General features: G+C 41.5%; 11 protein-coding genes across 16 annotated transcripts in view; 3 read left to right on the top strand and 8 right to left on the bottom strand.

The window, feature by feature from the left end:
- LOC143450118 (protein BCCIP homolog) overlaps positions 1-1183 on the bottom strand; it is a 2379-nt gene extending 1196 nt beyond the window's left edge. Inside the window, exons 1-4 of the mRNA XM_076950538.1 lie at positions 1155-1183; positions 934-1043; positions 758-867; positions 550-695 (exon numbers count right to left, since the gene is read on the bottom strand). Of these exons, the coding sequence (XP_076806653.1) occupies positions 550-695; positions 758-860 (249 nt within the window). The 5' untranslated portion in view covers positions 861-867; positions 934-1043; positions 1155-1183. The remainder of the gene's footprint in view (positions 1-549; positions 696-757; positions 868-933; positions 1044-1154) is intronic.
- Positions 1184-4333: 3150 nt separating this feature from the next.
- On the bottom strand, positions 4334-8348 carry LOC143449929 (cyclic nucleotide-gated channel alpha-3-like). The gene is made up of 16 exons (XM_076950272.1): positions 8072-8348; positions 7813-7997; positions 7618-7747; positions 7306-7559; positions 7105-7241; positions 6886-7027; positions 6763-6821; positions 6482-6543; positions 6216-6407; positions 5833-5987; positions 5602-5777; positions 5457-5541; positions 5246-5370; positions 5038-5141; positions 4784-4921; positions 4334-4535 (listed from the first exon to the last, which is right to left on the bottom strand). The coding sequence occupies exons 1-16, from the start codon at positions 8264-8266 to the stop codon at positions 4494-4496; spliced, it is 2181 nt and encodes a 726-aa protein (XP_076806387.1). The 5' UTR covers positions 8267-8348; the 3' UTR covers positions 4334-4493.
- A 5828-nt stretch (positions 8349-14176) lies between these two features.
- LOC143448609 (phosphatidylinositol 3,4,5-trisphosphate-dependent Rac exchanger 2 protein-like) lies at positions 14177-25277 on the top strand. 2 transcript variants are annotated; one of them, XM_076948418.1, is made up of 42 exons: positions 14177-14534; positions 14866-14970; positions 15076-15165; positions 15325-15429; positions 15731-15829; positions 16061-16222; positions 16650-16792; positions 16856-16998; positions 17160-17309; positions 17394-17535; positions 17606-17706; positions 17765-17918; positions 18065-18213; positions 18288-18448; positions 18507-18608; positions 18687-18838; positions 18914-19049; positions 19133-19282; positions 19603-19727; positions 19796-19847; positions 19947-20072; positions 20134-20295; positions 20376-20492; positions 20564-20645; positions 20713-20914; positions 21040-21202; positions 21280-21394; positions 21463-21684; positions 21759-21876; positions 21950-22035; positions 22098-22240; positions 22340-22455; positions 22526-22674; positions 22759-22874; positions 22970-23071; positions 23135-23237; positions 23558-23614; positions 23716-23859; positions 23934-24115; positions 24174-24352; positions 24427-24597; positions 24695-25277. In XM_076948418.1, exons 1-42 carry the CDS (start codon positions 14430-14432, stop codon positions 24729-24731), a joined length of 5418 nt encoding a protein of 1805 aa, XP_076804533.1. In that variant the 5' UTR covers positions 14177-14429; the 3' UTR covers positions 24732-25277. The 2 variants fall into 2 exon arrangements, with proteins under 2 accessions (XP_076804533.1, XP_076804534.1); XM_076948419.1 differs by lacking the exon at positions 23558-23614 and having other exon boundaries at positions 14178-14534.
- A 664-nt stretch (positions 25278-25941) lies between these two features.
- Positions 25942-29781, bottom strand: LOC143448610 (protein unc-93 homolog A-like). 4 transcript variants are annotated; one of them, XM_076948423.1, is made up of 8 exons: positions 28501-29781; positions 27901-28133; positions 27754-27833; positions 27364-27697; positions 26921-27082; positions 26593-26824; positions 26450-26534; positions 25942-26119 (listed from the first exon to the last, which is right to left on the bottom strand). In XM_076948423.1, exons 1-8 carry the CDS (start codon positions 28991-28993, stop codon positions 26101-26103), a joined length of 1638 nt encoding a protein of 545 aa, XP_076804538.1. In that variant the 5' UTR covers positions 28994-29781; the 3' UTR covers positions 25942-26100. The 4 variants fall into 4 exon arrangements, with proteins under 4 accessions (XP_076804538.1, XP_076804537.1, XP_076804535.1 ...); XM_076948422.1 differs by lacking the exon at positions 25942-26119 and adding an exon at positions 26180-26380; XM_076948420.1 differs by lacking the exon at positions 25942-26119 and having other exon boundaries at positions 26180-26534.
- A 1275-nt stretch (positions 29782-31056) lies between these two features.
- LOC143448349 (polyglutamylase complex subunit TTLL1-like) lies at positions 31057-34631 on the top strand. Its single transcript, XM_076948048.1, has 8 exons — positions 31057-31247; positions 31387-31469; positions 32505-32634; positions 32694-32825; positions 32885-33054; positions 33132-33323; positions 33579-33768; positions 33944-34631. Exons 1-8 carry the CDS (start codon positions 31167-31169, stop codon positions 34265-34267), a joined length of 1302 nt encoding a protein of 433 aa, XP_076804163.1. The 5' UTR covers positions 31057-31166; the 3' UTR covers positions 34268-34631.
- Positions 34269-35418, bottom strand: LOC143448350 (uncharacterized). The gene is made up of 4 exons (XM_076948050.1): positions 35279-35418; positions 35162-35209; positions 34808-34920; positions 34269-34555 (listed from the first exon to the last, which is right to left on the bottom strand). The coding sequence occupies exons 1-4, from the start codon at positions 35313-35315 to the stop codon at positions 34427-34429; spliced, it is 327 nt and encodes a 108-aa protein (XP_076804165.1). The 5' UTR covers positions 35316-35418; the 3' UTR covers positions 34269-34426.
- Positions 35419-36716: 1298 nt separating this feature from the next.
- LOC143448351 (peptidyl-prolyl cis-trans isomerase FKBP1B-like) lies at positions 36717-39348 on the bottom strand. Its single transcript, XM_076948051.1, has 4 exons — positions 38542-39348; positions 37237-37284; positions 37063-37175; positions 36717-36936 (listed from the first exon to the last, which is right to left on the bottom strand). Exons 1-4 carry the CDS (start codon positions 38576-38578, stop codon positions 36808-36810), a joined length of 327 nt encoding a protein of 108 aa, XP_076804166.1. The 5' UTR covers positions 38579-39348; the 3' UTR covers positions 36717-36807.
- A 1380-nt stretch (positions 39349-40728) lies between these two features.
- Positions 40729-43273, bottom strand: LOC143448535 (adhesion G-protein coupled receptor G7-like). Its single transcript, XM_076948330.1, has 9 exons — positions 43127-43273; positions 42963-43079; positions 42748-42885; positions 42268-42371; positions 41988-42195; positions 41740-41881; positions 41478-41644; positions 41066-41236; positions 40729-40923 (listed from the first exon to the last, which is right to left on the bottom strand). Exons 1-9 carry the CDS (start codon positions 43271-43273, stop codon positions 40729-40731), a joined length of 1389 nt encoding a protein of 462 aa, XP_076804445.1.
- A 2743-nt stretch (positions 43274-46016) lies between these two features.
- Positions 46017-51743, bottom strand: LOC143448348 (E3 ubiquitin-protein ligase TRIM37-like). Of its 2 annotated transcripts, none has more exons than XM_076948047.1 (30): positions 51648-51743; positions 51469-51570; positions 51367-51407; positions 51164-51298; positions 51018-51105; positions 50800-50916; positions 50500-50588; positions 50334-50442; positions 50099-50274; positions 49946-50027; positions 49648-49823; positions 49400-49487; positions 49163-49339; positions 48995-49105; positions 48821-48923; positions 48560-48662; positions 48410-48502; positions 48232-48340; positions 48064-48155; positions 47921-47999; positions 47649-47861; positions 47422-47589; positions 47299-47359; positions 47098-47226; positions 46985-47034; positions 46866-46924; positions 46732-46805; positions 46522-46660; positions 46343-46428; positions 46017-46288 (listed from the first exon to the last, which is right to left on the bottom strand). In XM_076948047.1, exons 1-30 carry the CDS (start codon positions 51666-51668, stop codon positions 46266-46268), a joined length of 3093 nt encoding a protein of 1030 aa, XP_076804162.1. In that variant the 5' UTR covers positions 51669-51743; the 3' UTR covers positions 46017-46265. The 2 variants fall into 2 exon arrangements, with proteins under 2 accessions (XP_076804162.1, XP_076804161.1); XM_076948046.1 differs by having other exon boundaries at positions 46017-46269.
- A 4069-nt stretch (positions 51744-55812) lies between these two features.
- Positions 55813-58076, top strand: LOC143450583 (lysine-specific demethylase 8-like). The gene is made up of 9 exons (XM_076951189.1): positions 55813-56016; positions 56131-56236; positions 56366-56518; positions 56637-56745; positions 56811-56951; positions 57021-57156; positions 57214-57368; positions 57437-57537; positions 57620-58076. Exons 1-9 carry the CDS (start codon positions 55863-55865, stop codon positions 57834-57836), a joined length of 1272 nt encoding a protein of 423 aa, XP_076807304.1. The 5' UTR covers positions 55813-55862; the 3' UTR covers positions 57837-58076.
- Positions 57983-58768, bottom strand: LOC143450584 (fatty acid-binding protein 10-A, liver basic-like). Its single transcript, XM_076951191.1, has 4 exons — positions 58723-58768; positions 58542-58633; positions 58303-58475; positions 57983-58201 (listed from the first exon to the last, which is right to left on the bottom strand). Exons 2-4 carry the CDS (start codon positions 58612-58614, stop codon positions 58061-58063), a joined length of 387 nt encoding a protein of 128 aa, XP_076807306.1. The 5' UTR covers positions 58615-58633; positions 58723-58768; the 3' UTR covers positions 57983-58060.
- Between the last annotated feature and the right edge of the window lie 1502 nt (positions 58769-60270).

The following is a 60270-nucleotide window of genomic DNA, read 5'->3' as shown; positions in this document are numbered from 1 at the left end:
AGAAGATCCCTTTAACTGCAATGACAGACATTCTCAAAGAGTCTGTTATATATTTGTTCATAATCAGCAATTGTTTCTTCACAGTAAACAGCCATTAACCCACACAGCTTGTTTGATTACATTTTCGTTCATACCAGGCCATTATATGAACACAATTTGTCTGGATGGGAAATTAAAAGCAGGTGTGTAAAGTGGTGGCTCATGATTGGACGTATCAACCGGGATTTAATGACGAGGATTTAATAACGAAATTTCGTTTGAGAAATTTGGATGCAACAAGTGGTTAGTTGTAACAACCATGAAAGTAATAACCGGATTTTACTTTATTATGAACCAAAATCGTAATAAAAATTACCCAACACTTCGATCATTAGTCCGGATAAAATTGGTTGTGTCTTGAGCCACATTGTGGTGCAAACTCAATATCACGAGCACTCTGCCATAGAGCATGGGGAGACATAAGCGGATAAATTACGAAGCAATGCCGCCAACTACAGATATCGCTCATAATTGATGTCTGCCTTAGAACATTCTCACAATTTGTCGCACCTCGGACTGTTTGAGAACCGTTCCAATGAAGTTCTGTGAAATAATCGCATCAGCTAATTGAGGGATGTTGATCTTTGCCTCCTGTGAGAACAACTGGAGCAGCAGGAGCCGGATTCCACTGGAGTCTTCATCAGAAGGAGTGAAACCTAACATCAAAACCTCAATGACATCACAATCCTGAAGAGCTGCAAAAAGCTCCAAATTGCACCTTCAAAGTCGATGTTGACTTCCTCCTCCACAACAAGCTCCATATCCTCCTCTTCATCGTCACTGGATTCCTCATCTTCTCTCAACTTCTTTGCATCCGACATTCCTCACCTGAATAGATTAAAGCATGGATATCATACTTATGCTCTTCCTATGTGCAAAAGTTGAAGCCAGCACCTCTTATTAGAGTTGGTCTTCTTCTCAATGACGGAGAGTCCAACGTTGTTCTTCCCGGCCTGGAGGATGACTTCCTTCTCGATGTGTTTGTTGATAGACTGCGTTAGGTTCTACAAAATTATGACATCACAATGCTGAGGGTTTCAAGCCGAAAACTGATGTTGCAGACTTCGTGACTTTGCCTCATTTCATTATGACATCACCATGTTTTAACCAATCACCTTCTTGATCTTTGCCGCTTCAATCAGCTTCGTTTTCTTTGGCGCGATGCTTTTTCCTGCAAAGCACACCACTGGTCATTCGTTTCTAAAGTAGCGCTGGGGTCAGCAAAACAACACAAAAGTATCCACCAATTAAGCTGGGTTCTACGACCACAAAACCAGTGTTTCCCAACTTTTGAGCAGCACATATTTTACATTAGAAAATCCCACGGCACACCACTTAACAAACATTCCACAAAACAGTGCGCGAGTGAAACTAGTGCATGAGCTTCATACGTGCCGTTGCCATCTGATGGAAGATTATTAACGTGCTGCCTGGCACTACATACTGCTGAGTGCTGACATAGACACATTATTCTGTTGTAGTACACCTGATGACCTCTCACGGTACATTAGTTGGGGAACATTGAACTAAACAATATAAACTCCACAATTTCCTTTGTTTAATCTAATGTCGTGTCTGATTAGTGAAAACATCCGTGAGTCAACATTACAGATTATTTACTTAGTATAATAATAAATAATATAAGTGACGAAAAGCAATGAAGCGTAACCTCACCTCCCTTCTTCAATGTTTTTTGTTTCTTGCGCTGCAAATTTTTCTTCTTTGAAGCACTTGGCACTGCAACTTTTGTTTTCAGTTTTCCTTGTGGCATTTGTCTGACAGATCTTGCCAAAATTTTATTAATTTGCTCTCTTAAAAATGTAGGCCTAGACAATTTAAAAAAATTTTGTTGGGTAGAAAATTGTTAATAAATATGAGCCACATCACAACAAATGCTCTGGTGCATTGGCTGAACGACAGAGCTTTAAAGTATGTTATGATAAAATTTTGCCTGTGATGTTATAAATTCTGTTGTTGTGCGTCGAGTATAACTTGTTTATTTAGGTTTAAATCAGCACGATAAAATATTTTTCTGTACACTGGCCGCCCAACCATACCGGTGCAATACAAATTCTTTCTTTGACAATGTTTTGTTAACCCACTCGGGTTAGCATTGGCTTCCGCCCAACTGGAAAGTACGACAGCCAACTCTCCTCTTTATGCTATTGGTGCAACAATGTCAACTTTGTGGGGATGAAAAAGAGCACAGTGTACTTTTTCTGCTTTTTAAGAAACCGTAGTTGGCAACTTGGCATAACATATTCGAGGTGTTTGTAGTTTATACCAAATTGACTTTCGGCGCTTTATAATTATATCGAAGGCACCACATGGAGTGCAACCTGGGGCCTCAATAAGTGCCCAGTAGGTGGAGGGCATGGCAGGAGCATAGCTGAGGTTTTTTTGACGAAACAATATTGCACACCAAGAAAAAGTGATAGGCTATCTCTAAAGAAAAGGATGTTACTTTTTTCATTTTTCTATCATAAAAAGCCACACCTTGCCCCACCACAAATGACGGACGTGCTTGAACCAGCAGCTGCTTCCTTTCGGATGAGAATTTTGTTTCTGCATCGCCAAGATTTTCGCGAAAATTGCGATACTCTGCAGTCTGGCCCAGCAGAGTCTATAATTCTTTGAGCTGAATGGCTAAACGGTGCGTTTGTGAGACAATGCACGAGGTTGACAACACTAAGCCTACACAGGCGATGAATAAAATGAGTTGTTTCCTCATTGTCCCGATTGGACAGTACGGCAGTTTACGACAAGAAATCGTGCAAGGTGGAAATATTTGGCGTGATGTCTGTATGCCAGACTGCTAAGTATGGCAGTAGCACATGGAAGACTTTTTTCCAGAACAACACCAGGGCAAAACAGTGTCTCTGAAAGAAAAAGGAGACACTAACTCTTGCTTCGATTAATACTGCAAAACTAATGTTTAAAACCGATCTCCCTAAAAAAAAAAAAAACAGAATACACTGATTTTTCTACAATTTCTATCATACAGTTTCACACCGCGCCTGTACAAGGCCGAGCAGTCTGCAGCAGTCCTTTGGCCACAAGTCGTAGTGCTTCTGCTTCTCCTTGTTTCACCAAATTTTTGCTTCTGCAAAAGTCGACATCAACTCGAAAACTGTCATACTCTGCAGTCTGTCGTGAAGGTTTACACTCACAGATTGAAGGCTTAATTCTTTGTTTATTTATTATAAATAGCCATAAAGAGAAAAAAATTGGCGTGCACGTTTATGAATCTCGTGCGTACAGGTGTCACACTTTCAAGTACGAGCTCAATGTCCATAAAGTCTATTTCAGGATGTGGGTAAGCTCATGACCTGCAGTCAACTTGGTCAGGCGGCGTAAATTCAGTTTGAACTCGTCGGGTCAAAGTCTTGAGAAGTAGCAAATACACGACTTGACGCAACCATGATATGAAAGTCACAAAAGTAAAGCGTGGAAACTGCACACACGTTTATGGAAAGCTGCAATCTCCAAAAAGGGAAACAAATTTGCATTTCTCTTCTGTCTCCACAAGGGAAACGCTGATTTTAAGTTTTTCTCATTGTCGAGTTGAAACTGTAACTAAATGTCAACACAACTTTTTTTCTACTTTGGTATCGTATTATTTATTTTGAGCTCAAAAGTAAAGGCGATCTCTGCCCTAGACCTATCACCTAGACCAGGGATGGCGAACCACTGACCCGCGGGTCACGAAGTGACCCATCACAGATTTTCAGTGACCCACTTGTCTTTTTTAAAATAATGAAATTTAAACAAATATTTAAGCAAAGAATAAATGTTTCACTAAATATTTGTAATAAGGCCCCAACCTATTTTAATCTAGTACCGTACCGAATTGCCATATAGCAGTCTGACACAACTAAAGCCGTAGTAGTGCGTTATCAGTATCACGGCAAGTTACTGGGTGCTTATAACGTAATAAAGCTATTGTGCTCTTGATTGTTATTAAATCATGTTACATATTTGTACCCTTTAGTGACTGCATGCCTCTTGGCTGTTCAGGATTAGTGTGGTCTGGTAAGCTGCAAACATTTAATGCCTGCAAGTAGGCCTAAGTTTTTATATTCTGTTGAGTTGGTCTCTTTGTAGGCCTACTTTGTATGACCCACTTTTGCTTTTTCAAGGATTAAGGTCTCTTTTGTGACCCATGCACTAAAAAAGGTTCGCCATCCCTGACCTAGACCTTCGTGCCGTGCAACTTAACTTCCATTCATCAGCATGTGCTCGGAGCTCAAACTACACAATAATATAAAAACTATAGACATCATATATTCGTGCACAACGATGTTGACGCTCAATGCAAATTCTGTTAAAGGTAACAAAACGATGTTAACCGAACAAACGAATGAACAATCTCTCAAAAAATATGACAAAATGCGATAGGTCTTGATGCATCACGCGACGGATGACGAGCTGGCTTCACAAAGCACTACTTCCATCTAAAGCTCCCATGGGCTGGTCTGGTGGTTTTCAAGTTTGTTCTATGGTCAGTTTAAACAAATTAAGTTCTTCATTTGTATTTTGCAAATAGAGTTTATCAGGTTTGCCCTTTACAGGCAAAAACATGATTAGTTTATCAGGTAATCAATTTCTGCCGTCATAATTGAGTTATGCGCTGTGACCTACTTTAAGTACCCAAAATCTAGAATTGGTTGATATGGGGATGAGAAGCAGTTATAAGTTAAAGTTTATGAATGAATTTCCCATCATATCACTAGTTTCAACCCACCATTAACAACGTCACATCCTCTTGAAGCTGCTTGACGTCACAATATTTCGCTTTTATTTCAAGTTGTAACTTTTTTATCACTTTCTTCTGTTCCTTGCTTTCATCTGCAACCAACTTGAATTTCTCCCTTAACGAGGCCTAGCAGCAACACATAAGAGGAAGAGCTAAGATAATACAGTAGTTTAAACTGAGATGAAAATAAACGAATCAAAGCAAACTGCTGTAGAAGGCAGGCAACGTGATTGCGTATTCACCAAGTCCATGCCAGAAATGTCGTTCTCTGAAAATGAATCATCTTCAGAGCTCAATTCTTCAACGCTCTCTAGCGGATGCCTACATTTTTCGTTAACATTTTTATCTGAAAGAAGAACAAACTTTTAAATGAAACAGTAACGTTTTTACAACTTTGTTTCCCGAACAAACATTAACTTGCATCATAAACGATTCCTACTGACGTCATACCGACATATCTTGTGGGAGAGGTGACCAGGGATGGCGCAGTTGAGGCGACCGGCATCTCGGTTGCGGATTTAGATCGAGTTGGTCTTCTCGGCCTAGTCTCGATTCTCCTCAACTCGGTGGAAGATCTCATGAAAATCGTTTCAACAAGCTCAAAAAAGTGTTTATACAATGACGTCACAAGAAGTGACCTTCACCATGACACTGAACTCACGTTTGACTGGTCAAGTGCGGGCCGGAGTGTTTCCGCGATTGCTCGAACCTTTGCTTCCCGTACATGTGAAGAAGTTTCTTTGCTTCTGCGCATGCGTACTCGCGTAATCACTATAGCAATAACAGGGTAAACAAAGGGGAAGTACCTGGGTAGTACTCCATCGCTTGCAGGACGTCGTCCCCGTGCAGGGTAAAGACTTCGGAGTACCCGAAGCTAAGCACGGTCGCCACCCGCTTGTTCACTCCGCCGCTGAGATTTAAAATCCCGATCTCACCGAAAAAATCTCCTGTCTTCAGCTGCGTCACCTCCTTCCCCGCTTCACTGGAGAGCATCGTTGTTGACGTCATGTTTAAAACGTTTGACTGACGTCACTTACCTAATGACCTTCAGTATTCCGTGATTGACGATGTACAACTCTTGCGCGACGTCACCGTACCTGCAAATGACGTCACCAGGAGTGAATATGCACGACTTCATCTTTAAGACGAGGTGGTGAAGAAACTCGGGCTGGACCAGTTTGAAGATAGACACCTAGCGCGAGAAGAGATGACGTAACTGAATAATGTGAAGAGCGATTCATCACGATTTCATAAAACTTTAATCACTGCCCCGCGAGGCTCAGACTTAAGCTGTGCATAATGACGACACAACAGTTGCTTTATCTCGTACAACGCTGTTACAACAATGAACATTATGACAAAGGCCGAGGGTCAAAAAAATGTTTAATTAATGAGGCGAAACAATTTAAGCTTCCTTCACTTTTTCCAGGGTGCTGTAGTTGATGTAGACGGCCAGTCCAGTCTTTAGTGAATCTGGCATCATCCGCAGACTTGTGATGTCATTTGCACCATTCAGAGTTCCGCGCGCGCGGGAATATTCATACCAGCGAAGGACGCGTTTCTGTTGCGATTTTGGAATGTGTTTCGCTTCCATAAAAGATTTCGCGTCATCCTGACAAAAAAGTAATTAAATTGTTCAAATATAAGCTCCACTTTATTTAAGGACCTAAGAAGGTTTGCACTTACCACCATCTTTTGGTAAGCTTGAACATTCTCGTTCTGGATTGCAATTACGTTGCCGACTTGCCCTGAATAATATGTCTATGTTTGTCAATCAACAAAAACAACAAATTTTGATGGATGGTGACGCGGTACAACAAAACTACCACGACTTATACTCACAACGCGTCAGCCGATTGCTGACAATATGTTTTGAAAAGAAACATTTGGTTATCGCGTGTTTATTATTCTCGTATTGTTTCGTAACAATGGACAAAACAAACTCTAGACCCACAAATCGAACCTACCGACCACCGTAGCGAAGACGAAGACGCCGAGGAAATAAGCTGCCAACGTGTACAGGTACCTACCATACAACAGAAATCTTAGAGATTGTTGAAAAGTTATGAAATGAAACGTCACAAACTCACTGCACGTTCGAGTCCGGCGACTGCTTCTCCCCGATCATTGTGAGGGTGAGGAAGGACCAATAGAGCGAATGAAGATACTTCCTCGACAGAGTTCCCCATTCAGGCTGCCCATCTAGAAGTGGGTACGACCAACCGCGCCGATCTGTTCACACAAATTCAAAAACACATTACGGACCATGATACAGCCCTTGTTTATTACGTAACAAAGGCGATCGCGACCTGGCTGTGTGCTAAATCCTTCGCTTAGGCTGACCATAAAGTAGAAACAGGCGAACCAGTGGAGAATCAACATCAGAGCGTGGACCAGGTTGATCACCCTCAGTGACGTCGGAGACGGGGTCAACCACTGCACTTTCCTGTCATCACATATCACCTTATGACGTCATAATTAAGATATCTATAATGCAGCGGGTTGGAAACCTGTAGAATTCCTTGGCTCTGTAAACTTTTATGAAGCGAGGGAAACGTAACAATGGGTTCTGTGACGAAGCCAAATCTAACGGAATGAGGCTGATGACGTCCGCGACGAATCGCTTTGATCTGAGATATCTCTTCGCCATCTCTCCGTGGTCGACGACGAGGAGTCCATCCTCCAGGAATCCAGTCCTCATCTGCACAAAGATGTCGAGGAGGAAGAGCAGATCGCACGAGTAGTCGAAGAAGTGCCAGGGAAGCTGCAAAAGATTCAAAAAGTCACTCATCTGCAACGAAAGATGAGAGGATGAGACTCACGTAGGTCCGGAGCTGCTCGAACGCCTGCCTGGCGATGAGGATCCAGGCGTAATAGAGGATGATGACGGTGATGAGCGCGAGCCACACTTTGAGGAAGCTCCCTTCCGGGTTTATGACCAACCTGCTCCTCCTGAAAAATATAGACATCATATAAATCATGTTGCGGCAGCAAGATGAGGACACGAGAGGTCGCACTTGTGAGTTGGATCCTTCTCACTTCCCTTGATCGGGATCTCGTCATCCTCGAACTCCTTCGATTCTGACGTCGCTCTTTGCGCGTTGTTTATGGACGACCACCTCCTCCTCGTAAACGAATGATCGAAGAAATTGCTGTCACGTGACTCTTGGTCCTCATCTACAGGAAGTATCTTTCTGGTCACCTGCGCGCGAAACGCGATTTATTTCGACGTCACAATAAGCAGCTTATTTGTTGATTAAACCTGACAAACTTGACCTTGAGCATGCTCCTAAACTTGAGGATGCTCTTCATCTTCATCCAGGTATCGCGCGCTTTTTCCTGTGACGTCACTTCCTCCTTTGTCCCATCTACGTCATCAGGGAATATGATTGCGTCCAAATTCGAATCAGACATTTTAGAAATATTCCAGATTTTTTGAAATAGATTTGATTTAAGGAAAATTTTGGTCATTCTCAAAACATGAAAATTTTATAAGCCGGCACATTTCGTCATCCTGATGCCAAAGAGCTTAATACTTTCAGTTCTGTGTAAACTTTGCTGCAAGAAGAAGACTTGATATAAATATAGAAACTAAAGAACAGACAACGTTTTTATACAATACAGTTCCACTTGAAAAAGCTTCCTCGCCAATTCCACTTTTAGCAACTTCTGACTTTCAGTACGCTTTGTCCAAACAAACAATTTATATCCGCCATTCAAACTTTTATCGAAACTTAAATCTTTCAACGTGAACATAAAAATCAAAAAAAGCTTTGTTTGACGAGTTATCACGTCATAATGGGATTGATACGTGCTTTGAACTTGTCAGAGTGATTGAAATTAAAAAGAGAAGGGAACAAAATTATCGATAAACACCGACGTTTAATTGAAACAAGTTTAAATATTTTTGAAACATGTTTCTTGTCAGCACGTTCCAGTCGATATTCCTCCATCATCTTCAAAGAAATCATCATCACGAAAGATGAAGAGAGAATAATCCAATACGTCATACCTTTTGGGGGTAGACTGCAGCACTTATAAATCGCGGGGTATGGACTAAAGGAGCGTTTTGGTAATAATCAAATTTTTTTACTGCGTTGGTTCTATGAATGAGCCGGAATATTTCTCGAAAACCTAATTCTTTAGTATCTTTATTTTTTAATGATCTTCGTTTGCGGCGAATTTTTACAGCTAGGTGATCAAATTGTCAGATTTTTTCTCTTTTCATCATTTTCAAAAAATCAGATTTTTAATTTGGTAAAACCACCGCCGCCTATCAATGCAGCGAGGTTAAAAGTTTGTGGTCATCTCTTCTTTGATGTCATATCAGGCAACACTGCACCGCCTCAAGCACCAAGCGCCACACGAAGTCTATTTTTCAACGCCATTAAAACCAACCTGGGCAAGCTTCAAACGAATTTAACTCGTTGTCCTCAACTTTGCGATGTTTCTTTCCTCGTGGAATCGTTTTTTGCCAAAAAATAAATTAAACAACAAATTTTCTGAAAAAACTCGATGATAAATCTTGCTCGACCGCTTGACCTCGACAGATGCGAACAACGTGCAAGTTCAAACTCAATTGTATGATGTCTATAAATTATTTATGAGGTCATGATTTAGCCGCTGTTTTATGACGTGAAGCAGCTAAAACGCAACTATTTCAGCCTAGTTGCCTCTTGTGAGCTCGATTATGTGCTACCGGACGTCTCATTTGCAAACGACTCGCATATTCGTCGCCAACATGGACCTGTGTTGACTCATGTTGACTTGATCCGGTGCCGCCAATCTATCCGGTACCAATCTTGGAACCTCAATCGATCCGCTTAAAGAAACAAATCGATTTCTATTCTCGGAAATTTCAATTTGATAAAACTCGATTGTGAAGAACAACGGTGTCCAGCTTCACTAAAAGCCCGGATGAAACTCAATGAATTTTGATTGGACGTTTCTTGACTGAAATTATTTAAATCAACACAGAAACAACATAGCGAGAAAAGTTTAGAGTTTGTTTGTTCCTCTGCCTCGTTCAAGCGAACAACCTCCAGTGAAGGCGAATACAAGATCATTTCCATTCTCCGGCACAGATTGCTTATTTACATCATCATTTAATCTCACAAACTGCAAGTAAGCAAACCGACGTCTCGCGTCATAAGATGTTTATGTGATGACGCAACTACTGCTCAAAGTGTCACAATGAAAGACAAATTAAAGGCGATGATTAATTGTCTATTAATTACATTGAATAGTTTAATCAGTGAATAGCGCTGTGTGACGTAAATTATATTTGTGCTTATTCCAACATCGGAGTAATTCACTTAAAATCCATCGAGCGCTTGATCTTTCACAATCGCGAGCTGAATATCGAGAATGGGACACTACAGGAGGCCAATGAATGACCGTGCAGAGTTAATACAAGGTTAATAATCGGAAGATTGTAATCATCTTGACGTCATTGTAAAATTTTCATTTCGGTGTTTCCCCTGTCAAGCATGATCATCAAATGACGTCATTCGTTTGACTACGTTGAGTTTAAAATTGATACGTTGGCGGTGATAATGACGCGACAAGGTGGAATCATTAGGCGTGACGTCTGTTGTTAAGTTCAAACTGCGACTTGCACAGTTTATGTTGTATATGAAATCAAGACCACGTGATTAATGAGGACGGCGCTAGATGTGATGACGTCATTACGCCGACAAACGTAACCTCCAAGTGAAGCAAGACATCCGGTGGTTTTGCTCTCTAATCAGGTTCTTTCCCGTAAGTGACGGTTATTTCGCCATTGTTTTTGGCGACATCTACCGGTACAAAGTTGCCACGTCCAAAAGAGCTTCTGTGCAAACGAGATGTTCAACGCACGTCGAGGTAAATACCGAATAGAAACTGGTTCTAGAACTCGCTTTCACTGTGTTGGGCCATGACTAAGACTTGATGCAGATGCAAGGATTGTGGATGATTGTGGATGATTGTGGATGATTGTGGATGTGGATGTGGATGTGGATGTGGATGTGGATGTGGATGTGGATGTGGATGTGGATGTGGATGTGGATGTGGATGTGGATGTGGATGTGGATGTGGATGTCTACCGGTCAGAAGAGCCCCTCAAATGATGACGACGAGCAGGAAAATTTTAAAATATCGCTTTTTATTTTAAACCGCTTTTATGCGATCTACAGTTGAAAAGTATTACGTCACAATAAATCATTTTGTCCTGGCAGATCAAGGTAGACTTACGCCAGTGGTGTTTAGTGTCGGGATTCGTTGCAAAGTAGAAGGAACGAGATTGCGTAGGGACATTCCCTTGTAGGAGACAGGTTTTGTGATACTTGTGTCAATTATATCTCCGGACGTCCGAGTCATTCATTCCAAGTTAAAGATTCAGTTACGGTGGACGACAAATCGTTCCAATTCTTGCGCTCATATAATCAAGTTTATTAAATCCTTTCCGATAACCCTGTTACTGCCTCAGTGGCAAAATGTTTTCAATCGCCCACACTTAATAATGGAATTTGTCGACCCACTTTGATTCTTTTTTAAATGGAAAGCGTCCTGGCCATTGGATTGTGAAGATTTCGCTCAGGTAAGTTGCAAATGAATTCCTTCAAAAATTTGAAATTATTTTGCCTAGTTGTTATATTACAGTGGTTTGAATCCTTTGCACTTGATTTTTTTTGATATGACGTCACGTTATGTGGTCAGCCAAGCATGCGACGTAAATTGCGTCAGAGATTGCGTGAATGCGTGAAATCCGCGACTCGTAGAAAGTGCAACAACTTATTTTTCCTCGCATTTAGAGCAAAGTTCAAAACAAAAGACCGGCAGTTAATACAAACCCAATCACTATATCCAAGGATAAAGACGGTGTCACCTCGCCGTAGTGACGTAATTGAGAGGGACCATCTCACCGTGTGTAGGTCACGCAGCCTGTTGTTAAAGATAGCCGGTTAGGAGAATGAGTTTGCAAAAAGTTGGCTATTTAAGTTTTAATTAAAGCTAGATTTCGATTAGGAGGTAGATTTAGGTTAAGGTCACTATGTCGTAACATTTAAACTAGATTAACAAGAAACTGTGAAAAATAGCTTTGAACGCACGATTTTCTTTGGTGAAATAGCGGTAATCAAATAATTATTTTGACCTCAGAAGTTTTCCTTCCATCAAACTTTGTTTTGGAAAGTTTCTCACAATTTACGGTGTTAGTTGCGTAACAATCAACGCATTGTTAGCCATTGGCATATTGCTTGTTAACATCTTGCCCATAACGACTTTAAAATCGTCAAACTAACTGACCTTTGATGAGCCATTATGAAAAAATAATGAACGCTCACGTGGGAATAAAATCGCTTGGTACCTATGAGAATCACTTTTGACACGGCGTGTGCGTTAAGGGAAGTGCTGTTTATTGTGACTTCCTCTGCCTGACAGGGTTGTTTGTACGCTTGGCAGAAGGCCGCTCATTTGCCATAGACCTACCGGGTGCTTGTGCGCTCTTTGGCTCAACAGTGAGTCGCTTTGAGCAGATTGTCAGGTTGTTGTGCAGAGACAAATCTTTGAACCGAGTTTTGATGCAAAATGTTGAGTTGAGTTCGAATTCACTGATTTACCGTATAAGTGTAGGCTTTGTGACGCAATTATAGACGTCATCGATGCTTCTTTCTTCTGGAAAATTTTATAAAGTGCTATGTGACGTCACAAGTCGTGAGGTCATTGCACTTGTCTTATCGGGTCGCATGTTTTGGAGAGGAAGCGACAAAATGTCGTGAACACGTTCAGTCGTAGAACTGGACCAGCGAGTCAGCCATTTCCACCCAGACCTGTGCTGGTTTGTTACGTCATTACGTTATTCTTGTTACAAAATAGCTATTTATGACGTTATTGGTAGAGCAGGGCTTCAGAAATTGCAAATTATTGTTTTAAAGTGAAATTGCCGTTTGTTTATTTTGCGATGAGACTCTGGCCCCAGAAGCTTAAACACATGAGTAATTGCAAAAGTGAAACTAATTACCAAATGTTACGTCATAATCCTAATAGTTGTTTCGTCATATTCACTGATAATATCGTTGTTGTTATTTAATATTCAGGACCTGCTGCCAGTTTCATTTTTGCTGCAAACTTAATTGAAAATGCGAATAAATGTCAGTAAATTTTAAATAATTCATCAAGTCGGTTGATATTTGACTCCTCAAATGCGCCAAACATATGTTACGTCGGCACTAGTTATTCGGTTGCCATGGCAATGCAAAGCGATTGAATCTCCAGACATGTAGCAAATGAATGCGGCCGATGTAGAACCGGTTATTTTTAGTGAACATAATTGTGACGCAATTATACGATATATCTAGTAAAATGCGCAGAACAAAAGACGAGGAAAATGGCGCGATACATGACGTCACGGTTAGATCGAAGTTCGTGAATCGGTCGCAGGTAAGACGGGTTAAAGGTGAAATTATGACGTAGTTAGGGGCTTTAAACTTGTTTTAAGCATTCGCTTATGCTTTATACTGTGACATCACAGAGATTTTGCGTTAAGCACTTCCTGCAGTACAAGGAAGTTGTGGAAGCGTCGATGTTGTTAGAATTTCATTTGAAGTGTTGCTTCTTTAGAGCACTCAAGCGGAACGAAGTTCACGTGACAGCGTTTAAATTATTGTTTTTCGGCAACAAGTTGTGGATGCTGCGCTTATTATTACGCAATAGATGAGAAAAAGCGAATTCTGTTGGGAATTGAATGAAGCGATGATTTGATCAAGTTACCGGCGTCTATGAGTTAAAATCCCGGCAGATCGCTTCCTATTTATCTGGGTGAAGGTGGAATTCTCGAGATGATTTGAGGCCACTTGACTCGGTTTCCTGAACGAAATCCCACCCTGTTGGTTCATTAGATTCAGTTCCCACTGATTAATGTTGTTTAGCGCGCCCCTGTCAACGTGGTCATCGCGAAGGTATCTCCATGTTGTACGACTCTATTATTACGTCATTATATCAGGTTGGCCACAAACTCGGCGGGCTTTGTTTTTCTTCGATTCCGTTGATTTACCAGAACAACTTCATGCTCATTGTGACGTAACAATATTAAGGTAATCACGCAGCGCTGGACGCCGTGACCTTTGCCGTTGAAGCAAAAGCTTCCTGTGGCGGCGATTATGATCAAATACTGACCAGTTTATTACGTGTCTGCACATTTGATTGTTGCGTCACCATGCCACGATTGTATGATAAAGAAACATTCTGTGTTGTAATCTCCTTCGAGCTACCAACACTACATTGCCGGTGACGTCGTACCGTTCTTCCGGAAATGACGTTGGAGCAAATTGTCTTTCTCCTTATTCTCCTCCCACTTTCTATGCCGCTCCTTCTCTCACCCGCTCTTTTTGTTTCTTTTATTGTATTTCAGGAAATAGGCGCAGTGCAGAGGACTGATTAGTTGCTAAATTAAGCTTGTACAGTCTAACCGTCATAAGCAGCGTTTAACGAGAAGTCCAGGTGGCCGAGATACAGCAGCAGGTGAGCCTGGTATGAGCGCAGAGTTCAATCAACAAACTGGTTTAATCTGAGCAGCTCGACCCATATTTGAGCGACTGGATAAAGCGAGTCAGGAGTTGTTTTAAGTCCGCCCTTGCTTTGAGGAAAGCTAAAAATGGCGGAATCGCTTGAGAAGACGATGCGGATGCGGATCTTCGTCCTCAATGAGATCCTCAAGACGGAAAGGGATTACGTAGAAACCTTAAAGTTCCTCGTTCATGTGAGTGGCAGTGACCATGTTGAGTTACTTGTGATGTCATAGAGTATTTTATTAGGTTTCAGAGCTTTCATGTAATTTTTAACTTCCTCACCGATTAATTTACAATTTATTACGTCACAATAGCAAACAGCGACATTGTAAGATTATAAAGATTCAAAAATACACGAGTAGAGCATTTTGCTGACGTTGTAGCTGGTAGTTGGCTGTCAATTATACCTTCTATGACGCCACAATGATTGTAAACAGGAAGGGACTGACAAGAGCACTGAAGCGTACAGTAGAATACGTCATGATGGCGATAGTGAGCAAATAATCGCTTTTTGTGTTACAGGTGTTCATGGAGAGGCTTCAGAGCAGGGAGGACGATGAAAACGACAAACTGATTTCTCAAGGGTCGGTTCTCCTCCTCCTCTCTAACGTCGAGGACCTTTATAAGGTGAGCTCTGGCTCCAACTGGCGACCGCGCAAAACGGAGTTTCTTCTCAATCAACAAAGTTGTTTATGTCCATCATATAACATCACTAGCGTTGTTTGTGTTCAGTTTCATCAGGAAATGCTGAAAAGCGTCGAAAGTGCCCTCGCTCCCGAGCCGACGTACCTGCACAAGATCGGCGACGCCTTCCTCAAACACGTAAGACCATTGTTGTGTAATAATGAGTGACACTTCCAAATGTATTCCGCCTTCATTGACCAACTAATGCTTTGTAAAAAACAGAAAACTTTTACGAGTCCTAATGGCCCATGCCAAGTATTGTATAAGATACTTTAATTTGTGATTATCACACCACAGAAAGAAAAATTCGAAGTTTATGCACCATATTGCTCCAACCACGAGAGGGCGCAGAAGAAGTTGAACGAATTGACCGAAAATCAGGAATTTCAGGGATTTATTTTGGTCAGTCATCACTTTCTGCCAAGCAATAATAAGCGAACAAAAGCCAATTATGACGCAGATGTCACCACAAACAACCCTCATTGTCACGTCATTACTGAGATTGCACCAGCCATGTTAATTCAACCTCTGGTTACCATAAATAAACCAAGTTTTGATAAATCACAATTGACATGCTATGAGGCACAATAATGTCGTATTATAAGGCAATGCATTCCAATATGTCCTGCCGGACTATTATGACATCAGCTGATGATGATGTTATTGGGTTACTTCGTAATTAGATCAAATATTTATGTTTCAGGGTTGTTTACTACTTGGAAATTACGTCAATGATGTTTCTATGGAAGGTTTTCTGCTCACCCCCATCCAGCGGATCTGCAAGTACCCCCTTCTGTTGAAAGTTCGTCTCACCAAGTTTGAAAATTTTTGGCTAAAATTCATTAAGCGCATTTGGCTACGTCATAATCTCGTGATTTATCACCGAACAGACGCGACAGTTTTTAATTGAGAGACGTCACAATTTGGTTTTGGAAATGTCTTCAAACATAGATTTCATTTTTTCTAAAGATTTTATTTCTCGAAATAGTAAACTTTACTAAATTGTTTAAATGATGTCTATGGACATTTGCAGGAGTTGTTGAAGAAGACGCCAGAAGATCACCCAGACCATAATCCAGTGAAAGAAGCGCTCGCTTTGATGAAAGAAGTCTGCAGTAATGTGAACGAGACGAAGAGACAACTTGAACAGTTAGAAAAATTAGAAGATTTACAAAATACGATCGCGAATTGGGAGGTAACGTTGCATTCATTGTCTTACTGCAAATATCTGGCTCCTGGTCACATGGCACGTGACACGTTCAATTGAAGCAAAGTTCAATAATAAAAGTTTATCACAGAGTTTCTTATCAAACCATAAGTTTACTTTGAACCAAAGTTCACTGAAAGTCTGAAATAGCCAGTTTCAGTTCCGAAAACGACAAACTGAAACTGAAGTTTGGAACAAAGTCTTGCAAGTTTCAGTGTCACAATTGTCCCATTGTCCCATGGGTTCTTTGAATCTGATGCCTCATAAAAATAGCCTAATCCACAGCACTATGTCCGCTATGCATGTTCTGCATTATCATTGCATCACTCTTTAAGATTTCTGCTGCACTGGCCATAAACCCAGTGACACGCAACTGCTTCACGCACAAAGTTTATGTTCCTCGCATGTTGCCCAGGGCGCAAATCTGACCGACACCTGCACGCGCTTGATCAAGCAAGGTGCACTTTTGAAAATTTCGGTTGGAAACATTCAGGAGAGACAGTTCTTCTTATTTGACCACCTGCTGGTCTATACAAAGAAGATAAACGCCCTGCCCAGGTGAGATGACCCGAACTTGACCTCATTACGTCATCCTTCCCATGACCTTCTTATGATTTGCAGGATTTCATCCGAGAACAAAACTGGGACGATTCAGAGGAAGAAAATTAAAAGAAAAAAGTCGACAGTGGAGCAGAAGAAATGGTTGTTTAAAGGGAGAATATCCACAGAGTTGATGGAGATAGAAAATCTGGAAGACGGGACATGTGAGTGGAATTCTATTTAAGATTCTTTTGTGCTTGAGTTTGGACTTTAGAGCAATCTCAAGATTTAAATTTGAAGACTTTACGGACTTTGTTCTTGAAATTGTCTCTGCGTTATTTTTGAATCCTCCCTGGAATAAGTTTTTGTTCAAAATCGCTTTCAGCTGATTTTCACTGCGGTGGTTACACCGTCACCAACGGCTGGAAGGTTTTGAACGCGGCCAAGAACAAATGGTTTGTTTTGCTCGCCAAAGATAAAGAAGAGAAAGAAGCTTGGCTCAATGAGTTCATAATGGAAAGAGAAAGGAGGAGAAGTGGGTATTATTTGCTCATAATAAACTTTCTTACATTTATGGTTTAAGCCATCATTCACCTGTGGCTGGTTGTGGATTTCGCAGGCAAAGTAAACATAGACCAACGTGACACGATTGACGTCATGCACAGCAGAGGACGACGCATTTACTACAAAGCCACGCACCAGGGACTGATCAAAGACAGAAAGTCGAGGATGAGATCTTACCCCAAATCATTCCTGGGAAAGTAAGAGGAATGACGTATTTCCACGTTTCTACGTAATACACGCCTTTGATGACGTGAAAAATACTTTTAGCGAGTTCGTCGACTGGTTGGTTGAGAACAAGGAAACCACGAGCACGGACGAGGGCGTGCTGCTGGGTCAAGCCCTCCTCGACTGCGGCATCATCCATCACGGTGGGTCCCAGCTCATGCACTGGGTGGCACGTCATAAACAATGACTTTTACATCACAGTGCAAGACAAACATCACTTCAAAAACGAGGCCGTCCACTTCCGGTTCCGGTACGACGACGGAACGTTTAAGCCGCGCGGTGAGAACCAGGATTTGGTGGCGAAAGGATTGAGAATTTATTGCCGCATCCACAGCTCCTTCCAACCCCTGGTCAGGTGAGTGATCACGTGTCTCGCACACCTTCTTTTATTGGAAGATAGATTTTAGCTTTCAAGTGACGTCACAAGTGGATAACATTAAAGGGAACTATCCTGATTGTTTGCGTCATAAAGAGAGGAAGATGACCTTGTTGGTGTTGCAGGGATAAAGACAGGAACCTCCGAACTTATAAGTTGGTGGTCGAGGGGAAGAAGCTCGTTGATTGGTTGCTCGATCAGGGCGACTGTCAGAGCAGGGAGGAAGCCGCCAACCTCGGCCAATCACTTTGCGAGAACGCGATCCTCCACCACGGTAAGCCCCCCCCCCCCCACACACATCGACCCTGATGACGTCATTGTCGACGCTCTTTGTAATTTTTCTTCCAGCACTCGACAAACAGGATTTCAAGGACGACTCCTCCCTCTTCAAATTCTTCCCGGACGAAGAGATGTCGGAGGGCGGCAAGTTTAGGGATCTTGTGAAGAAATCAACCACCAAGCAAGACTTCCGGTTTCATGAGAGTTTCAAGACGAAGACACTCCTACTGGTAAGATTGCACGAAACTTACAAGTCGTTGGGTGTCGCTTTCATTCTTTTACTTATAGCTGAACGTGAACGACAACGAAGATCTTGGAATGGAGATGAAATATATTGAACAGCAGATGGCGGTAGTAATCACATCCATAGTAAGAGGATCTCAAGCCCAGGTGAGACGTCATAACCTGCCAGTCAGTTGCCTTTATGATGTCATTATATATTATGACGTTTTTCATGAATTCCTGCAGGCCCAGGGTTTCCATCCAGGAATGATCGTTTTGCAAATCAACAATAACTCGCTGACGTCATGCTCCTCCCAGGAACACCTAGATCACGTGATGAGTTTCAACCGCGGAAAGTACAAGATGATCCACGTGGTGGTGAAATGTGACGACGAAATGTGAGTGATGTCTATGTGCCAGCGAATAATCGCACAAACACACGCGATAATAATTACGTCATGCATTTTATGTAGAACGATCGGCGTTCCTGTCACCAAGGAGGGAATGGGGTTCCAGATTAGAGGCTCCAACCCATGCGTCGTACATGCCGTGGCGCGGGGTGGCATGGCAATGAATCATGGCTTGGTTAAAGGCCACGCAATCATGAAGGTTTTCATTGAAGTTTTCGTTTATTTGAAGTTTTCAACAAATTAAAGATTGTGACGTATCTTCTTGTCTGACGTCATGTCTAGGTAAATGGAAAAGTTGTGACGCAAACGTCACATGACGAAGTGGCCGCGGCAATCCGTGAAGGATGCAAACCGCCACCTAGTGAGAAGAATGAAGATGAGGAAAACAAGAACCGTTCGGATTCACTCTCGTCTGAAGACGATTCCAAATCGGTGAGAAATTTTCCAGTCACCTGGAATTACGTCACTGGAGGTTGTTTCCATGGTTTTGTGCAACGTCAACGCCGGAATAATCCTGACTCAATAATAACAACGTTTTTGGCACTTCGATTTAATTCAATTCTAGAATGCCCAAACTTTCAAAATCGTCCGAAAACTTTGGAAACATCGACAAACTTTTCACTTTCTCGTCCTACGTTTTGTTCGGCGGGATTGTTCCAGTGTTGGCATAATATCGTTGTTTCTCGATTTCTCCGAGATTGCTTTAGCTTCTCATGAAAAGCGTCACAGTTAATATATTTCGTCATAATCAGGGAAGCACAAACTCGCTCGATGTCCCAAAACCGACCGGTTTGAAGAAATCGCGAAGTTTTAAGAGAAAGAACCTGGCGATGATCATCGGCATCAACCACACCAGCCTCGGCCAGAAGGAGAAGAAGCAAGTTTGACATTTTCAGCCGTTCGACTTCTGATTTAAAAACTTTAATTTGATTTCTATGTTTGCAGGGAACCGGAACTTTCCAACAACAGTTCAAAGTCAGACACCTTCTGTCTACAGGTCAGTGCCAGGTCATGATGGCCCGGGTTCGATTTTCTCCACATTTCTCTCATCCTCTGCTCAGTCCTTTCTCTTTAAACTTTGCATTTTATTTTTCAGTTATTGGTCGGAAACCGCCACTTGGAGCGCACTTGCATGTACAATTACGTCAACGTCAACGGAGTTAAGACCCACGTGGTCGAGAAAATGTCCGAGACCCCCTCAATATTCGACCTCGCCGCCCAGGTACGGTTATGACGTCATAGTTTGTTATGTGACAAGATGCAGAATATTTTTCTTTCTCCAGCTTCTTGAAGTTCTCATCGCGGAAGACGATCGCGTTCTGGCAGACGTCCAAGGCCTCGAGCAAATCGCCCCTTTTGTTGCTGACGTCAAAAGCGAAGTCTTCGAACGGCGAAGAAGCTTAAGATATGATGTCATAAGGGAGAGATTAGACAATTATAAGCGGGTGAGTTTCCCGGATTGGTCCAGCTCCAGCACTCGGCTCTGATTGGTTGATCAGAGGTCAAAAACTATACTTTCTTGTAGTACAAGCGCCATCTAGCGTCGTATATGTGGCCGTCTTACAAGGAAGCCAAGGACCGCCCTTCCAGCCTGACCGCGAAGGATTTCTGCCCCACAAACTGCCACGTCAACTTTATGCAAGTATGACGTTATAATTGTCTATTGTGATATCATAACCTCGAGGAGTAGTTAATGTCGGTTATGACGCTTAGGTGAGCCACACTTCGGAAAAATACAACTTGAGGGGGATGGGGCTGCCAGACGCTAAAACTGACAACCACGAAGGTGACGTAGGTGAGGAGAATGGCTTCTTATTATGACGTAGAATTGTTACCAAATAAAACGTTTCTGTCTATTCCAGAAAACATGGTTCACACGAGCCACTGCACTACTGTGCTGGCCGCGCCCTCCTTCAGGAGCAGGGGCAAGGAGGGCCATGGATTAAAGGCGGTTCTCCGCGGTGTCGAGGGCAACATGGAGTTAATGGACTCAATACGCCAGCTAATGGTGGCCCTGGACCACGCCCTGCTCGAGTTGAGACAGGGCCAGGTGCAGCTGATAAAGTTCGTTCATATTTTGACAATCAAGCTTTCTGCTTTTGACGCGTTTTTACTCTCTCCGATGACGTAATAAATAATAACTTATTACGTAACAAAGAGTAATTGTTTGAGTGAAATTGATTTTGCAGAATTCTCAATTCCGAGACCAACGCAGACGGCAAAAGAAACTCTTACACCGCCGTCCCCATGTACTCGACCTACCAGCTCGATGAAGACGGGGAGGATATCCCCAACACCCCTATTACGCCCCCCACCAACTTTTACGGGAACTTTTCACCCAACCCCGACTTGGTGGGGCCCGAAACTTCCATAGAAACCCGAACCTCGCTGCAACTTCTGCAAAGTTAACTCCTGAATGTGTTTTATAGAAATCAAAGACGCCTGTGACGCCTCTAATCAGTCAAGAGCAAAAAAATCAATCGAACGACTCCCTTCTCGCGTCTGACGCTATTCAGATGTGCGGGGATGTCCCCTGCCCGCCCAGTGAGTGACGCAGCTCTGTGTACGTCATTATAGGTGGAAGAAGTGAGTTAAGAAATTTTTCTTTGTAGCCTCCCCGACCATCAAAATAGATGGTGTTGACGTCACAAGGGAAGTAACGTCAGAACAAGGGAAATCCCGGAAGTTGAATGAGTCGGAAGGATCGACGACAGGAAATGACTCGGAATGTGACTCTGGTATCCATAGCAACCGTGGGTCGATGGTGGGTAATGAGAAGCTGATTTTTAATTTCCCGAACCCCGCCTCGACCAACACCGCAGAGAACAAGTCACGTGAGTTTTCTTCTTATGACGTCAATAATTATGATATTTACATGACTTAGGCTATGCTGTTCATTTTTCTTTAGAACGGAAGGAATCATCGGTGAGGACTTCCGGTATATCGACGTCGAGCGATGCTCTCAGCGTCAACACCGACGAAGGTCAAAGGTCACTGAAACCATCGACTTCGATGCCCTCTCTGACGTAATAAACTAAAGCATGATGTCACAATGCATAGTTTGCAACAAAATAACTCAGGTTAAATCCTTGCTTTTAGAAGCCCGCCACCTACCGGTCAGCACATTTCTCCAGTTAAAATGAGGCAGAAGAACGGCAGACCTACGTCACGCGTGACGTTTTCAGGTATGACGTCAATGTAAACAAGTTAATTAGGCAGCGTTTGAAATGTTGTCCATGTGTGGCAGGCCGGGACAGGATCTCGGTGATCAGCGCCACCGAGAGCACGTGTTCATCGGAGGGGGTGGAGAGTCTGAACTTCACTGACCTCTCGCTGTCAAACGACGCCCTGGACAAGCTGCAGGGAACCATGGAGCACTTCCTCAGCAAGGTCGGACTGGTTGTAGAAACCATCTATCATAACATGCCTGACATACCGTATAAGAGGTTCTGTGACGTGCCAGCTTACAGTGTGATGTCATAATTGCAGATTCACAGCCTGGCCGACTTGGTGCGATCTGAAACCGTCCAAACGGTCTTCGAGTCGACCCAGGAAACGACCCCGGAGCGGAAGTATGCGCGAATCATCGAAGCCTTGACCGCCAGGTGAGTACCATGACGTAATAAATCGTAAAAGCTGTAGGATTTAACTTACTTGTGACGTAATTCGTTCTAGTACCAGTAATGACGCAATCAAGATGGCGCTCTCGGTTTGTGGGGACACAGATCAGTTTGCTGACGTCATAAACACGTTGATCGAGAACGTCGATCGTCACGTGAATGAAGTTCGAACGCAATTGGTTCTCTCGGTCTTGCTCAACGAAGGTGAGTTTATGACGTCACTGTCGCGTTTGTGATTATGACGTATCATGGTCTTGACCTTAATTGATTCATATTTTTCAACCAAAGACCCGAAGTTGGTTTCGCGACGAGATAAAGTTTTCAGCCAATCACTGATCACCGCAATTTCCGCTTTCTCCTCCCAGCTTCGATGCGCGATTGGTGGAACTTTCAACAACATGAAGGTGACCATTGTCACGAATAGCAATAAAATTGTTCTAGAATATTCGACAATACGATAATTTGTCTGGAATATTCGATAACAGTTGTGACGTCACAGGCGTACGGCGTGCGGTCGGAGGAGGCGAGCAAGAAGTGGTTGGACCAGTGCATGTCGATCGGGGCCTGCGTCATATTCCAGACGACCTTGAACCCAAACATGGTCAGATGTTAATAATATTGTCTCATCTTGAACTTGAACTTAATTGTGAACTTGAACTTGCAGCCGGATGAATGCGCCATGCTTGAAGACAGCTATGTCGGTGTCTACGACCTTGAACGAGTCTCATTACACTTCCGCGCCATTACTGGGGACGTTGAGCCAAACGGTAAATTCCGTGCAATTATGACGCAATAATACTCTTTTACTTTAATTCATTGCATTGACCAATTAGACTTGCTTCTTAAATTGGAATCGTTGCATGATTGGTTGAAAAGCAACAAATTTAGAATTTTCTTTTTTGCCAACAACTTAAAATTAGAGAAATGTGCTTAAAACTTTTGTTTCATCATAAACAATTTTATTTTGGTGAATTTTATTCCTTTTTCTCAATAAAACTTAACGACTGGCGCCGCCATACAGAATACATGATTAATTCTTTATTTCATTTTCTTAATTTTGCTTGTATGTTTTTTATGTTAACCAAAGAATGCCCTTGCAATGTTAACAGCGATTTTGACGGTATTTTTCCGGTTCACGTTGACGGTGAGTTGCTCGCAATCTAGCATATGATTGTTGCGTCATGATTGCCAAATTATGACGCACAATATGTATCTGAAGTAATAAGCAAGTGATTGTTTGGTCAGTGAACGGGGTCGGATACTCGATGGAGGGGAACAGATGCGCGTTGAAGGTCTTCTTCCACCTGGACAAGCACGTCTTCATCAAACTGCCTCCTAGACTCCAGGCCGGCGGAGGTGTCAAGCTGATTCCAGTTCTCATTAATCACGGTGTGTGACGTCAAAATATAAACCCTCTATGACGATTGAATGACGTCATTATCAGGAAACATTTACTGACGCAGGGTTGGAGGATCTCGGAACAATGCTATACGAGCATGACGTCACAATGCAGGAATTCAACGATTCGATGAACGAGAAGGCGGTGGGCAAGATGTACGACTACTACAAGAAGTTTCGCGCTTTCCACCTCGACAGATCGAAACTTCCGCGCGATACCGAAGCCAGAGCGGTTCTGGTTGATCGGGTACGACATGAAATGTAGATTTTTCATAACATCTTTATGACGTAATAATTATTTTTAGCTCTCGCGACCACTCAATGCCTTGGACGAGATTATGACTCTCCTTGAAGCAAACGCCAAGCCACGTCACGGAAAGTCAAGTCTGACGCCAACTGGTTGTGGCGTGTTGCCATTGGCGGCAGAATTCTCCCAGAGGCTCGGTGGCTGCAGTGTTGTGGCTTGCAACAACGGGACACAAAGGTGGTTGTTATTTCATAGTAGCCATAATTCTCATAACCGGTCGACAAATCGCTCATACTGGATTATGACGTCAGATCGACGACTGCGTGCTGTCTCCAGCAAGCGATCACTCTGGCGGGGTGCCACGGTCTCCCCCCCAAGCAGCTGATGGCGGCCACTTTCCAGATGAACAAGATGGGGGCCAGAACCTACTGTGAGGTCAAGAACCCAAACGCAAAGGATAAAACCGTAAAAACCGCACCAAGGTAAAATACGTCATAGAACCTCACTGCGACGTCACTTTACGATGTGGTCAGCAAATGTACAACTATTCTATTACTACGTCATACTTAATTTGTTCAGGTTATACCGACCTCCCGAATTGGAACAAACGCCATGATTACGTAACAATGTTCATCCACGCACAGCACACAATCTACACTTTGTGACGTCACTAATGTTCGCATCAAAGCATTTTTGTGAATAGAATAGTTAATGCACCGTCATGGCTACGTCATGATTACGTATCAGCTGCAATAACGAAGCATTTTTTTTGCCGACATAATTTTTCTATTTAGACGAACTCAGCGACTTCCAACATTCCCTCTCACGTGTGGTTACTTTAATAAGCTACGTAATAATTACGTAAGAATGACGTTTCACCGCCAGTGTTGGCCTTTGTAGTTCTTCATGCAAACGACTTCAGAAATGCTTCAAAATAGTGTTTCCAAGTTTATTCAGATATTTGCGTTCTTGCCAAATACCACATCTGTCTTTTTACACAGGGAAACTCTGCGATTGTATGTTGACGTTTATGCTAATTAACCCAAACAAATTGAAGTAAATATTCGATGTTTTATTAAATCGCCTTAATCGTGTTTTATGTGGCTTTAATTTTCCGCGATTCCGTTTCTTGTTTTAACGACATAAAACTCTTCTCTGGAAATTGGTTTTCGTGATTTTGCCAATTCTGACTAAACAAACAAAAAGTTGTATCCACGCGAGATTAGGATTTTAGTCACTCATCGACCACTTTAAACTGGCCAATCACAAAAAGCCACGTATTGCTGCTGCAAACCAAAGACGGGATTGACGCAACTAAAATTTGACGCAGTTGGCGGAGATTACGACGTGACAATATTAAGTTAGCGTACTTGAGTGCGTGGCCGTCAGCAGGTTGGTGTTTGATTCAAGGATAAGTTCAACGTGATAGTTCGAAGTGATGTTTACTTCAAGCATGTCATGATTGGATGTCGCACAATCACCGAAAGTTAACATGAGATTTACTTCACTAAAAGTTAGAATATTTCTAGAAACAAAAAATTAATGATGAAGAAATAAAACCAACATAATCAGCTTCAGTTCTCCTCCGAATTGGAAACTTACTGCTCTGAAACAAGGGACGACAAACAACTAAGCAAGGGAAAGAACGACGCTGTAAAAAAGCAACGCAATGCTCTTTCTGAGGTCAATGCGCTTTCATTGATAAAGTGTCGTCTTTTTGTTGAATAGTTTACGTCGCAGCGGATTATTGTGACTGCGATGTTCTAAACTTAGTGAAAGTCTGAAATAACGGAAGATACCATTTAAACCACAAAGAAATTTCTTACATGTAGTTCCCCACGCATTGTAAATATTAACAGCAGCTGTGAATTGTTTTTATGAATGAAAGGTTTCTTGCACTCTAGCTGATGCTTCGATGCCAACTTACCCAGGTCTGCTTCCCTGGACCTACTGTAATTGGGATGCATCCAATCTGTTACCTTTTGCTAGTTCTCGGAATTTTGTCTGAAACAGAAACTTCACCATAGTGCAGTCTAACAATGGAATTTGAAAACTACAACAGTGACTCGCGACATAAAAAAGTTGAATTTTAATGAGGATTTTTGTTGGAGAGTGACCAGAAAATTTAAAAGATTTCTTTAAAAAGTAAATTTAAAATAACAATCAACATTGACAACCTCGTTACAATCAACAGCGATAACTTTATTACGTCACTATTTCTTCCGTTTGTTGAATCGACGTTCAGCAATGACGAAAAAGACAAGGCTAAAGAAAAGTGACGTCATGAGGAGATATATCTTTTGTCTGACGCAAAAAAACCTGCTTGTGACGTACATAAAGCTCCCTCCCAACCCGACCACCAGCGCCATCGCGCTATACGCCGCCCCCTCTTTATCGGAGAAATACGTCATCACAGTTCCTGAAAAAGAAAAGAATTGTTGCTTCAATACTTTTATAATAGTTTAAATACCTCCCACCTGTAAAAACCGGGTTTTTCAGCCCATCCGAGGCCCCCCACAGAATAGCCATGACGTAAGGTGCCCAACTATATCCACTAGGTGGCCAAAATAAGCTGAAAAGAAGATTAGCCGTTTCCATGGCAACAACCAGAAAATAAATTCGAAGTCTGCCGAACTTTGAAGAAAATTTAGAGTAGAAAATTCCAGACAAGACTTCCACGACCCCCAGCAACGTCATCAGCATCCCGACCTGCAAAGAGGAACGATCAGAAGCCGGAAATACCAAACGCCCCCTCCATTATGACGATCGCCACAAAAGAAGAAGTGCTGATGGGTCGCAACTCACACTCTGCAGTTGCATTGTGCAAGACACGTAGGATCTTGTGAAGTCGGCGAATATGAAAGCGGAGCTCAGTCCGTACTGGAACTTCAAAGGAATTATCAACATCTCCTGCACGTCCGCTAAGTGGCGCAATGTCTGGAGAAACTTTGCCAAACCAGTCTCCTTCTGAAAATTAACATCTATTACGTAACAATGGTTAGTTGTTGCTTAAGAGAGACCGATGATCATTGACCATCTGATAATAATTTGCAACAATTTTGTGCTGAAATCAACATGGCCGCCCACGCATTTGACCTCTACAATGCACCTGGTAGATGGAGTGGACGCCATGTTGCTGTGATATCGCGGCTCACATGTGAAACCTTCACTCACACTTATGTGAGCCAAATCGATAACTTATCAAGTAGGCGAGTTTTTTATCGCAATAATCCTCGATTGATTCTTACGTCATCCTGCAACTTTCCCTCTTTTTTTACTTCAATAACATTGTTCTTTATTACGTCATTTAACTCCATTGTCTCGCCATTTTTGTCGAGTCCAGTGATCCCGGCGTTGAGATCTCCCCCCCTGGACAGCGGAGTGGGATCTTTGAGGAGCAGGAGGTGGATGAGGAGGGAGATGAGTTGAAGGAAGGCGAGAGAGAGGAACAAGACGACTTCAAGACTCTTGTTGCTGATGACGTCATTATCCGTGGAAGCTTCTTGTTTTCCCACAATGCACTGCTTCGCACCACATGATGAAAATAATTCGTCTGAGGGCGATAGAGAGTCGTTCACGATGCTGTTTAGAGAAGAATCGTAAACTTTTGAATGACGTCATTTTACAAACAAACGTACCTCGTGATGTTTGGCGATTTGACGTCATCTTTATTAGATCTCAAATTAAGTATGACGTAGGTGATGACGTTTCCCAATATCTACGCAGATGCGAGGAAAGTGTCACGTGATACGTTTCCTGAGACATGAGTGGTCAACATTTCTTACCAAGTAACCTGACAAAACCGAGAAAAATTTCCCCACAAATCGACCGACGTAGGTTTCAATCATGACGTCATCGACCGGAATTTCCCTACAACCGTCACTCTTCTGTCGAGTTTCAGTCGCGCGAAGTTTGGCAAATTCTCTCCCAAAGTGCTGGTTGAAGTTTGGAAAGTTGCTCCAAGTGATTGCTTGGGCGACACCGAGAAATACCGCGGCGGGAAGGATGGTGAAGTAACCTGCGTTTAAAACACACGTCGCAGGATATAACGCTCGCTTTTTAACAACTATGGAAGGAATCATTATGAAAACAAATCGTGTGCGCGGACGACTTCAAAGTTTGCCGACATTTGCCCGAGCACGCCCCAATGTAGCTTTATGCGAAAAACTTAAGTTCATTCAATAATTACCGAACAATGCCTAAGTCTATGGTTTGCAAAACAATGGCCACGATTATGTGAACACAAGAGCCATACAGCTAGTTATAGGTCGATGGAAGAACGCAAAGAAACTGTCAATTAATTTTGATCTTTGAGTAACTCCAGCAAAGTTGCCCAACACGCCAATGTGTGCATTCAACCGCGACTTACTATGATGGCAACTTACTAGGATAGATGTTAGCAACGCTGTAGGCGATGTAGAACACGTCGGCAAGGGCTAGCGCACGACGCGGTCCCAACAATTTCAGCAATACTGGTGTCATTGTTGCGTTACAAATTGCATTTATGACGTAACAGACAACTAAGCTGGTTGTGCCGAGTTCTGCTTCGATGTTGATAGAAGACTGCAAACTTACGACTCCGATAAACGCAGAAAATGTGAACAGAGCTGCCACAGAGAGGTAATAAGACTGCAGTGTAAGCTTCCACTTCCTTCTGTTCAGGATATCACGATTCGAGCCAAAAACCGCCATCGTCTGTCTGATAAGACAGAACAGCGACAATGACGACAAGAGCTCACTGCACACACAATCACCCTTATCTTGAACGATGTCAAACACAGAGCCTTTTTCTCTTCGCAAACGTGACGATTGAGTTTGACTGTTGATCGTAACAAAGTTTATTTGCCGTGTCTTCATCTGTAGCGGCATGGGTGGCATTTTAATACCATTATATCATTTGTTGGAAAAGTGTTTGCTTGTTATTGATTGAAGTTTATGAACTTGTGTTTTGATAATTACTTCAACTTTCGATTGATGTTTGGAAACTTGCTCTGAATAACTTCCTGTGAAAACTCTTTTTAGTACGTTTCCAGGTTGTTTTCCAGCAACTATGCTGATAAGAAATCTTAATTGCAAATGCCCGCTTCTTAACTTTAACACTGTTAATATTATATTATCTATTTCTGAGTGTGTCAGCTGTAGCTAGATGCAGACTATCTCATATTGCAGTGCTCTTCAACAGGTGTGTACGGTGCAGCCCTACGGTGATGATGATAATGATAATGAGACGGTGATAATGATTTTTCATATCGCTTTGTACCTCAGTTTACCTTCGAAGTAAACAGGGCGCTTGAGTTCGTCACAACAATTTTGTAATGAAATGGTTGTTTATTGTACCTTAACCTGTAAGGTTGACCACTTCACTGCAATGTTTGTTAGTTGAATTATTTATTGCGCTTGATGGTATAATGACTGTCATAAGGTCGTTGTCTGCTTTTCTCAATCTTAGAATTAATTGTTCACCTTAACGAATTATTGTCTTATAAAGGTGACAACAAATTTGTCCAACTAGACACTGAACTTCTTCAAATTGAATTCAAGAATGGTTACACAGGAATGTCAACTGTATATACTGATTATATTGAAGCTTCTTAAAGCGAATACATTTAGATAAAACATTGGTACAGCAACAGCATAAAAAACTGCCACTGCTGGAACTATGTTACAGCCATCCTCTTAAAACACAAAAGAAAGTGTGATAAATATATCAATTAATGTAATATAAAATTGTGTACTACATAGAATTCTCATCTATGGAATCAATGAAGCATAGCACTGCGTGACGTAATCGATTGTTACCCTGTGCGTGCATTTTGATTTATTCAGTCTCTTTTGGTTTCTACGTTCAACGCCGCAACATGTCTTTGTGCTGTTGCTGTCACAATGTTCTATTTTGATTTATTCGTTCAAAGAAGCTTCAAATATAATCAGATTATACAGTAGTCATTCCTGCGTCATTATTGCTGAAGTCTATCAAAGTTCACTGTTAAGTAATACACAAGGAAACAGACTTTGTAGTGTAAGTGGGTAAACCTTACAGGTTAAGGGAACATATACCACTTTTCATTACAAAAGAATGAATGAATAATTGTGAATAACTCATAATGCACGTAGGATAACTTATATCACGACTTTAGGTAGAAAACAGGAAACAGTTAAGCACACAATGCAATGATTGACTAGGTCACTAGGCGGATGTTCGAAGACAGGAAGTCGTCGGCGCACAATGCAATGCCTAATATAGTATGCGCCGTACATCACAAGTTCGTCACAGCAACTTTAAGGGTTCACGACACCAAAAAAGGTTGAAGAGCACCGTTATATTGTCAACACATTGTTTTCCTCGCTGTACATGTTCTGAAATGCTGTGTTTTTCTTGTCAAACATTTTAACCCCCATCGCTTTCACGTTATATAAGTTCGCACTTCTACCAACGACCAGAATGTATCTGACATCTTATAAGCAGTTGTATTACTTATGTTCTTGGTTATTTTTAATATTGAGAAAGTGTACAGCACCCACAATAAAAACCTTTTCTTGAAAACTATTTCTGTTGTAATACGAAAACCTTTCGGCCGACAAGAGGTTAGAGTATTCTAACCGCACGCAACAATAGAGTCAGATAATTCAACAGGTAAATTAAGTTAAGACAAGTGCTTTGCACATCGATGAATATTTGTGTATTTTTAGGTTTCCCTATCAATTTATTTTTTGTATTAAATCAATTCAGTTTTGCGGAAAATTTTACACAAAAATATGTTTTTAATAGAAAACTATTTCTAATAACTTCTCTAGGAAAGTTAAATGTTAGTTTAGCAATTAGCAAAGCAGAAAATAGGTTTTAATGTAAGTTTGCCTCAATTAGTCATCGCGGTCTCCTAGCGGTAAACTTGCAACGCCAAGCCACAGTTTGTTATGAGCAGTTGGCAAGGACGCATCGAATTAAACTCGCTTGATGGTTGAGGGTTCAATGCTCTGGCGTTTGCTTATTTGCTGAAGCTAAGTTTTCTTCTCATCTTAGAGTGGAGCATCTGTCACCATTTTGGTAACAATGAGTACGAAAATAAAATTCGCCACCGATCTTGAAAAATCTGTTCTCATCAATAATTTTGAAAAGCGGGGCTGGACACAGGTGGGTACAGGCCACACTGGAAAGATTGTAATGCCGTAATGCGTTATTAGCTGCTCACTTTAATTAAACTCATCAGCGTGTCAGCACGTTTTACTTTGCGGTTTGAAGCGCAGTTGTTCTAACCGTGATGCCACTGTAGGTGTCAGCTGATGAGGACTGGAATTTTTATTGGACGAATGTAAACACAACCCGAAGTATATTCAGTTTAGAGAACGGCTACAGGTGGAAAATTATGTTTTAATGAAGTAAATTTTATTGTCTTGAAGATGTACAATGATAATTAAGTTTCATTTGTTCTCAAAATAAGAGCTTGGCTGGTTTTGCCTCATACAAAGATTTATGACGTACACAACCATAGTTTCCAATCTTGTCGCTTAAACATTTGTGACAATGCTGCAGATTACATCAGCGTTTTTTTATTCACGCTGCGCCATTTAAAAAGAATAAAATTGATGATATTAAATGTCACTGCATCGATCTTTGCATAAATCCTGGATCCAGAAACATCGCTCAATTTGTCGGTTTCCAATAAAATAGTTCCTCCCACCTCCACCAACTATTGGACTACATTGGTATTTCAATCTAAACATCATTGTTGATCTCGTATGGAAAGTTATATTGTGCACCGGACATGTCTGGTGCATAAAATGGGTCCAAAAAGCTACTTTGTAAGCTAAGTAATTCCCAAGCATAGACATCAGGCGCACACTCGCGCATAGCGGTGCACAAAAACTTACATTCCATACTGGCTGCTGATGCACCTACTAATGATGATTCTATCCTGCATTGTGCAACAATAACATGACTTCAAAGACTACCAATAGTGTGCATGTCTGCTGTACAACCTGGGCTCGACGTCAACTCCGAACACTAGAAACGTGGTCACTAGGCCTGAGCGTGAGGTTTTTCTGTTGATGTACAGTGGCCAGGCTAGTTTTCATCAGCAAGTTATTCTCACCAGTCCCCCTGGGAATTGCACCCATGTCAAATTACATTTTGTACTCGCTTGATGAACTTTTAACTTAGATAATAAATTATAATCAGCTTCTAAAGAGTAACCAGACAAATTAAGCTCTTGGGTGCAATATTGTTATCGTCACCATCACTACTTTCATCAACATTTTAAGTTTTGTCACTTTTTCATGCATTAGTAAATACGAGCCAGTAATTTTGTCCCCACCATGCTTAGGTTGAAAACAAAACCACTGAGATAATTAATGAAAAACTGGAGGTTTGATTCCCTTCTTCTCATTTCAGGCTTTCTGATGATCAAATAATAAACCATTTTCCAAACCATTATGAGCTCACCAGGAAGGACTTGATGGTCAAGAATATAAAAAGATTTCGAAAGGAATTGGACAAAGAAAATCATCCCTTGGCAGAAAAGGTGAGTTATTTTCAAATTCCACCTCACAGCAGTGATCATACAGTGACCATCTGTGACAGGACGAGAATGGACGATACATTCACCTCGATTCAATCCCAGTCACATTTCTTCTTCCAGCCGATTATAACCTCTTTGTTGAAGAATTCCGAAAGAATCCATCTAGCACTTGGATAATGAAGCCTTGTGGAAAGGTTGGTCAAATTGTTTCCTTTTCCGGCACCGAACCTCAGTTAAGATTTTCTTATCTCAGGCTCGTGGGATCGGAATTTTCTTAATCAACAAACTCTCCCAGATCAAGAAGTGGTCGAGGGACAGCAGGTCGTCATCATTTGTGGCTCCTGCCGCGAAAGACGCCTACGTGATATCGCGATATATCGACAACCCCCTGCTCATTGGGGGGAAGAAATTTGATCTGAGAATGTAATTGTCCTCAAACTGCTTTGTACTGGATAACCATTTCATCATTGAACATATTTTAATGGAGACTATCTTCACAGGTATGTGTTGGTGACGTCATATCGTCCATTGAAATGCTACATGTATCGACTTGGGTTCTGTCGCTTCTGCACAGTGAAGTACACGCAGAGCACAAACGAGCTCGATAACATGTTCGTGCATCTCACCAACGTCTCGATACAAAAGCACGGGGAAGAATACAACCCTGTCCATGGCGGAAAGTGGACAATAAGGTGCCGCTAATTCATATCATTGAAAAAATAATCACTTAACATATGATGCCCAAATTACATTATTGAAGTTAGTGCTGTGTACAATATATAGTCATTTTTGTATTTAAACTTCTGTCTTAAATTATCATTTTGACAAAAAATCAACATTTTAAACCGGGTTAAATTGAAAAATCTTCTGCAAATTTAACCGAGTTATGTTGTTTAACACGATCACCAGTAGACAGACTCACAATCTAATGTCATTTGTCTTTGCAGCAACCTGAGGCTGTATCTGGAAGGAACTCGCGGCAAGCAGGTCACCGACAAATTATTTGACGAAATAAACTGGCTAACTGTGATGTCATTAAAAGCTGTGTCCAGTACAATGGCCAATGACCGTCACTGTTTTGAAGTTTATGGTTATGACATCATAATTGATGACAAGCTTAAACCTTGGCTGATCGAAGTAGGTTTTTAGGGTCTCGTTGACATTGTTTGAATGTATAGTTTTCCACTGTTTGTGATTGGTATGAAATACTTGCAGGTTTATGAAGTAACAATTAAAATTACACCAGTGGTGCAAGAACATCGGTATGGTGTGCGATCATATGTCAGCACGGGCTGACACGTGTTATGTTCAGGTGAATGCCAGCCCCTCACTTTCCTCAACCACAGCCAACGACAGGATTATGAAGTACAATTTGATGAACGACACCCTCAACATTGTGGCCCCGAATGGGGAAGTCCCCGATGTAAGGTGGGGTAAAACTCCATCCAAGGAAGGTTATGGCTACTTTGATCTCCTCTACGACGAAGAGCTGGCAAACTTTGAGCAGGGTTCGGGGTCAAGTGGGGGGGTGCAGGGGAGTGAGAGGGACTCAAGGTCAAGGGGGTTGCTGGGGGGAGTAGGGGGCATTAGGGGGAGGGATCACAGCCGGAGTCGAGTCTCAACAACATGGAAATGACTTCACTCAAATTCTTTTTTATTGCAAACTTTTTAGCACTCGCCTATTTCAATTTACAGAAGAGGGTAATCTCGCTATTCTATAGAAACATTATACACATGTGATGTGAAAGATGGTCGTGATATGTGCGATGGTATGCTCAAGATCCATGATGGAGGCTTACTTCATTCCAAACAATTCCACGTCAAAGATCAGAGTAGAGTTTGGTGGGATGACTGGTGGATAGCCCCTGGCCCCATACGCGTAATCCGGGGTGCACGTCAAATTGGCTCTCTGGCCAACAGACATCTGCAATGATTTATTTTTTTATAAACCATATTTTGTAAACATTACTTGCAAGTTTTAAATAAATGTGCCAGTTGTAGTGGTTTGAAAGTCAATTGGTTGCCTCCAATGTATACAGGTTCACTTGGTTGGGAGGAGCCATTTGACGGCGGGTTGGAAACTGAGGAATTAAACCTCTCTGGTGAAGTTTCTGGGTTCCTTCCCCAATTCAAGCAAACCTGTTCATTATGAAGGAACCTTTCACACCACGCTTGCCTGTGCCACGCCCTCGTCCCACCCTTTGATAACTTGACCTTGACCTATTTTGAACTCGAAGTGTTTTCCCCGATCTCGCGACGAATCAAACTTGTTCCCATTTAGCAAAGTTCCTTGTTAACATAAAATGAATGACATCACAAAACTAATTATTCTAAAACTTTCATAAACCCATTGCATATTAATTACTGACATTACGATTCTTTGTCGATAAAACTTTATGAAACTGATGCGACAATTATAAGACCTTTTTGTTGATTATTTATAATGCTACAGACAACTTAAACTGCAGCAGTTTTTTCATTGCAGTGTTTAACCACTCACATCAGAAAAATTGAAGTGCAAGTCAAATACCTGTGTAATGGACGATCACGGTCTGTCCCGGCTTAGGAAAGCTACGTCCTGGAAATAAGAAATTATTAGAAACCAACAAACAATTCATTGTAAAACTTTTAGACAAATTCAACTCACCATCACCAGGCTTGGTGGTCTCGACGGTGACACCCATGTTCAATGCAATGAGTCAACTTAAGTGAATCGCTAGGAAATCTATTCATTAAAACTTGTGATTTAATAACCATGCAATAGACCAGGTCAGCTTACAACCACTCATAATTAGGGCCCGCAAAAGTCAATAAAGTCAAAAATTTTTAAGGACCTTGTCTGACCACGAATCAAAGAATAAAGTTGTTTTCAGCACCTAGGGCAGGGGTGGCCAGACCTGCTTCATGCTCGAGCCGCATATAACAAATTCCAGTTTTAAAAGAGCCACAACACAAACACAATAAAAAACACGAATTTATTCACATACAACGAATTGTAGCTATTGATAAACATTAGTGCTGCGTGGTGATACTATGAGTCTCCAACTGGGCTTCACCAACTCTTTTTGCAATTATTAGTATAACCTTAACCAAGACTTAAAACTAGGTCAGCCCTGACGTACAGCTTCAATCTGACGGTTTACTTAACTACAGTGTACTAGTTAGCACACTTCTGTACAATAATGTACTTTTTGGAGTGTAATTTGATTATTACTAACAATGAGTCCATTGTTAATACGTGTGATACGACGCATTGTTTCATAATCGGATCAAACAACTCGTCTAGACCGGGAAAATTGCATGTCTAATTCAACAATGCTAATTCATTAAAGAGCCGCAATCAAAGGCTCAAAGAGCCGCAGTTTGGCCACCCCTGACCTAGGGGATTGTTTCTAAGAAGTTTATAGGTCAAAATAAAGTCAAAATTTACAGTAAAGTCAAAATTTGTCAAATTATGGCTTTTGTGTTTCTTGAGAGTAATTTTTAAAAATCCTCGTGGAAGCATTGTAAATCAGGAACTGCGACACAATTAAACCATATTAACCCATAAAAGCAGGAAATAAGTCACAATGCCCACTTGGATCAGCAGTAACTTTTATCGCAAATTGTCCATTGTTTATTCATTGTTACGTATTTAAATAATCCTTATGCCGCGTGAAGGGGGTTACATTACTTCTTCCCTGTTTAATTTGCTGTTTATTAGAATTTACCATGCGGAGAAAATCGAGGCAAAGTGCCCTTTTCACAAGGACAAAATAACACAAGCTACCTAAATCTGTCGCCAAAAAACACGACGCACTTTTTATAATCCATAAAACACCTTGCCTTTTCGACAAAATATTACGTTTGGGTCTGAAATCGACAAAATATTATGTTTGGGTAACTGGAGGAAGAACTGTGGCCTCTACAAATGAGCAATTTCGTTAGGTCAAAATTTGATAAAAATAAAGTCAAAAAAAATTTTTTTTAGGTCAAAATAAAAATGGCCCTAGTCATAATACATAGCAAAGATCATGCTTTCTGCCTCAAATTCACAAGTTGTTTTAGATTTATTGCAACACTGAATGAAAGAAATGAATCCGAGATTCAGACAATCGCCAATTTATTATCTCAATGACGGAACTTCTGAGGAAGGAACAAAGTTCATTCGTTCAAAACATTTTGCCACGAATTCTATCATTTTAAAGCAAGAAGTTCAACGTCAAACACCAAAGTGGCATTTGAGGGAATTACCCCAAACACACCAGCTCTCCCGTATGAGCAGTCAGACGAGCAGGTCAAAGTTGCACGAGAACCGACAGTCATCTGCAGAAAGCACATTGTGACATCATTTAACACCAAGCAAAATTAAACGAGCTTAGGCTGGTTCAGTTGTATTTGTTACATAGGAGTGACATCATCATGTGAAATGATATATTTGCAGACAAGTACCTTTAGAACTCCATCCTCTAAACCCCGGATAACCTGAGCTTGACCTAGTCTGAACTCAAACGGTTTTCCCCGGTCTCGCGACGAATCAAATTTTTGTCCATTTTTCAAAGTTCCTTAATGAAGCAAAAATATGAAAGTCTCGAAATTTTAGGAAGTTACTTGACACACAGATACCTGTGTAGTGGATGACAGCAACCTGACCTTGCTTTGGAAGCTCGCCATCTATAGAAAAACATATCAACTAGATCAAAACCAAAGCGAAATATAGAAGCAAAATATCAAGAGACTTGCAGGCAATAAACTCAAGACAAGGAGCACAAATTCATCACAGTTAGTAGGAAGCTAGATCACGAAGTAGTGACAATGCAAAGTGTAACACATGCAATCTGCATTTGCCCACTGACACTACAAGGGATGTCCAACTTCAGGCACGTGGGCCAGAATGTCACCCATCGACAATTTTCATCTGACTCGCGAGAGCAGCAGCCACTAATGCCACCGTGAGAAAAACTTGGACACAGTTTGTCTTCCATTCAGCCAAAAACGCTGCATAACATGAGCCGTAACAAGCCCTAAGCACGAGTTAGCTGCATAGGTAGGCCAAATATTTTCTGAATGCCATTATGATTGCTTAATGCCTGTTTTCCATTGACTTTTGAAGCAGTTAAATTGCTTAGCATTGTGATGTCAGAGTAACAACCAAACGATGTCGGGCAAGGCAGTTTTTCAGTCTTAGTAAAAAGTAATGACATCATCAGCAAGTGGAAGTAGGGCCGAGAAACATTCGCTGAAAGCAGAGTTCTGCAGCCTGAAATGTTACTTGAAATACTGTTTTAGTTTAAGCTATTTGCTATTTTTGTGCTGATATGTTGTATCTGTCCCTCCGAATAGTTTAACATCCTTTATTTGGGCCTTAAAGGAAAAGGTTGAACACTCCTGCCTATGCGTTGCTTGTTAACATAAAACAAGATTTTAGTGTCAAAAGAATTTTGAGTTAGATTAATGCTAATAATCGCTAGTCATAGATAATCATTTTTGTACGAAGACAAAGAGTGGTGTGGATAGTTAAGCAAGCTTGTTCCACGCTCTCCACGGAATAATTCGTTGCAAATGTTTTTGAAATGGTTAATATTTAAAATTGTTGATTAATGATGACGACCAGGTATTGTCAATCTTTAAAGAACACTTGCGACACATAAACTACAAATCCCTAAATTTAACAAAGTTTTACAGTGTGTGTGTTCTAGGTTTTACTAATTGTGATGTCATACTTTCAAAATGTGGCAGCTATGGGTAAGCAAGACATAAGCAATCAAGCCGATGATTAATGACATCACAATGCTCAATAATAGAGCAACAACAATAAAGACAAAACAATAAACACGACCATTTATCCAAAATACAATCGGCAGTCAAACGCAAACCCAGTAGACTTCAGAAACAAGCATAGAAAGTGAACATGCGAAGATAGAATCGTACCTTGATTTAGTTTTGTAAATTGAACCTCAACAACCATTCTAGAAAATTGAAGAAGAAAACACAGAAATATGATGTCTATAGTAACTAAAGCAATACATCCATGCAAAGAAGTAGAAACATATTTCACTTTCAGGTATCGTGCTCAGAAGCAATGTGGACCAGAAAGCAGTGGTGCAAATGACTGTTTTGCCTTTACTGCATTCCGGTGACCTTGTGGAAAAGTATTATGCACTTCAACCCAGCTTGCAGACTTTTGCAAACACAGGAAATCTGTCCATCCGTATTAATTTGAGGTTCAAGAGATAGCGTCAGGCATTAAATTTAGCCCGACTTTGTGAATTGTTAGATTTTATACCCTGCTGATAGCCTAATCGCACATTTTTAAAACAAAAAACACATCCTACCGACTAGACCTGTACAACTCACTTTTAAAGTTCTGATTTCAGACAACTAGGCTATAATGACTGCAAGGTTAAGACCAGCAGGAGTCGGTAAAATTGCGAAATGACTGAATGAGCGCATGTTTTGAAGCTGGTCTATAGTTTTGTGCAAAAAGCCTATTAACCTATCCTAGGATTACACACACATTACAAACGACAACCTGGTTCAAAGTATGCGAGCATCTAGCGCTAACAGCAGCCATGTATGAAAAATTTGTGAGAACTAGGCTTAGAGAGGAAACCGCCATAATTGGCGTGGCACGCCTCACAGCGTTTGTGGTCATGAATAAACCACGTGATAACATTAAAATTAATTAGATATCTATGACTCACAATTACAACCAAAACAGATAAAAATAAGCTTAAGCTGTGATGTATTGCGAGTTGATATTAAGCTTGTTTAACTCAGCCGAAAGGGCGAACTTTGAGAGTACGGTCTCGCCCTCGCAACAAAAATCAATAAACGTTTTTCGCATGCACGAAAAATACGTTGTCGAACTGATAACAAATGAGCCTGAAAAAGCCTTCACGGTCTTCAGGTCCGAATAAATGCACTTATTTATTTTGCAGACAGTGTTTGGTTACTTTTGATACCTCAGCAATCAGCATCACTATTTTGAACAAACAACTTCAAGCATTCACACAACAATGCTACTATAAAAACACAAAAGTATTTTTAAAGAAATAAAAATATTTATTTTAGGTAAAGGGTCTATGAAATGTTTTGAGAAATATGAAATAGTAATAAAAAAAACACAGCACAAAAATGTATCGATTTCAATCGTCATCACTGATGACGTAAGTACTGTCGTCACTATAGCAACCCTTCCCTTGCAAATAATTGATGTCTAGACCATCTGAGCTGACGTCATCTAAGTAGCGAAATCATAACGAAAGATTACAATGCTAACGAGGTTATGTCACAACGTGACGTCAGGATGGGACAAGGGTTATAATGTAGGGGCGGAGTGGTAGAAAGTTATATCTGACCAAACTATTTTGAAACGCATATATTTGAAATTTGGGGCAAAAAAAAAAATTAGAACGATCATATAATTTTTTGTCTTCTGAAATGAAGGTTCTAAATTCGATTCCCGGCAAATGCTGAGGAAAAAGTTTTTATTGCATTTTGATTGAAAGCTCATACGCAGGTTTAGCATTAGCGTGCTTTAGTGTTAAAATATTTCAATGATTAATTGATTACTGCTCACTAAGAGGCACTACTGATCATTTCACAACTTGAAAATGTTGTTAAAACAAATTCTAAGAAATAAATTGTGAAATTGCGACGAGCGATTGAAACTCTATGGAAACAACATGACTGACGTAATTGCGTTGAACACACGAAAAGATTATGGCGCAGACTACAAAGTTCTGTCCCATAAACTATTTGTCCAACTGCAATGCTTTGCTGAGTCGAAATTAACGTCAATTCTTAATCAGGGTTGGTTGTTATTCACGATTGGAAATGTCCATGTTTATAAGTTATTTGAAGCAATTTCAAAGTGTGCAGCTGAGCGCAAAACAGGAATCACGTTTTAGAAAATTGAAAAATGACATAAACTGGTTTTAAGATCACTCATTAAATTGAACAGGTCAAGAATTCCGCAAATTTTTAAACCGTGCAAGACACTTGCAGGGAAAAGAGTGAAAATATTGAACGAATGTGTAGGAAATAATTTGCAGCGAAGGAAAAGACAAAACCGATCTCAACGAAGCAAGAAACAAACAAATACAGCACGTGCCATCAGCTGCCACTGGTGTAAAAGTAATTTCCCACTTTGGTTTCAGTCATTTGCGAGACACGTCCACATTTCTCCACACTGCCACCACTTGGTGCGCGACGTCGACATTTGCATCGAAGAAATTTACAAACGGCCGGCCACCAGGTGTCTCTCACGTCGCCATTGTGCACGCAGAGCAGAAGAAAGAGACAAAATCCCTGAAGCAAAAGATTCACTCCGTGTAAATCGCGCATTCTACTCATATTCATGCATTAACTTCAACAACGCTCACAGGTGATTGTGTCGATACTCGTCTATATCGAAGCCATCAAACGAGGCACCGACCAATTCACCACTTACTTGGATGGAGGTGGCCAGAGTGAACAACCAGTTCATTATAGTAAAGTAGATGACGTCATCTGAGAGCATCAAGAAGTATCCCAACAGCCAGACGAGACCGACCGAGCTCGCGATTAACACCGCGGCCACCAGTCGTTGCCTGATTGTCGATCGCGGTGTGGTCGAAGATACCTGGTGAGTTGCACTGACGCATTAGGCGGTGAAATTTGTGCATTCAAACTGATTGTCCAGAACTCAAAATTATAAACTAAACCCAGTCTAACCGACCAAAAATAATAAGTCTTGTAATTTTTCTATATTAGAGTTTATAAGAAGCTGGTCGTGAAGCAGCGGCTCAACTCACTGTAAATCGAAATCGCTTTAAATTTAATCTGCGTTGGCAGAAAGAATGCAACAGTCGATGAAATTTTACCTTTTTCCGGTTACAGGTGATGTTTCTTATGACGAAATAAAACACGATCAAGTTGAAGGTGAGAATCAGCCCGACTGGAAGCAAGAATGAAAAGTAGAGTGAGTTGCCATGAAGCCAACACATGTTATCTGCAATCATGGCCGACACTGCCAGCTCAGAGCTGGGTTCTGTGACGTAATAATACAAAGCTGTCCGGTTTAGATAAGGAATCCATTGAAATCATAAGAAGGAATTTAAATAGGTAGAATAACTGACGTCATACCAGCGTCACACACGGGTGGTGCATCTGGGAGCTCGGAAAAATAAAGCGTGACGGCGGCGTTGACGGCCACGATGACCAGGGGAGCACCATAGCAGGCTGCCGACATCTTCGTCAAATATCTGTGCCAGTTCAAACGAAGAACCTAAAAGTGGTGGGTTAAAATAATTTGGGCCTAAATCTGAAAACCAACTGAGCTTTTTCATTAAATTTAAACTTGGACCTCTCTCTGCTAACATTAGATCACGAACCTGTACCACGGATCTGTAAAGGCTGTGGGCGTAAGCTGCCATCCAGCAGAAGGTACAGAGAAGGAAAAAATGCAGCATCACAGCGTGAGCCACACATAAAGGTGCGTCCCTTCTCTTGCCCACACCAGCGAGGAAGATGACGTAAGCAAGCATCAGGTTGAGGCACATGTTGATGAGCATCTTTATATGGCGCCTCATGCGGATATGCCTGGATCGAGAAAGCAAATTATTCCCCACGCGGCAACAGAGTTCAAGGAAATCAAAGAGAGCTGAGACTTACTTCGGTACAATGAGCAGGAGCAGGGTGATGGCCAAAAATACGACGGAAATGCTGCATCCTGCCGTGGTCGACAACGCAACATCGTCCGGAATGTCATAGATTGCCTGGGGAAATAATCCCGAGTTAATCTGTTGAAATCACAAATGCGCAAACGCAAAGTTACTCATAAACGTATTTTTTTAACATAAACGACGTGACTTTGTGGATCTCAAAATCACAATATTTCCCCATGAACCAAAATGCTTCACGATATCATTAAAACTAAACATTTTGTCAGGAGTTTTGGCAAGTTCATCAAAGATTGTGAAGCAGCTGCATTTGAAAGTTTTATGTTTGTGCAACATTTTCTGGAAAAAACTCAAAAACAAAAGTTGAAATAAGGGGTCAAATAATATTTTATGTCGTTCTTGTTGAAACCTTCACTCAAAGCTTTGGCAAAAATACTTTAAGTACAAAATGTCCAAAAGCTTTTCCACTCACCAAGAGCACGGCGAAATTGGTCAAATGATTGCATCTGCACTCGGGCGGATTCGAACCCTCCACCAAGCAGCAGCCCTCTGTTGACCAAGAATTTGTTGAAAAGTTCCAGAAAGCGCAAGTCTCGTTCACGTAAGACAACTAAAGAAAACAGAAAATCAGCAAACACTAGACACAAACATTTAGAAAAAGTTTGTTTAATATGAGTTTGATCCCACCTTAAAAGGTTCGTCATTGCTCGTCCGTCCCGCACTCACATTAACGCTGAGATGTTTGATGACAACAGGATTGGAAAGGCCTTCGATGGCTCTGTCCTCGACATCAACCGATACAATCTGAAACCAACACAAAAGGATTTTCTCCCATCGCTTTCGAAAGATACTTCAAGCTCATTATCACGTGGTGTGTGGACCGCGGCATTGTTTTGTTGCGTAGAATGAACAAAAACAAACCCAGTTTGGCTTGTCCGGAGACGGGAACAATTCACTGGTGCGATGAGCAAAGAAAACGACCCGCAAAGGGTCAGCATCATCTACATTTCTCCTCCTTCTTCCTCTTCTTTCTCTTCGCGCAATTTCCAACGCTTCGGCCGGGACACTCACTGCAACAGGCTGAAACTCACTGGTGGTGCCTGCAGCCTCGTCGAGGTAAACTGTCGGTTGGAACTCGGTCGCTATGGTTGCGTTTGTTTTGATCGTTTGTTTGAACTCGGTCGCTATGGTTGCGTTTGTTTGCGTTTGAACTTCTTATTGAAAGAACATCAAACAGTAGATCAGATGCTAAAATGATAAAGTTTTTTGTTCCCGGAGCAGAAGCGATGGAATAAGAAATCGCTCGATCGAGAGTCGAGAAGCTGACAGCGATGAAGTTGGTGGATGGAGAGGCATCGAGAGCTAAGACGACCGGAGCTGGAACGTTTTGAAAGATTTAAATCATTTCAAAGGTCAGCCTGGTTCGGACAATTAAGCACGACCTTCAATAGCTCTAATGCACCTGTAGTGAAAGAAACCGTCAAAGAAAAGTGAGAATATGCGACGGCCGTGCTCGTTGCTTCAGCAAGCGCCCGAACGCTGGCTACACAGAGCGAGTTGGATGGCAGGTTGTCCACGACTACACGTGACGATAAGGAAGTCTCGATGACGATTCCATTGCTAACACACGCCACTAAGAGCATATACTACGTCACGGGTGTTTAGAAGTAACAGTTACTTACTTTCAAGCGACAAGATAAAGTTGTTATTAACGTCAAATTGCACAAAGTAGATTTATGTAGGAATGATACCAAGCAAATGTGTCAAACATTATGTGCTAAACAATTCTATTGAAACTACCTCTCACGTCAAACGCTATTGCTTGGTCCACGGCGCCAAAGGAGACCAGAACCGTCCGTTCAGTGATGTCTGATACGGAAACGTTAAGAAGCTAATTACTACCTCGTTTACATTTGCATCCATTTGCGGCAGGGCAGGGCCAGTCCTCCCATTTATGGTAACCAATGAGGACACACGGTTCATTAGGATCTGAGTTCGGTTGAAAAACTTGCCAGTTGGTGTAACAACATGTTTCCGCTGTGCCGTCCGCCCACACAAAGACTTCGCTCGTCTTTGTTAACCCGATGTAGTAGCGGCCTTGATAATCTGGAGAAATTGCCAAGATCGTTATTTTTTACTATTGCTGTTGTTGTTGAATGTAGAGCAACAATTTTGCAATGTTGAAATTTTGAAAACAACAGCCTACTCATACCTAGAATGGTTTCCAGAAAACTTTGGATTTCCTGGCTATTAACAACAGCCAGTGTGCCCCCTCTGTCTGTGCAATCGGTGGTTGCGTCGTCGTGCACAAAACGGTCACTTTCAACGAAAAATTCTTTGCTCGATGAAAACTGGTGCCAAGTTCCAGCTATGACATATTTGATAAGTAGAAAGCAAGCCAGGAAAGACACAAAAACCTGCATTGCATATGACGTTGCATCACAAAAGGAAGCCAGCATGCTTCAGATCGTTCTGTAAATTTTACTGCCATTTCCTTCCACGGAAGGACGGCATTTTTATCTGCTGGTTTGTATTGATGAGTGAGATCGTTGCTTTCTCCGACGACGAACCATTAGAACGCTATCGTATGACGGAAACTAATTCAAACAACGTCGGAGTTGTTCAATTCTTGATACGAATGTAAAGATGACATGACATTCACAGAGTGACGTCACAAATGCATCGTATTTCTGAAAATCTGTTGACCTTCAGTTGCAAGATACTATATTGGCAATGTGACGTCATAACTATAAAACTCAAGAGGTAGGGCTCTACAATTGGTAACTGCAAATAATCTTTTGCGTAACTTTGGCATAATTCCGCCCTTTTGGTCCTTTCTAAGAAATATCCGGCGTCTGCCATAAGCGTTTGGGTTTGAAATCTATCTCAAATATCTGCCTATTGGTTACTGCTACTTCAATTGTTTGAACATTCTGATTGTTTTAAAAACAGCGGCCTAAGGACTGAAAATGTTCATTTTGTTATAGAGAACAATATCTTGCATCATTTGAACTAGGCTGTTGCGTCAATGCAAGGTCTCGAATACGCTGTTTTTAACGTAATTTCGTTTTTATCACCGACTGCCATCTCACAAACTAAACTCGTTCCCGGCAAAGATTTGAAGCAAATTCTGAAATTTTAAAGAAGTTAATTTTGCGGAAAATCTTTTTACCGCGCCACATACGTCATCAGATCGCAAGTCACTAAAAAGTTGGAGAATTTGACGATTTTAAGCTCGACTGCTTTTGTATAAAAGGATCTCGTCCTTCTGCTAATTAAAGGATCCAGTTGGCAGACGAGCATGCGAGGGACGCGTTTGAATGGTTTCACGTTACTTCATTTTGTCAAAATGAACAAGAGGAATCCATTGAATTACAAGAGACTTCGATCGGAGCTGCCGCCATGATCTTGGCACATTCTGGAAAAAACACAATCACGAAATCATTGTTCGTGACGCGTATTTCTGTGGAAAAGATAATGCTGAGAAAGTGATTTTTCATTTGCATCATCTGCATGGTGTCGCTACCCTGCACGAACTCGACTCCTTTTAAAATGCAGTTAAAGAGGAGTCAACATTTAGCTCCATCAACGAAGATCATTAGATTAGCAAGTTGGGTCTTTCGGCAAAACAGCAGCAAGTATATTTACGACTCACCAGTTGCTTGGTGCGAAATTACAAGGCTGACCTCTTATTACATCAGGTTCAAAGAAAAAGTGCCAAATTCATGGTTTCAATACAAATCAAATTTCCTGCTACTTTTATTGGAACAAATTCAACTACTAAGCCACAAAGATATTTTCATAGAAATAAAATATTTATTCTAGGTAAAGGCGACAATGAAATATTTTGAGTAATATAAAATAGTAACAACAAGCACCACACACAAATGTTATGGATTTCAATCGTCATCACTGATGACGTAAGTACTGTCGTCACTATAGCAACCCTTCCCTTGCAAATAAATGAGGTCCAGACCATCTGAGCTGACGTCATCTAAGTAGCGGAATCATAACTAAAGATTACAATGCTAACGACGATTCTTTCATATTACGTCACAGAATCTCACCGGATATGACGACATTGGAAGAAGCGGCTTGCTTATTGGTTGAAACTCCTTGAGAACGAGTATCAGGTTGGGGGCTTTCATTAAAACTTAAAATATAGAAAAGTGGTTATAGGGGGCATGGAAGGTCATCTTCTGCAAATAATATCAACACTCTTTATGACGTCATTGAGATTATTTACCTTATGATGTCGTCACTCTCAACGACAGATGGCGTTCCAGGGACAAGCATTGAGGTGTTCTCAAGTTCGCCATCTTGTGGTGAGTTTGATGCGTGAAGTTGCAAAGAGCTTGCCACTTCCAGCGGTAAAGAGTCATGATCTAAAATAACGTTAACGTCACCAATACGTCATAAACTTTGATAACAGAAATAAAGAAAGCGAAAGACTCACCAAGGTTAGCTGGGTTCAAGTTCCTTCTCGGTTTGGGGGGAATCACAGGCTTCTTTTTAGCTTTCTCTTCATCGCTGTAAATTGAGACAATATTAAACCACAATAGAACATTGTGACGTAATAAGCCAACTTACATGGTCACTGAGGCAAGGGCAGAAGCGAGGTCAGTTGGGTTCACTCCACGAGCCGGCATCTAAAAATGTAGCAAGTTACTAAAAAAAACGCGAGATTATTCACGTGATGGTCAACCTACGCTATGGGGGGACGCTTCATCGATGGTCGGTCGTTTCCGAGGCGACGAATCTAAACACAAGCATCTGGTCAATTACTGGCTTTCTTATCTGCACCAATGACGTCAAACTCAACCTTTCGAACAATGAGCTTTCTCCACTGCGCGTTGCCTATGGCGACCGTCACCATGGTCACCAAACAGAGAGCGAATGTGATTGGTTGAATGCGATGACTGACTTCGTTTCCAATCGTAGCTTTGAGATTCTGAATTATGACATAACAATCGACAAGAGTAATGGCAGGGACAGTGTTTCCAATCATTTTTCTTACAACTACCTGCCCAGAATAAATCGTTGCCGGAGATTCCATCAGCGCTGGAAGTCTGCTTCGACGGAGACTAAACAATCGGGAAGAATTAATTTCAAGTTCAAAGTTATCCCAGGAAGTTATTTGTCTTACTTTCGACTTTCTCTCCTTCTTCACAGTCATCGATGAAAGTGAATTTTCTGACTTGGAAACACGCATTTCGCTGACAGGATTGGAGGAGGGAGCTCTTCTCGGCGATCTGGCGGAGTTGATGCTGTTGGTCGCCGTTGCCACGGTGTCAGTGAGCTCCGATAATTGCTCCTGGGATGAGATGGAGGATGAAACCGAGTTTGTGATTGGTCGTGGCAGGTTGAACTTACTCGAAGATTTTTAAAGGAAGATTCCCATCTTCTCCGATCCCCACTGCCCGCTCCATTCTTGGACGATTCACCTTTAAAAGATGCTCCTCGCGGGCTACGACCGCTGTTACCATGGTAATCGCTTTCTGATGACATCATGGATGAGCTTGATGACATCATGGATGAACCTGATGACATCGTCGTCAGTGCCGACGGTATCGATGACGTGACAGCCTGGAAAATTTTCATTTGAGAAATGTTCATGGATTGTTCATGATTACAAGGGTTGATACCTCACAATGCCTTGTATGACGTAATAGTGCAAGCAGCGAATTGTTTCCTTCATGATTTGACGTGAAATTCGATGAAATTCTAAAATATAAGATTATTACAATTCCATGACGATATCCACTGTATGACATCATCAATTGAATACCGCTTCTTCTTGGATGATGTCACAGATCTCGGCTTGGAACGAGATGAGAAATGTTTCGAGAATCGATGACCAGTCACGTGACCACATAGCACCTAGATAACATAAATTGATATCCAGGAAACTAATATTCGACAAGTAACCTTATCGCAGATTGCAAAGAGCAACAACCTTCTTGTTTGTCTTTTTCCTCGCAGTCGACTTATGCGAGTTTTGGATCCAGTACAAGCTGCCCATCTGTGATGTCATCAGCTGCGAGTTGGGTAATTCCCATGATGCACTGCGATAAATATTCGGCCATTGTATGATAAAACTCATCTCTTCGAAGGCACAAAATCTCACCACACACCTGTCATTGGGGTTTAAGGCTCCGAATAAATCCAACGTCGAGTCTTCCGTCGAACTTCTTAATCTTGCGTCATCAACGTCGTTGTCACCTGACCTGGATCAATAGTTCGGGTTAAACTTGACCTGGACAAAGTCACGCTTGAAAGCTCACATGGTCTCGTTATCGACATCGTTCTCCTCGAGAAAGTAGGAAGCGGGTCCATCGACATCTCCTACCATCACACTCTCCTCCTCAATCTCCCACTCACTAATATCTGCGTCACATGACATCATCATGAACCATCACATGAATCATGAGCCATCACACGAATCATGAAACCCATGAATTGTTACATTTGCGCATGGAGCAATGTCATGAACATTATTTTGTTGCGGGAACGAATCACATGACATGGTTAATCACAAAATTAACCTGGATCATGGTCTGCATCTACATCTTCCTCTGTGAGATCATTATCCTCACAGCTTTCTCCTATGACGTCATCAATTTGAACCACCGCCAGGATAAGAGGGGCCTGTGATTGATCACAAGTTATGAACAAGGCTTTATGTAACTATCATGTCATAATAAAAAATGACATCATACATTGACATCATCAGTGGGTGAGCCGTCTGCTGCGGAGTCATGTGACACACCATCCACCACGTCGTGCTCCAGCGAGCAAGGTTGCACAAGCGATGAAGAACCATCGATGTTCTGATGACAAGTTCATGATACTGAAAAGATTAATCACATGATAGCTCATGACCTCACCTGCTCACGGTGCTCGCCCTTGAGTGGGGCGCACGAGCTGTTTGCCCTCGCCACCTCTATGGCGAGCCGGTCCTTCAGGTTCCGTATCTGGTCCAGCTGCTGTGTTTGCTGCGCGCCGACCTGGTTTATATACCACTGCTGGTCTCGACACTTCTGGTAGAATGTTGGCGCCCTCACCTGGGGGAAGTAGTAATGCCATAGACATTATATTTACCAAGCGCTTTATCAAGCATTTACCTGAAATTTAAGGGCGAGGGTGTCTGATGTTGACTCAAGGTAACCTTCCTGGGCGAGAAGATCGAGTCGGAAGAATCGGTTGTAACCCCTTTGTGACATCATAATTATTGACAGAGGAGAAAATCATAAGTTACGTCCAAGAAAACATCTCACGTGTCTCAGCAGAACTTGTAATTGTGTCAAACTATTCACTGATATTTTTATGGTGAGTGTTGTCGGACCGATGCAAGTGATGACGAGCAACCTACCAGCACTCTCCGACGTCGAACTCGCTCGCAAACTCTCGGATGATGTTCCTGGATGGATCGTTGGTGGCAAGGTGGACCATCTCGATGCGATACTCATACTTCGAGGTCTCGCTAAGGCCAGACGACAACTCCAAGAACACTGAGAGGTAATTCCCCCGAACCACTCCATTCCCATCCTGATGATGTCATAATTGCAATTGTAGATCTTAATAGCTCAAGTGTCAAAACAAGGCAGTGCTAAAATATTATCTTTTTATCAAAATAACAATATATTCAGAAAAGACAATTTGAAACTGACTGGGTAAATTTTTAGTCTCCAACAAAGTCCAGACACTGAGAGTGGTTTGGAGTAAACAGGATCCGCGCTTTGTCGTAACTGACTAAAAATTTGGAAAATTACTTCAACACGAGCAATTTTATAATGTATTTAGCAAGGGAGGAGGCTGCAGACCTGAATCTGTGCAAAGTGAAAGAGATGGAGTCGTACTGTGGCACCAGCTCACTTGTAAAGTCGGGTGGCACCGACGCACTCACAAACGATGCCATCGGCTTTCTATGGATGGCGCGAAACATTTCCAACATCTCACTTGATCGAGTGATTAGTTCTTGCCGACTGCAGCTCATCCTCTGCAAGATGAAAGCGGTGAAAATGTAGACGTGCCGTTGCTTTTAAATTTCGTCCAAACCTGATGTTCAACTTCCTTCAATACACTCTCAAGCATCTCCGTCTCCTGCGTGAGTTGGTTCTTTTGCCCCATTAAAGTGATAAGTTTGTTCTTGAGCTGCCCGTCCAACCTGATGCAACAAAACATTAGAGGAAGATCAACAGAGAGCAGATGTTCAAAACCCAACCTTGCTATCATCATCTCCACTGCATTCCTGATCTCGCGGACTCTCTCATCTTTAGCAGATCTCACGCTCTCCACATTGCGTTCCACGTCCTAAACGAGAAGAGCATCTTGGTGATAGGGAGCATTTGAGCTTTGTTTGTCAAGGTTTGTTTTACAGGTTATGAGAATTTGTCCTATTTTAATGTAGTTTAATGAAATGAGTGATTTTTATTTGTTTTGTTTCAACATTAATTTCAAACATTCTCGATCTTAAAAAAAAGCAGTTTCATGATATGATATGCACGTGATTTCATGATATGACCTGCACGAGCGATATGAGCTCGATGAGTCTCCTCCTGATTGCGATTTCCTCATCACTTATTTCAGAGATATGTTGATCATAAACCTCGTTGAGTGGCTTGAAGGTGTGGCCTCCATGCTGGGAAGAATATCACTTTAAATTCTCGCACATGCGAAGGTCGATGAACTCTGGGGAGGTTGTACGATAACAAACTCCGAAAAAATCAAAATCAAACTCACGGTTCCACCCCACAGCGCGCACTGGTGGCAGATACAGAGCTGACACGTCCAGCAGAAAACACTCAACTTTTCTTCATGGATCTCGCATCTGCAGCGACAATTCCATTAAGATATGATTTTATTCAACATTCAATTACTCGACTTACACGTCTTTCCTCTCCTCAGGTTTATGTGATGTCGATGTAGTGTTTTCTGTAACCGGATGGCGCAAAGTGTCGAGTTGCTGGGTTAATTCCTCCGCCCACCGACAATTGACGAGGTCACCAACTTGCAATGAAGCCCTATTGCATCACAATAACTCATCATTATTGCATCATTGTGATGTCATGTGCACACATTGTGTTCTCACCTGCAGTGTGGGCATTGCTGTCTTTGTTCTGTCAACCATCGCTGAAGATACGAAAAGAAAACATAAAGACCTGAAAATTATGGTGATTATGCAGGGACTTACCCTAATGCAAAGGAAGCAGCAGAGCTTGGAGCAGTGAGGACACAGCCTGGCATCTCGCACCTTGCTCATGCAGATGAAGCAGCGGAAAACCTCGGCCATTCGCTGCATAATAAACATCTTATATTTAAACTAAAAATATTAAAGGGAAAAAATTGACGATACTTGAACTCGTTTTCTACCTCCACTTGGTGGTCCGCCATTTTGAAACTTTCGTATCAGATTAAAAAACAAAATATTTCACAAATATCTCAGTGAGTTGTCTAGAATGTGTCAAAAAACTTGAATTTATTTTATAAAAGAAACATTTAAAAAAAATCATTTATTTTGCAGAAGACTTTCTTATCAAACTGCAGTAGAATCCAGTCAATAAATCTGCTCCAGGATCGACCAATTGTGCAAGATTAGAAGTACGGCGATGTGGCAGTTTGTGAAATCTTATCGGCAAGTTCGATCAGGACACACTGACTTTATATCCAGTAAGTGATGCCGATTCAATGCACTATAGTTTTATTACCCTGTGCACCTGGACCAGTCTCAAAACAGAAACGATGGAAACGTCGTCAATCATTTATTCAGTGCAGAAATGGTTGCTTACTTGGAAATGTCTTTCTAAGATGATTATCAACTTCGATTTTCACATTATTAATCATAATTTTACCTTTATCAGATCATGCCAACACATTTGAAAACAGTCAGTTATATCAGAATACCACCTTTGTTGGATGAAAGCATTTGCAATTCACAAATAAAGTGCACATGGAATTAAAGTGGATTACAAAGCGAAGTGTAGATTTATTAACCTACATTTTTATTTCAAATGGGGAAATTCTGACCCAGGTATACTAGATTCTATGTAGACCAGAGTGAATTATATATTGCTGGATTTATGAAGTTATACATAGCTCACCACATTGCTACTTTCAGTCATTCGATCAACCTGGTCATTTGAACTCCAATTTATACAAAATAAACAAACAATTGAGGCATCAATGAATGTCTTTGTGCAAAAATTTGTGTTTTTGCACGATTTCTTGTCGAAAACTTTCATGCTTTCCAGTCGAGCCCAGATCTATGTTCCGTTTTGCTTCAGCATGAACCGTTGTAACGACCTTGGACAAGGGAACAAGGTATTTGCAACACTTGCTTCTATTTAATGGATCAAGTGAATGGTTCTAAATTCGAGCAATACGATATAAAATAATAAAAAAAAAACAACAAATAAATTATGCATCTGTATAAATTGAACCTTACGCACAAAATAAGCTAAAACCCCAGCCCGGAAAGTGTAGCAGTAGCAGTTTTCACCGAGAACTCGGGCTTTCAGAATCAAAATCTAAGAGTGCAAGGAAGCAACTGGTGGGCACTGCGACTCGTTCTCCAAACGTGCCCCACGTTTGTGGCAGACAAGATGTGGCCTTTTATAAAAGAAAGTTCCAAAGAAAAAATTATAGTTTTTTTTAGAGAGATCGCTTATCTCCCATGTGCAGGAACATTTTGGCCAAAAAACTCAGGTGCTTTCCTTGTTGTTTTCCTACTGCCATGCTTTGCAGTCTGGGGGAAAAGACGCAAACTTTGGTGCGACGGCACTGATGCCTCAATTATATGTTTATTTATGACATAAAAAATGAACATAAAAAAGATAAAACACTTTCCACAATGGACATCGGCTGGAACAATGAGAAATCATGGCCAAGTTCAAATATTGCAAAGGCTTTGCTAAGTTCAAGTGAAAGGTTTATGAAACTATATCATACCAGAAAACCATTTACACCAATCTTCCTACAGTTATACGGCGTGCACTCGGTTTGACCTTGGTGTCACATTGAGCCCGACTGGAAAGAGTCCCAGTTTCCGATGAGAAATCATGCAAGCAAACAGGCAAATGTTACCGTGATAACGTGCCCACTGTCAGACAGTTAATTCCTTGTTTATTTTTTATATGTTGGGATTCAAACATCCTTTTTTTGGTTAGTTAAGCTATTGTAAACCAGCGTAAAGGCAAAAAGTTTGGCGTGTTCTCGACAGGGAAGCATAGCAGTTTTCAACGATAAATTGCGCTTGCAAAAAACAATTGTTAGCGTGATGGCGTCAGTGAAGCCACAACTTTTTTTATTTAATACTGAGATAAATTGTTATTCAATTGACCAGCTTTTCTTTTTTTGTCTATTATGAAACGAAGTGACGTCAAAAACATTAGCGTGCACGTAGATGAATCTTTTGCGTGCAGCTGGCACACTTTCCATTACGGGAAATGAACAAATCTGTGAAATCGTGTATTTAGGCAACCGTATTGAAACCATGGTAACTGCGAAATCACTTTGACCATTCCGTTTCTCCCGTGTTTACAGACGCTTCGTTTTATGCTAGATTTTACGGTTGGCATGTAGCCTACTGGCCTGGTACGTCTCCGGCGTAAATTTGTACATAACGGATAGCAATTAACGAGTACTGGTACGTTACGAAACTGACCATCTTCTGTCACTGCCAAGCTGTTCACCTTGTACTTATACATATGGGCCTAGGCCACCTAGGCCTAGAGGACAACAGGACTGGACTTTTGGATTTAGGCTAGAACTGGTAATGGCAAAAATTAAATAATAAAAGTTTAGATCAATTAGTTCCGACCTTTATGCTGTGATCTTATTACCAGCCATCTGCTTTAAAGACACAGCCTTAATTTTGCGAATAAAATTAAAAATCTTCTAAGGAACGATCCTCATAGTTATAAGACATAGGCCTAAGTCGAAAGTCAGTCACCTTCCAACTTTAAGCCGTAAGTAAAAAGATTAAAAGAAATTTAAAAAACTTGATTTATAGTTTGTGTCATTAGGGGGATTTCCCCTTTTTCAAAGTCATTTTTAACTGCAAAGTAATCTCTGTGTACAAACCATAGACATCGGAAACATAAACATATAACGGCGTTCATATTCCTGATGTCTGCGGGACGAACGCGTGCAAGCTAGAGTCAAGGCCAATCTTTTTGTTAATGAGTTAAAGTCAATGCATTCAACTTCATGACGGTTCAGACATCACTCTCCACAGCAGCTAAAATAGGACATCGATGAGCGTAATTGGTTACATTTTAGGCTTTTAAAGACGTGTTATTTTATAACATCACCCGGTTCAAGTCAATGGAAAGGACTGGACTGGACTGGACTGGACTGGACTTGGTTGAGTCCTCAAAACACTAAATGTGAAAGGTATATATATTTTCGTACTAATTGATGTCATTATAGATAAATTGTAAAAAAATGTTTGTAAAAAATAAATTGTAAAAAATTGTTGTAAAATTGTTTCCTTTCAACATCCGATGCATTCTTTGATCGAAAAGTTTTTATGATCTTGTTGTTATTGACAACGTAGATAAAACGAGGCACCTTTTCGAGATTACAGAAGATTTCCTTCAATAGATTTTTATGGCTCTCAGCAATAATTCTTTACGTTGACAATCTCGGGCAACTTCAAGTCCGCTTCGCTTGAGTGAGTTTACGTGTCCGGAATTTCCTCGGGTTTATTTCGAGCCAATCGCCACGCTTGAACTGGCAAATATGTGGCGTAAAAGAGGAAAGATTTTCGTTTCCATTGTGTCGTGTTCACATCGGCTGCTCATGTGCGCAGAGACAGTGAAAGCAGATCAAGGCAAAACGAAGAAGTTTAACCCTTGAGTTAGGGACACGTCACATTTAGTTATTATTACGACACACCTAACCCGGAACTTTCTCTTACTATGTCATAATACAATTCGTTGTTTGAACAAGATGGAGCGATATTTGTTGAAAACAGATTTTCACAGCGAGAAGTTGGCCCCGCAGAGTTGGACCACGTCGCATAACAAAAAGCTCTTGAAACGCGTCCTTCATCGATTGGTGAATGAAAAAAGAAAAACAGCGGCGCATTATGACGTATTGCTATTGAAAAGGCGATAAAGGGAGCTGTGTGATCAAACAATGGGACAATTATATTGGACAAAGTGCATAGTTTTATCAAACTTGACCAGGGCTGGGTCGTTGAAATCGAGCGCGCGGCTGTAGCGGCTGCAGAAAGACCTTGTCAGCGGATTCTCAGCTTAACATTTTGTGTTTTTCAATTTAAAAGTGAAATATGACGTAAAGAATAAACCGCAGGTAGAATAAGATTTAAATGAGACCGAAATTATTCAACAAGCGAATAATCTCGGCTCCTTCCTAGTTGCAAACAGTGACGTATTTTTCAGTCTTTACCAAGTTGATTGGATTTTTAAAGGATTTAGTTTATGTTTTTGTAAAAAAGTTTCATCTTAGATGTCGGTATTTCCACTCTATAAAATGCCACGACCTTTGGTCTGACATCGTCAAGGAATAATAATTATCAGAATGTTTAATCACCAGGTTCCATGTTAAGTCAAGCGTGGCAGCATGTTTATTCACGTGATTAGTCTTCTAGCCTTCTTTATTTTGCCCGCTAAAGCGGATATTTTATTCCCCAAGGACACATCCGTCGATTTTATTTTTCCACCAAACATTCATCGGTCATCTACCGGAATACCTGATGGTCATCTCAGACCGCTAGGTGGGACTAAGCTTGCTAACCTGACGTCTAGTTTAACAGTAGCTTTATTTTCGGTATTAGAGGAGAATTTTTTTTAAAATTGTCTTCGAAATTATTTCGATTATGTTGTCAAAGGTTGGCAACGATCTTCGGAAGGAAAAATTATGGAAGTGACGTCATCACGCGAGCCAAAACAGTTTTGGGAGGAAAACGTGAAAGATAAAATCCCGTTGGTTGTCAGGTCTGTTTATGACGACATAACCTTAGGCTGGAGCGCTCGGGGTTCGAACCCAAAGACTTTCCGCCTCCATCGTAATTTTATTACTCGACCCAGTAAGACAGACGCTGATGTTGCTTTGTGACGTCATAGAAACGGCTTCAACCAGTCATCGGAATGTTTCACGTTGTGGGATGACAAGTACTTGAAGGGACGTTATGGGGGGATCCAAATCGAAGTGACCACCAAGAAACCTGGAAAAATTGTCGAACCGCAGATTATGACGTTGAAGAAGTTTCTACTGAGGTATTATGAAGTCACGTACAGCAAAATTTTTATGTTTCGTGATTAAGTTATTTAAATGAAAGAGTTGAGCCGGTTGTTGTGGAAGAGACATCAAATAATGGTTTTTATGACGTAACAGATACAACCTGGAGGACTGGTACCTGGTGAGTCCGATACCGGACGAGATGTTGCACCAAATTCCTCTCTCGCCCTCTCTTGCTTGCGGCATCTTCAAACAATACCTGCAGGTGCATTTATGTCGTCATATTCACTGAGCTATGAACGTTATGACGAAACAATGATTAATTGCTAGGAACCGGAAATATGGATGAGCAGTGGGGGGACGAGTTCGAAGCTGCATTATGACGCTGACCATAATCTCCATTGTATGATAACCGGAAGAAAAGACGTCATAATGGTCGACTCCAAGTACAAAGGACGATTAGAAATGGAGGTTTGTTACGTCACAATCATACTTTCTTTGAGTACATCGACCGTATTCAAATTAAATATTGTGACGTAGGAGGACAAAGCAGAGGGGACCGGGTATTCTAACATTGACATGGAGATGGTTAATATGTACGAGCACCCCCAAGTGGGCAAGACGTCGTGGAAATGGACCACATTGTGGCCGGGAGATTGCATCTTCATTCCCTCAGGTGACGTCATAATTAATGAATTGTTTAAGAACAGAACTATATCACGTGATATGGCAGGTCATCTCCACCAAGTGAGATCATACGGTCGAAGCCTCTCTATCGCCACTCTGTGGACGCCAACGCGGGAATTTAACGACAGCGACTGCGCTGTAGCGAATTCGACCGAACAAATCTTCATGGACGAAGCAAACTACGTTTGGAAGCTTTATGACGTAATTGATAGTCGTTAAATATCAAGTTTGTTGCGGCTGACGTATAATGTATGACCTTTTGAACCCAGGGCGAGCGCCTCATTAACACAGACAACTACGACAAAGCCGAAGTTTTACGTCACCATCTAATGTCGTTGTTACGAGATGATCCGCGGCTAACCCGTGAAAGGTCAACCGGGTTGAAACTTTCTTTTACTTTCTCACCCAAATCTTAACTCGAAGCGCGACTTAACCTTCATATTCTTCCGCAGATTTTCTCTTTACTTTGAAAAGGCGCGAAACGAGGTTTCCCGCCAAAAGAAGCAAACCCCTCATGCTGCATTCCGACAGCTCGATTTAAAGAAGAAGAACTTCCTCACAGAGCGCGACATCAAGAAGCTATCCGGTAAATTACTGGAACGTGTGACGTCATTATACATCCGGCCTAGAATGAAGGATGACGAAAAAATACTCAGAGATGAATTGTGACGTAACAGATGAAATGGAGGCAGTTTCAGGAACGCTACAGCAGAACTACTTTATGATGTAATACTATCGATTGTTAACGCTGTTGTAAAATTAGTGAATCTCCTTATTGTGACGTCATAACTCAAGATATTTTTCAAAACAAAGGATTAAGGTTCGTTCAATTGTATTTCGTCATACAAACACTCGTAATTTTGCCAATAAACTGCAGACACGTCATTATGACATCACTGTCTCTTGGAATATCTTGTCATGGTGTGACCCTTAAAGGTGATGACCTCCTTGAGCCGCCCGCCATCCATTTCCTGTGTGACCTCATAATTGTCCCCCCGACTGACGATCTTGCCGCCTTCAAAGTTGACGACAACCTGCGGGGAGAATGAGATTAACTCAAACCCCACACATGCAACATACACATATACACCACCCCATCTACACCCCACATAACCCCATCTCCCACATAACCCACCTTCATCTTCTCGCCTTTGATGTTCTCGACCTCGCTTTCTTTCCCGAAACTGAACGAGTTTGTCGTCGTTTTCATTGGCCGGATGCGCGTCACCGATATGACGTCACCGTTCTTGGAGATTTCCGTCTTGACTTCGGCATTTCGCGCTTTCTCTACGTACTCCTCCGGAACACCTGGGGAGGGGCAATTTAAATAGCGTCGATGATGCTACCATGAAAATAACCGACTGTAAAACTCACCGATGCCCTTCATGAAGCCATCGAAGTTCTCGCGTTTCTCCACCACAAATTTTCCCACGAATGCGTCGACCATCTTGCAGATTTAAGTGATCCTAGAAAATCACAAGTAATTTGTCACTACGTCACATCCGTTTGCGCCTCACCAAGCGATCTCCTAATCTCTTTATTACGTCACACTTACCTTGGACTCAATAAGCGACCAATAGCTCCAGCAGTCGCGGTGGGTGCTTTATATAGGGGGAGGAATGTTTGCAGATGACTTTTTCGTTCGTTTTTCCGGTAACTTTCCACCCTTCCAGGTAAATTTCCACTGACTGGTCACGTCATAAAAGGTGATTATGACGTTCACAGCGGAAACATTAGTTCCAGTGAATACTAAGCACATAAACTTCACAGCCGCTTCGAGATCAATGTGTTTGTTGCACGTGCAGGGTGATGACTGATGACGATTAACGAGAACCAGCGCATAATTGCCGAAAATCGTTGGTAGGGAAACATTCAAGGACGCGCGACCAACTTTGTCGGTGTTTTCCTGCTCGCGTTGACTTTTCCATCAAACTTTTATTGGACTTTAAATCCACGTTAGATGGTAAAACCAGACATTTCACCTCTGTTAATAAGGTCGACGTCGAACTTCTACAGCGCGCATTGAATTTTGTGCCCAACTATTAAGGATTGATGCAGAATATGACGTCATACAGAGTGGTTGTGAACTCAGTCTAACAAAATTTTTGACTGATTGGTTCACCATAAAAATGTTGATTTTGACCCCAGACCACGTGAGCAAATATTTATTACAAAACAATTCATAAAACCGCGAACACGTGCGATTGAAGCCCCGGCCTCAACGACCGCGATAAATTCGCACTTTTCCTGTAACCCAAGTTTAAACGAAGTTTTATGAGAAACTTTCTTTTATCGTTACTTTATGAGGCAATAAGCGACTGAACGTAAAACGCTCTTAAAGTTTATGACGTCATAAAACATGGGTAAATGGTCGCTGATAGCTTGGGGTAGGAATTAACTTGAAAACAACAAGGACGCGACATGATTCTGGAATCTACAACAGATGTAAATCGGGATGTCGTGTATCGGATGTGTCCTTATATGGTCATGCTGATAACTGTGCAAATACAAGGAAGGTTAGACAACGCGGTATGAGCTCTGTCGGGAGCGCGACATCGATGTTTTAGTTTCACCTGGAAAATATGAACTTTTAGATTTAAAATAACTTTGAAAACTAAACTTAAGCAGCAAAATTATGACCCATTTATTTATTTTGATTTGGCATCGTTCATGACAAAGCGGACCCCATTTGACGCGATTCTTTATATTTCGTATTTGACGCGTTCGTAGGCGGACAAACTTGAATTTGTCGTATCTCCCTGACGATCTAATTCGAGAATAATTTGCGATGCTTCGCGCACGGGTTCGACTCCCAACTTCGTCTCGATATTAGCTGGCCCTCCCCCTCAACAAACATCGGTTCAACGACCGGTCTGTTATGACCGCGTAACTATGGTAACGTCGTGTCGTTCGAGATTATCACTTAACATTATTCCCGCCAAATAAACGTCATACTGAATACATTTCGCAGCAAATTACAATAAAAACAGCATTTATGACGTAATAATTTTAACAACGGATTCGAATGAAATGATTGACAGGAGGCAGCGAGATGATTGGTTGTCATAATCGCGGAAGTTCACAAAGCGCCAGCGGTAACCTT

The sequence above is a fragment of the Clavelina lepadiformis genome, chromosome 3 (assembly GCF_947623445.1).
Source record: "Clavelina lepadiformis chromosome 3, kaClaLepa1.1, whole genome shotgun sequence".
In the NCBI taxonomy this organism is placed as follows: domain Eukaryota; kingdom Metazoa; phylum Chordata; class Ascidiacea; order Aplousobranchia; family Clavelinidae; genus Clavelina; species Clavelina lepadiformis.
Note: the sequence above shows the minus strand (reverse complement) of the source record. Positions and strands in the feature narration are given on the sequence as shown.

Bases quoted from the DNA above. Each gene is read 5' to 3' on its own strand.
- LOC143448535 (XM_076948330.1), bottom strand. From the start codon at position 43,273: ATGCTGACCCTTTGCGGGTCGTTTTCTTTGCTCATCGCACCAGTGAAT. The intron at 42,886-42,962 runs GTGGGATCAAAC...TGTTTTCTTTAG, and splicing joins GCAATGACGAACCTTTTAAG to TTGTCTTACGTGAACGAGAC. The intron at 42,196-42,267 runs GTAAGTCTCAGC...TTCTCGATCCAG, and splicing joins CTCCTGCTCATTGTACCGAA to GCATATCCGCATGAGGCGCC.
- LOC143448609 (XM_076948418.1), top strand. From the start codon at position 14,430: ATGGCGGAATCGCTTGAGAAGACGATGCGGATGCGGATCTTCGTCCTC. The intron at 23,615-23,715 runs GTGAGTTGCTCG...TTGTTTGGTCAG, and splicing joins TTTTCCGGTTCACGTTGACG to TGAACGGGGTCGGATACTCG. The intron at 24,116-24,173 runs GTACGACATGAA...AATTATTTTTAG, and splicing joins GAGCGGTTCTGGTTGATCGG to CTCTCGCGACCACTCAATGC.
- LOC143448348 (XM_076948046.1), bottom strand. From the start codon at position 51,668: ATGGCGGACCACCAAGTGGAG. The intron at 50,917-51,017 runs GTGAGTTTGATT...TATTCTTCCCAG, and splicing joins GCGCGCTGTGGGGTGGAACC to CATGGAGGCCACACCTTCAA. The intron at 48,924-48,994 runs GTATGATGTCAT...GATCAATCACAG, and splicing joins CACCCACTGATGATGTCAAT to GCCCCTCTTATCCTGGCGGT.
- LOC143448350 (XM_076948050.1), bottom strand. From the start codon at position 35,315: ATGGGTGTCACCGTCGAGACCACCAAGCCTGGTGATG. The intron at 35,210-35,278 runs GTGAGTTGAATT...TCTTATTTCCAG, and splicing joins GACCACCAAGCCTGGTGATG to GACGTAGCTTTCCTAAGCCG. The intron at 34,556-34,807 runs GCAAGCGTGGTG...AAATCATTGCAG, and splicing joins GGGACGAGGGCGTGGCACAG to ATGTCTGTTGGCCAGAGAGC.
- LOC143449929 (XM_076950272.1), bottom strand. From the start codon at position 8,266: ATGACCAAAATTTTCCTTAAATCAAATCTATTTCAAAAAATCTGGAAT. The intron at 7,998-8,071 runs GTCAAGTTTGTC...TTTCGCGCGCAG, and splicing joins AGTTTAGGAGCATGCTCAAG to GTGACCAGAAAGATACTTCC. The intron at 7,560-7,617 runs GTGAGTCTCATC...AATCTTTTGCAG, and splicing joins TCGAGCAGCTCCGGACCTAC to CTTCCCTGGCACTTCTTCGA.
- LOC143450584 (XM_076951191.1), bottom strand. From the start codon at position 58,614: ATGGTCGACGCATTCGTGGGAAAATTTGTGGTGGAGAAACGCGAGAAC. The intron at 58,476-58,541 runs GTGAGTTTTACA...GCCCCTCCCCAG, and splicing joins TGGCTTCATGAAGGGCATCG to GTGTTCCGGAGGAGTACGTA. The intron at 58,202-58,302 runs GTGGGTTATGTG...TTCTCCCCGCAG, and splicing joins TCAAAGGCGAGAAGATGAAG to GTTGTCGTCAACTTTGAAGG.
- LOC143450583 (XM_076951189.1), top strand. From the start codon at position 55,863: ATGTTTATTCACGTGATTAGTCTTCTAGCCTTCTTTATTTTGCCCGCT. The intron at 56,519-56,636 runs GTATTATGAAGT...ATGACGTAACAG, and splicing joins TTGAAGAAGTTTCTACTGAG to ATACAACCTGGAGGACTGGT. The intron at 57,157-57,213 runs GTGACGTCATAA...GTGATATGGCAG, and splicing joins TTGCATCTTCATTCCCTCAG to GTCATCTCCACCAAGTGAGA.
- LOC143448349 (XM_076948048.1), top strand. From the start codon at position 31,167: ATGAGTACGAAAATAAAATTCGCCACCGATCTTGAAAAATCTGTTCTC. The intron at 32,826-32,884 runs GTTGGTCAAATT...TTCTTATCTCAG, and splicing joins TAATGAAGCCTTGTGGAAAG to GCTCGTGGGATCGGAATTTT. The intron at 33,769-33,943 runs GTAGGTTTTTAG...TGTTATGTTCAG, and splicing joins TTAAACCTTGGCTGATCGAA to GTGAATGCCAGCCCCTCACT.
- LOC143448610 (XM_076948420.1), bottom strand. From the start codon at position 28,993: ATGCCACCCATGCCGCTACAGATGAAGACACGGCAAATAAACTTTGTT. The intron at 28,134-28,500 runs GTAAGTTGCCAT...TTTTAAACGCAG, and splicing joins CGTTGCTAACATCTATCCTA to GTTACTTCACCATCCTTCCC. The intron at 27,698-27,753 runs GTACGTTTGTTT...TTCTCTAAACAG, and splicing joins AAATCGCCAAACATCACGAG to CATCGTGAACGACTCTCTAT.
- LOC143448351 (XM_076948051.1), bottom strand. From the start codon at position 38,578: ATGGTTGTTGAGGTTCAATTTACAAAACTAAATCAAG. The intron at 37,285-38,541 runs GTACGATTCTAT...GTTTTTCTATAG, and splicing joins ATTTACAAAACTAAATCAAG to ATGGCGAGCTTCCAAAGCAA. The intron at 36,937-37,062 runs GTACTTGTCTGC...TGCTTTCTGCAG, and splicing joins TAGAGGATGGAGTTCTAAAG to ATGACTGTCGGTTCTCGTGC.